Source organism: Nelusetta ayraudi, unplaced genomic scaffold (assembly GCF_046127955.1).
Source record: "Nelusetta ayraudi isolate G7.1 ecotype Tasmania unplaced genomic scaffold, CSIRO-AGI_Nayr_v1 ptg000135l, whole genome shotgun sequence".
Lineage (NCBI taxonomy): Eukaryota > Metazoa > Chordata > Actinopteri > Tetraodontiformes > Monacanthidae > Nelusetta > Nelusetta ayraudi.
The window spans coordinates 16648394-16720482 of record NW_027466185.1 but is presented as its reverse complement, the minus strand read 5'-3'; the positions used below and the strand labels follow the sequence as shown (position 1 = coordinate 16720482).

General features: G+C 42.4%; 2 protein-coding genes across 2 annotated transcripts in view; both read left to right on the top strand.

The window, feature by feature from the left end:
- Nucleotides 1-4195, top strand: part of grin2da (glutamate receptor, ionotropic, N-methyl D-aspartate 2D, a) — a 110444-nt gene extending 106249 nt beyond the window's left edge. Inside the window, exon 18 of the mRNA XM_076051532.1 lies at nucleotides 1-4195. This exon is cut by the window's left edge and continues 3113 nt beyond it. Within this exon, the coding sequence (XP_075907647.1) occupies nucleotides 1-25 (25 nt within the window). The 3' untranslated portion in view covers nucleotides 26-4195.
- Nucleotides 4196-38187: 33992 nt separating this feature from the next.
- On the top strand, nucleotides 38188-65789 carry LOC142905065 (voltage-dependent calcium channel gamma-7 subunit-like). The gene is made up of 6 exons (XM_076051561.1): nucleotides 38188-38340; nucleotides 51992-52187; nucleotides 53704-53790; nucleotides 55669-55809; nucleotides 63335-63480; nucleotides 65259-65789. Exons 2-6 carry the CDS (start codon nucleotides 51992-51994, stop codon nucleotides 65781-65783), a joined length of 1095 nt encoding a protein of 364 aa, XP_075907676.1. The 5' UTR covers nucleotides 38188-38340; the 3' UTR covers nucleotides 65784-65789.
- Nucleotides 65790-72089: the final 6300 nt, after the last annotated feature.

The window sequence follows — 72089 nt, the reverse complement described above, 5'->3', positions numbered from 1 at the left end:
TTCCAGTGTGGAAAGTGAAGTCTGATGCTCAACATTGTATCAAAAAGTCATGAGAGCCTTGCGCATGGCTGAACAGGTGATGGGAATTTGATTCTGCCTTTAGCTAGGATGGTACAATATACTCACTGAGCCCTTTCTTAAAGTTCTGCACAAATAAAACAAAAAGCCAAACAAACTTACTGTTGAATATCAGAGAAAACCAGAGCATTTTGTTTCTTTTCTTCCTCAGTATGTGAAAGAACACAACCACAGCAACAATTTACTTTCTGAACTTGGTTAACAACACTGAAGAAAATTAGACATTTCAAACATAACAACAGAAGAAGACTCTTTGCTATGGACAGTGAAGGGCTTTGGATGTTGAAGCAGTGAAGTCTGTTTGTATTTAGATGATTCTTAAAGCTTACTGAGGGCTCAGGAACTTTGTAGTACTGTATACCTGATGCCCTCAGAAGCCTTTAATGCTGACCGTGTTTTTATTTTTTCCCTTGAACCAGTTGCTCACCCCTTCTTGTTCCTTAGCAAACTGTTTACACCCCCGCAGAACTGTGATGCCCTGTGAGGCACATTTGTTGTGTATGATCATGTTTGGAGGGAGAGAAGGGGTAGGAACCCTCTTTGTTTTATCCATGCAGAAAGTTATTTATCGTCCTCGCCAACTTACTTGTTTCACTTCTGACGCTCTTTTCAAATCTTTTTTTCTTTTTAAATCTCCACACTTTTTCACGTTTTCTTCACAACCCTGTCCCGTCGCCCCTCTTGGCTCCTCTTCTTGATGTGATTATTCCGTGTCTGTGCTTTACTGTGTTTGTATTCTTGACAACAGGGTAAGTCAACTGTGACTGATATTCTACTGGCTAAATGAAAAGCTGAGTGCCAAATTTAGGTAACGCTTAACATCATTCTGTACGTTAGCTGCTGTGTTTCTTTTTATCCTGCACCGTATTCTTTCATCTCCCAAACATATGCGTACATGCAAACACAGACAGATACACACCTTTCGCACATCGCCGACTCATCTATTATCTTTCCTGAGCAATACATTATTTACCCTTTGTTAATGTTTCAGTGTTACACTTGGAAAACCTTTAAGTTATACCTGTGATGTTGTTGTTCTGTGTTATTAGTGGTGTGCTTATTGATCAAAACATGTATCAAGTCCAATACAATGTAAACATTGTGCCGTTCTACTCAAGCTGCACATGATACATTCTGTCAATTACCTGACCCCAGCAAGGGGGCAATGTCTTTTCCTTTGCTGTATTTGACTGAATGTAAAGTCAGCCACCAAAAAGTGTGCTGCAGTAAGAATTTAGACACCCGGTAAAGGAAACTGTAGTCTTTTCAAAAATATAAAATGCAATGAAAAAGGTTTTCTCACTGTAGCTGACTTACTGCATTTACTTCTTGTGGTGAAGTATAGTTATTAGATCTAAATTAAATCCTAACATTTGTTTTTCTTACAAATCCAGAGTCAATTAATCCAGGTTTATAGATACTTATGTTGATAAAGGTAAAAATCATTGCAGGTGAAAACGCCACGCTAATTGCTCCTGATGCTGCCAAGATTAGAACAGACACCGAAGACTTCGACAGGTGTGAAATAATATCTAGTGCAAGTGCCGTTTTGATGTCAAACAGTTTGTGCCTACGATGGATGCTGGTTCACGGCTCAAGCAGTCTGGAAGTGCTGAATCTGAGCATTATGAAATATCTGAATTTGTTTAGTGTATGGCCAAACGGTACCTCCTGAGCATCTGTGTTTTGAAAAAGATCTGACGCTGTAAAAGTGAAACCAAGAGCTTTTTAATCCATGACAGAGCTTACACCAGCAGTTACGTGTAGATGTCAAGCACTTAGATTTTCAATTGACATCCATTATTTCTCTCAATCTGAATTTAGCGTCATGAAATGGACATTGGCACAGTTTAAATGAAAGAGCCACCTTTAAATACCAAACAATGCGTGGGCTCTCTTTCCCCAATACTCTGGTCAGCTCTTCCTGTTTGCCTGAACTGCATCTGAGCCATATCTTACTTCAGTGGAAAATAAGAAAATTTGCATTTTACCATTAAGTTATTGTGAAGAGTTTTTTGTTTTGCCTTTCAAAATCTCTTTTTCTCTCTCTCTTTCCATATATATATGTATTTACACACATATATGGGTGTGTGTGTCTGTGTGGCGGTGGGTAGCATTAGAGGCAAATGTTTAGCAATCTTGATATCTGAGATATTGTTTCTCATATTCTTTCATCGCAGTTGTATTAACAGTCGTAAGCATTACATGCTTAAAACACTCCAATGTTCCTACTCCAGAGAAAAATAGTTTGTTGAAAATATTTTTGGACTGATCCCATTATCATATGTGACAGGCAGTTGGGTTCTCTGCTTATTGCCATCAGTTATGACCTATGAGTTTAAATGACACCAGGAAACATTAAATAGCTGCTTCAATAGCAGCTCAAGTCCATGCTTAAATAGTATGGGACCCTTATTTTCAACATAGTAAAATTGGAGATGAATTAATCTAAACAGGCCAATTCTCTCTGTGCGTGTGTTGATCATCTTGCCTCGACACCGCAGCATTTATGAACTAGTGTCGTGTTGCCGCAGTGCAGCAGCTGCTAGCTGTGTAAGCTTGAGTGTTTCATCAAATAAATGAGCCACAAGTCTTTTCTTCTCTTCCCTTCCCTCTTTCTCCTCATGTCTATTCACTGTGTTGGTGGCTGTCTGCTATTGTTAAGCTGGTCTGTTATTATTTATTTTTATTAAAAAAAAAAAATAAGAAGAGTATCTGTGGATATATTTATTTCATCTAAAAGAGACTGCAAATCTAAATATATATGATAGTATATTTCAAGGCGCTTTAAAAAAAAAAATCTATGTATATTTGTTTGTCGACTAAATTTTTCTCTATTTATCTCAATGGATGTGTTTTCTGTCTGTTGTCTGTCTCGTCTCAAACCTCTCGCCCTGCTCCTAAACCCCAGCGAAAACAGAGACCAGTATGTAACTGTGTTTTTGCTTACTTAAGACCAACTATCCGCCTCCATTAGCTATATACTGTAGCTAACACTGTAAGTTCAACAAAGTGACAATGTGAAAGGGTGTGCGAGTGTCTTATGACCAAGTCACTGTAGCAGTGGCGGCATGTGTTTGTCTACCCAGAGGGGCCTTTATCTTTGGTTTGGGCTACAGTTTAAGACTAATTAAATCTTTTATCGACACAGCAGCTTTTACCAACTTGTTGGGGGGTCATGTTCTCGACCCCGTTGCAAGTTCACACCAGACCCTGTAGTTTATACCACAGCGCAGAGTAAGGTGACCTCTTTCAAACATGATGTAGCGAGCAGCACAGGCTTTTTCTCTTCTTTTTACTTTTTACTTCTTTTTTTTTTTTGCATCTTTTAGTAGCTGTATTACTATTTAAACATGCACAGCTACCCCTGCCAATCAATCTTTACAGTATATATAAGGACTTTGATATACGTACATAATGTGTTGTATTTTGCCGAGCTGCTGTGCTGTAAAACAGATGCCAGTCAGTTTAGAAAAGGAATTGTACACAACATGCTTTTTTCCCCCTTGATTTTACAAAAATAGTTAAGATAATATGACACGTCAGGGGGAGGCTACATCTGCCTGCGAGGGTGGTTTCCACTCTGGCCAAAAATGGGCTTACTTTTGATAGGAACACGATATGAATCTTTTTTTCTTTACAAAAAAAAAAAAAAAAAAAAAGTGGATTGGCCTAATTCACAGTGAAAGTACTCCATAAAGCTGCTACAAGAGTACTTAAATATGCTTACAGTATGTATCATTTTATTGTTTTACAAATTATAAAGCATTTACTGGCCACAAGCTGCCAGCAAGCCCAATTTTAGCCTCAGTAGAGACACTCTTGCAGTTTCTGCCTGTATACCTTTGAACAACGTCTCAAGGCCTTGTATTAATACTACTGTATTGACTGAGTTGACAACTGGTTGTGCCACACTTTATTGTCAAACCTCACATGCTCGCACACACGCCTAAACCCACACCTAACTGTCCCAGAAAATACTCACAACATAACATCATCAACGTACACGCACACACAGAAACGGTGGTGAGGTGCAAGTGGGGACTTTGACAATATTGTGAAGTACTTCAAGCAGGACGGAAGTAAAAGATGATTTTAATAAAGAACTGACAAAATAGACTGTGTTTTTTTTTTTTTGTTTTGTTATGTTTGTCTGGTCTGGGTGTTTTTTGTTTGTTTGTTTGTTTTTTGCTTTATTTCAGTCACAGGTGACTACATCACGCAATTTAAGCACATTATCTAAACAAAATACAACGATTGAAGATAATCCAGACAGTTTTCATCCCTTTTCGAGCAAACTCAGCAGGAGACCAGGGCTTAGACCGATACATGTACTTTATCCCCCTCCTCTTTCACTCCCGCGCTTCTTTAAACACACCACTGCCACATGATAAAGCACTTAAACCGCAGGAGGTATCCATTAATACTAGGGCCACCTGATTTTGAAGTGTCAGAATCAGATGGGCTGCTCAGTAGTTCAAAGATGATGACTGCTGGTGAGCTTTTGCCACAGAGTACACACACTCTGTAAAAGGCCAGCCCCAATGTATCCATGCATGCTCTTTGTTTAATGTCCTCCCATCATGTCCCTCCTGGGATGGGTACCTGCTTTCATGTGCATTAAACCTTGGAGCTCTATCTACTTTCTCATGTGAATAAGCGGTATCATGTTCATCGGAATGAGGCTTTACTCCCCTTCCCCCCTTGGTGTCACCTTTACAAGGCAGTTAAAGCCATTATGTATAGATTGAATTCACAGCTGACCTTAAGTTTCGTGACTAACACGCGCGCACCTTTTTCTCACCCTTTCTCCATCAGATGACCTTGGCTACCACCATCATTAGGTTTTGGTGAAGCTTTGGTCAGAGCACTATGAGAAGTGAAAGCAAAAGTAAAGCTAATGTGTAAGCTTTGAATTATATGTGGTCTCGTTTGAGGTGAGGTTTAGATTTCATGGATACACATAACTGAACTGGAGGATAGAGTCCCTCTGTTTTTCTTCAGGCCTTGTCAACCAAAAGGGTTATTATGGAAGTGCATTGCTGCAGTGCATTGCTGCTCAGTATCACGTTATAATGTGAAACTATAACGTTATTTCAAGATAATTTCCACAAAATTTTGTGAAAGTTTTGCATTATAATAAATAAATATAATAATGATCAGTGAAACTATGATGTTATTCCGTGATAATTTTCACGTTATAACATGATACTGAGCCCTGTTTTTTCTGGTGTGGCATGTGCTTCTGTTGTAATTAGAACAGATCACGGGCTAAGTATTGTATTTGAAGAAAGTTCTTTGAATAGCATTTTGTGGGTTCCTTTTCAATCAACTCTACCAGACGCAGTGCATTTACGTGACAATTATCACAAAATAACGTGATGGTTTCACATTTTTACGTGAAAAATTTCACGTTGTAACGTGAGACTTTCACAAAATAACGTGAAAATTATCACAAAACAACGTGATAGTTTTACGTTATAATGTGATACTGAGCCCTGTTTTGTATTTGCTAGGTTGGCAGCAATGCACTTGCATTGGTTATCACTTCACACAGGTCAACCATTACTGTGAATAAAATTGTCAGACGTGCCTTTTGTGCATTTTATTTTGAAATCTCTGAAGTGAGTGAGCTGAACATTACCTCCAGGAAAAATACAGTACACTGATGATTAAAGGATTCAAGCTTTACAAGCTGGCTTGCTTATAAAGAGAAAAATAACAAGGAATGACTTACGATTTCTGCACTGGAAAAGTTCACAGATGAATCGTTCCAAGCATAACTAGAATCAAATCTGATGTTATGCTTTGACTGACAAAGGATATACTCTGTGCTATGCCCAGTGTGCTGCAGAGTTCATTAAATCCCAGCAATGTTTGTGATGATGGTCTGATGTGTTCTCTTTCATCATGCCAACACCATAATTGTGGCCGTAACAATAAACTGATGTTAAAACACCACATGTGACACGTTTTCAAATGTGCTTTTGCCCTGCATCCCCAAAGGGCCCAATAAACTGCTATCTTCTCCTAATAGGTGCAATAAGAGTAACGGCTCACTTATTATCGTTTGATGACAAAAGCCTATGTTAAATTATAATTCTGCCAGCCACCAGCTGTTGGATGAGAATGTAGGCATTAGACTTTTGTTTCTCTTTATTTTCTGTGCACATCCTCGCAAACACTCATGATTTAAGTCAGCGTGCCCTTTGGTTTCAAGCCGTTTCCAATCAATGCAGTGCCTTCCCTTCATTGTACCCGTGTACAATCACACACAGAGGAAGAACTTTTCCTTATAAATGATGTACCTTCATGAGGCTAAACCCCGATGTGCTTGATAAACTTCTGCCTTCCCTTAGTCGGTGCAATCACACCAACTCTTCCGAGATCATTTTATGAACGCACTGTTGCTTTCACAGCTCTTTGCTAATGTGGCCCTATCATTAAATATGCACCTATAGATTCACCATCTAATGCCCTTTCCCCCAGAAGTGCTGTTACACTAATGACTGTGGGTTGTACCTCTGGTGTGTGATTGGAAGTAGAGATAGAGATCTATACATACAAACTTTCATATACTCTAAAACTTTAAAGCTAACCAGTGAACACCCACAACACAGAATTATGCAACAATGGGACTCTGGTTGGTTTTATTCATCCACAGTCAGTGGAAATAAAACAAAGCACTTACGCATTTCAGTAGTGTTCTGTTTTGGATTCATGTTCGACACTGATAGTGCTCCCCTTGGAAACACGACATTGTAAGAGTTCTGTTAACAAAAGCTGACTCTTGGGATTTAGTGTTGTGTCCAACCTAATTTTACAGCATTCATTTGGGGAGCATGTTTCATGCTATTTGCGTGTGTTTGCGGAAGTTGTAGCTGGTAGACATTCACATGCACCACCATGCACAGTGACTTTATAAACAAACTTTTTAAACAAAAGGATTGAATCAACAGAAGGTGGCGTGTGATGTGACACTGTACCCCAGAAGAAATATGACGACTAGAACTTTGCATACAAATTTTATTTTACCCTTTATCCCATTCTGCCTCTTTAACTATCGCTAGAAAAATAACTGCTGCACCTTTTTTTTTTTTTTTTACGCCGCCAGTGCATCTCTTCCTTCTCTCTGCTTGTATTCATTGCATAATGAGTGTGTCAGGTGTGGGAACTCCCTGTTGTCTGCTCCACCCCTCTCAAAATCCTCTGTCGCAGGGTATTTGATTACTGATCCAGATGGGAGCTGATTGACCAATAGTTTCCTCAACACGAGGAAAATGTCGGCATGGCAAGTCAACATTAAATATGCGTACTGCATCTGAGCATCACGGTACACACAAACCTGTGTGTTTCCCATGTGTTCCTCAGCTGCATGACTAACATGTCGAGCACCGTCTTTTCTGAAGCAACACCCTCATTACACCCTATGTGAGTGTGTGACAGAATGAATTTCATTTGCATTTCTCCATGCACATATTGTAAGGCACACGCAGACACGGCTGGCGTGCAAGGCAGTGCTTGCATGTGAGAAATAGAGTGATGCTTCCTGTTTGGAGGGGCAGAGCAGGTGACAGGAGGATAAGCAGTGAGGACTCACAGCACACCTGACTAAGCCCCTGGGATACGCTGGAAGACTCCCACTGCTCTGATAGCATTAGCAATCTAGCACACATACACAACGGCAAGATTTGGTTTGTCAGGCAAATTCGCGTCAAGAGCAGTGGAGGGAAAAAATGTGGTTTTCATCGCTGCCACTGAAAATAGCAGCCGACTTAGTCGGCAAAATCACTCTGCTTTGTTAACGGTGCATTAATCAGTGACACAGTCTGGAGTCCCGATTACCTTGAGAAAGAGCTGGTGTTGTAGTACTGGAGGTTGGTCTGGCTCTCCAGACCATTTTTAAGGATCTGGTCTCGGTCTGGGACAGGGCGGATGGGGGATTTTTGATCCAGACCAGTGGAGACTCAGCCAACACCGTAATTACACGATAACAGAAAATAATCCAGCTGCTGCTGTTTTACATTCTGTTGGTGACTCTCTGCCTCCTTATTCCTAGTCTTTTTTTTTTTTTTAATTTATGAAGCAAAGTGTTTTTTGATAATTGTTCCAAATAGTTGGCAAAGCAGCAAAATGTTCAAGAAAATGATTGAAAGATACCTTGCTGGAAAGAGATGTCACAGTTCCATTTAGAAGCAAATTTTATTTTATTTTATTTTTTCTGTTTTGTTGTGATTTTTATTTGATATTTAAAGTCTTGGTCTCCAACCCCAACTGTCTTGGTCTGGTCTCGATCTCTGTACTCTCTAGTCTGGATAATGTCTTGGTCTCGCACGAGAAAGAGCAACCTTTGTTATGCACTATTGCTCTCATGTTTACATTGTTGTGGCTCTCTGCAACATCATTAATCATGCCGGCCACCCAGAATGGAATCAATTGACGATTTTCATGACAAGCAATTTTTAGGTTAAGACATTCAGACAGGACATTTAGGTTAAGCAGGGAAGAGTTCTGTTGGGGGATTTTCCAGTTCCCGATGATACTCTTGTGCATTTGCCACACTTGATAAAACTTGCATTCATAGACTATTTTCTTCTGTATGTCTTTTTCTTTGTCTTTCAAACCAGCTACATCCATAAATCTTCACTTTGTTCCCCATCACAGCTGATTCTCAGTTGCACCAGCGTCCCACTCTCTCCACTGCTCTGGACTGTTGAACCTCAGTGCTTAAAATCTAAACCTCTAATCTTCTACCTTCTTTATTTAAACCGCACCGTTCCAGTCGGGTCCCTCTCATTCCCACGTGTCTTCTGTCTTTCTCTATTCTTCTTGTCAGCTCACCTTGGTTCCTGTCCTTTCCAAGGCCTCTATAGATTTTCCTCCACCTGCGCTCACAACAGATCACCGTGTCATATGTGAACATCATAGTCTGTGGAGATTCCTGTCCAAGCACATCTGCCAGGCTGTCCATCACCGTAACAAACAGGAAGGGCCTCAGAGCTGCTCCTTGATGCCGTCCCACCTCCACCCTCAACTCCTCTGTCACACCTGCAGCACAACTCACCGCTGTCTCATAGTTCTCGTACATCTCTCGGACAGCACTTCAACCTAGTTCTAACTTAGCTCTCCAACAACTCACACCCCCTGCTCTACAGTTCCTCTTTCAGCATTAGAGTTTTTATTCAGATTTCTTCCAATATATGTTGAAAGTTAAACATCTTTCATGGGGGAGAAAAAGGAAAATCCACTGTTGTTGATCTGTTGTTGACCTTGTTACTTGATCAGAGAACCGTGGTCCAAACTCAGTTTTATAGAATGTGATTATAAAGGAGTCAAATAATTTGATGATCCAGATTTCTTACTCATAAGAAAATGTAAACAATCACTTCTGGCAAGAAAGTGAAAGTGCTACAGTTTTGGACAAAGGGTAAGCTGTGAACAATGATTCATCTCAAAACTATCAATCTACATCTAAACCTGTGCAAAATGGAAGCATTGTACCCATTAAATTCAGTCCCTATGCATCTGCATGTCTGTGTCTTCATGTACTAAGAAATTCTTACCATGAACTGAAGCGAAGCCATGCCACAGAAACTTCTTGTAATTTCGTGTGTTTTTCTGAAACTGCCGGATTTATCTGATAACAGTTGATTCATTGCTACTTTCCGTGTTTTTTGGGGTTTTTTTTACAACTCCCAGCGACTGTGCAGCCGGCCACAAAGGTCATCTGAAATACATCTGCCGCTGTTTTTGTTTGTGTTGTTATTCTACCAGTGTAAGCCAGTAGCCCAACATATTAAATCTCATTTATCAAGCAAGACAGTCTCTTAAGTTTGAGATCTGAGTCCAGACAAAAAGAAAGGGCCCTTCGAGTATTAGGAGTCAAAAAGTCTGACATTTCGGAGGCCTAAGCCCAAAGATATATAAAGTCAAGACTGTCAACTGAAATTGGAATGTTCTTATCTGACGTGCCAGATGGAATGACACACATCTGTGAGATAGACATGATATCATACATTCACCTATCTCCCAGGGAAACAGGCTGTGGACAAAGCATGGGAGAGGGAAAGATGAATAAACAAACAGGCTGTCTTTTGATTGTTGTGCCATCTCTGTTCTCAGAAAGCTGGGATATAAATATATAATGACGCCCTTAACATTGCTCTGTGTTTATCACTATTAATGGCGAGCTAAATGGCTGACAGCAATGCTGTGAAGTCATAAAATGCAATCTATTGTCATGGTTTTGTTTGTAGTTTTATGCAAACCACAAGAAGGCAGTCTGTTGACTATCACTGTCGCTCACTGCTGTAACACATCTGAACTTTCTTCAGTTTTGTTATTAAGACTTATCCGTATAAACATGAAAGGAATATCGTGGTGATTAACACAGCAAACATCTACCCACACTCCATATTCAATATCACGTACAAGACTACGCAATGCTAAATGTGGATGAGGTGTCACTCAAGTGACCAGGATCCATTATGGGGGCCCATTCATTTCAATGTAGTCGCTCACCCAGCGCATACACCGAAAACGCTTTTAAAAGTAAAAGTGCCACTGATTGTCACATCCCGAATGATGCAAAATTTGTCCTCTGCATTTGACCATCATCCCCTGAGGGAGCGGTGGGAATAAATTCTTTTCTGAGGATTTTTATGGAAAGATTACATGACAATGACTTAAAAATCTAAAATAGAAAGATTTGTTTTGAACCATGTTTCAGGTCACAGTCGTCCTGTCACCCATTTTACATGCGTTTCTTTTTGCTCTATGGGAAAAATGCTTTTCTGGGAGAATGGGGTTTTAGCTGCAGTACCTCAAATGGCCACTGGAAGAATTTCTTTGCCACCATGTTGCCAGTCCAGTATCCAGTTCTTATAATACGTCATGGTGTCACTGCATAATGGCTGGTCATTGTCTTTCCACACCTGCTAGGGGAAGTAAACTCCTCCAAGGTGGAGCCACAGATGGAGCAGGTGGATGTCAAAACAACCTTTTCAGGGTCACTCAGAGTGAGAGGAAGGTTGGTTTTTCGAGGCCTGTACAGCTCAAACTAGTAGCTTTTTAACCGTACAAACTTATTTGATTATTGGAAGTAGACCACCAAATTTAATAGATTAAATCTGGAAATGGACATCATAGGACCCCTTTAATACACCACTGAGTATTAACACAGTTTCGTAATTACACCCATTGTCATTATTATTATTCATACTTTACAAATGATGATAAAAGGTGAGGGTAGCCTAACTCAAAACCATAATTTAAAAAATATTAGATGTAATTGGAAATTAATTAACAAAAACATTTATAACTGCTAAAAGTTTGTGTTTAATACAAAGTCTTACCCATGTATGAACATTTTTAAAAAAGTAGTCAAAGTAAAACTTAGTGTTGAGGAATGGGATGAAATTAAGCTGTCTGGGGCGCTCGGAGAGAGAGAGAGAGAGAGAGAGAGAGAGAGAGAGAGAGAGATGGCACACTTGGGGGCAAGAGATCAATGTTTCTTCCTCTCCACTTCCTTTTTTTAATGTTGCTTAATTCTTGCCCGGGTTTTACTTGAACACATTCAAAGTGCTATTCAGCTATAAATTGGCGCCGGAGCGAACACTTTTTTTTTTACGGTTGAGCCGTCCCACTTTCATTAAAACCCACAATTTTTCAGAAACGCTTGAGGCTGCTCCGGCTTTTTTTATTTCTTGACATTACCAGAATGTTAAACGTCCACACTTCCTCCGGTGCTCATGTACCTGAGTATTGAATCATAAAGCGTGGCGAGGAAACATTTCATCAGCATGAGTTTTTATTTCATTAAGATCTCTGAGTTGCAGACGTTTTTGTTCTTCTCTAAATCTTCCGCCGTGCAATGAAATTTCAGCTACTCCTGCAGCTGATGAGGCCAGAGAATCTTGAGTTTAATTCACGCACCGTCCTTCTTCATTTCCAGTCACCACCAACCTAAGGTTGTGTTTTCTAATGAAAAAATAAATTGTTAAATATGAGGCTGGCTTCGTCCAGTCCCTGCCATTAAGCTCAAAGAGGACGTGCATGTAATATCGAGTTGATTCTACAGGAATATGCCACATGCTGTGTGAGTGGGATGTAATGATGCAGAACCTGGTGGTTGTAAAAACTGTCTCACCGCTGTTCCATCCTCCTGCTCAGCTTCACCACATGCCATTCACAGCACACGTCAACGGCTATATTTACAACTGAGCAGCTCACACCGGCACTTCACTGTGTGCTGCTAAAACACACTGTCATCTCTACCGCACCACTGTGTGCTCATTTTATGCACTGGCAAGCACATATTCATACATATGGAGATGGTTTGGCAATGTATAGCGAGATAGAGAACCACGACAAAAATACACGCTGCGCTTTGTCTTCGCCAGGGGGCTGACGAAGGGAAACCAGGCTAGAGTGGAGTCACAGAGATAGACTGGCAGCAGCCACACATGACAAAGGAAGGGAGTGAATGCAGAGAAGAGAGAGATAGTTGGAGGAGAGGAGGAGGAGATATTTTTCTTAGCTGTAAAGTATGACTGGAAGGCAAAAAGTTGGGAAAGAGGCCGACGCCAACAGAAATATGAACTAACAGACCATTGGAGGATGTTGATTCCCAAAGCTGACACAGCAGGCAACTGTTTAAACTGTTGTTTTGTTTACTTAAATGTTTATTTTTCAAGAAATAGAAATTAATTTGCATTGCACTGTTCAGTAGAAACGAGAAAGACTTTCAACCAGCCGCAACTTGTAAACATTTTTTTAAGGAATGCTGCCTCCACAGTCCAAAACTGCTGGTGTCAGTGGCCTGAACATGTAGCATAAGACAGGCAAGAGTTTGATGATTAAAAGTGGATCAAATGAATTCTAAGATTGTACTTTTTTTTTTTTTCATTTTATGGGCCTTTAAAATCGAGGTTCACTCGAGAAACACTCACATGACACACTACAGTATGTTGTTTTTGTCTATTTTCGTGCCTTCTGAGATTTTTTATGGGATGTTTTTATTGTACTGTTTTTCATCTTAAACTATCATAGAACAGTCATCCAAGTGTGTTTCAATTCTGTCTGGGGCTTTTCATTTTTTTGGCCCCTGACAAAAAATAAAGCAAAACACAATTTAGTATGCAGTTTTTTTTGTTTTGTTTTGTTTTGTTTTGTTTTTCAGGCCTGTTGAGTTTTTGCATTTTATCCATCACTTTCATGCTCAACTATCATAGAACAGTCGTTCGCCTGTGTTTCAGTCTCATCTGGGACTTTTCATGTTTTGGACTGTAAAAAGCTGTTTTACAGCAAAGCAAAGTTCAATCACTTGTTTGTCTCATCAGGTTCCTCTGACACGTACAGTCACACTGCGGAAAGCTTATTGAGAGGCTTCATGGTGACGACGGCAGCAGCATGAACGTCAGGCGTCAGCGCGCTACAGCAGGCCCTGTGCCTTGAACGCTGCTTGCAGCTTTAATTGTTATCATTACTTCCACCAAGAAACCAGAAATCATATTGGGAGTCAAAGCAGCTGTGGCAAAAAAAAAAAAAATTGTGATGATGCAGGATCGTATTAATGGCATGCAAAAGCATTTGAACATAACTATAGAGACATATGAAGTGTGATGTGTAAATAAGGAGACTTTTAAAAGTCCATAAAAATACTGGTGGGATTGTTTTTTTCTCTCTCTTTTATGACTCTATTTATCACAATGAAAGATTGACCATGAGGGCACCACACCTTGGACACACACCAGCTGACACAGACCGCACTTCTCTCTCAATACACAATGTTTGTTTGAACAAATAAAACAGTTGGGGTCAAAGTTTTATGGGAGTGATTTTGTTTAACTTCAACAGCGACATTAAAGTTGACAATCCCACCATGCCGTCCAGTGAAGGAGCCATTCTGTATGACGCTGCTTCTGAGAGCTCACAGCGCCATTGAGCCACTAGCATTGATTGACAAACGTATCAGGCTTTGCTGCAAGTAGGGTTTTATGGTCAATGGGGCTTTGCCGCAGCATAGAACAACTCACACACACACACACGCTGGCAACATAAGGGCAGCGTAGGCGAAGTGCACGGCCCCCATCAACATCCCACTGGCCTCTTGGTGACAGCGCACAGCTGCATTTGGAGTTGCGAGATAAAAAGCCATCTTCTGACTCACCCACGTGCACACACGTGCACGTCCTGCGCCCGATGCAGAGCCTAATGATACACCCGCCTGCACCCCCATGATTGAAAACCCTCCTCCTGCTTCGCACGTGCATATTAGCGGTCACACTGCTGTGGAACGCTGCTGCACACTGCACACTCGTCCCACAGGTGTGATTGAAAACCTCATATTGCGCTGCCCTCGGTCTGACTCCCCCCGCCACTGTGAAAGCCATGAGCTGATTTAACATTGATTGAAGTATCGCACCGCTGATGGGGTGCATTGGCCTGAGATGTACTGCAAATGTACCATGAATGATGCATCTCTAATAACGGTGGAGGAGGCGCGACGGCGCGTTGAGGCCGAAGGAAACCGCCAGGAAACCAAAGAGGAAAAAACAAAAGTAGAAAAAAAAACTGTCCGTGTGTGACGCCTGAAGGACTTGCCTCACTTTGCTGCTCTTCACCATCTGCGCCCCGAGCTTCTCTGCTGGCTGCATTAGCCGAGAACATGCTTCAGTGCTGATGTTGCCCAAGAAACCCAGGTTTTGGGACATGTTGAATGGAAGCTGCAAGTCAGGATTGATTTGGAAGCACTTGGGAGCTGATTTCCTTTGTGGTGGATTGGTAGAGGGGTGGGCTTTTTGGTTTGTTTGTTTGTTTGTTTGTTCATTTCCTCTCTGTGAAGAGGAAGGCCATGGATCTTTGGCTGGCAGCTTAGCTTGTTTCAGGGCCGAAGCTCAACTTTGTCCCAGGCCAGAGGTGGGCAAACCTTCTGACGGGGGGGCCACAATGGCTTCTAAGATTGGACAGAGGGGGCCTATAAATATGTATGAGGGATATGTAAACATATCATGTAGCTTTAATGTCAATTGAAAGTTACAACCAAATCAGTGTCTTTGAAGCTCCACGGTATTTAGCTGTTTAATGAACTAAATGACTCTTAAAACACTAGAAATTGATGGAATACAGCTTTTTTTTTATGACTAACTCACTATTAATATAATTTCTTCAAGTTCAGCAGGTCGGATTAAATAGCTTAACGGGCCGCAGTTTACCCACGTCTGGTCCAGATGTTTTAAAGGCAGTGGTTTTCACTTGTTGCTCAATTGTTTACATATGTTCTTGAATCAGGTACTTCACATGTTACGTATTTAATACGAATGAACACGTAATTAATACATACATTAATACGTATTATTACGTATTAATAAATGAATTAATGCTGCCTAATATGAAACGTCATTGGTCTATCTAGTTCCTTTTCCTCCTCCTTCCTTCCTTGTTTTTTATGTTGGACAGCCTTCAGTGCAGTCTCTCCAACCAATGTCTAGAACACAGAACATGCAAAGAATTACTGCTTTGATCTTCAAAGGGAAGGAGAAAAATCTATCTTGATGTTCATGTGGGGTTTTTTTAAGCTACAGGAACTCCTCATGCAAAATGGAATAGAGAAAGTAGAAGCATCTAAAACCATCATTTGCCATCAGGAAGTTCAACCCTGGGGCCTAATATGCAAACTGGAGATTTAAGAAAATGTCTTGAATCAATATCGCCTCCCAGAATGCCGTATTAGAGGAAGAAACCGTGATTATCGCCCGCGTCACTGCCATCATCCTTAAGCTGATAGTGTTTTCATTTTTATAGAACAAACAAGAAGAGAAGTATGAACTGTGAAGTGTGTGTTTTGGTTTGTTATTCATTTCTCATGCAAACATTTTCTTTTGATCGTATCATTTAGTCTTTGCTCTGAAAACCAGCTTCCCATCCCAACTGTGAACTTTAACAGCAAAATCTCTGGAAGTAGTTTCTAAATGAGGCAGTATATAATTGGATAGACAATGAAAAAAAATCCTATACACACACACACAAATATATATATATATATATATATATATATATATATATATATACAGTATATAAATGAATAATGTAATAAATGATAAATAATAAATAAATATATATATATGTATGTATCTAACTATCTATGTATAGATACATACACACACATATGTATATATATATGTGTACATATATATATATATATCCATATATATATATATATATATATATATATATGCATATACATATATATACATGTACATGTATATATATATACACACACACACACACACACACACACACACACACACACACATACCTAATATATATGTAGATACACACGCACACATAATTTTGGGAAATGCACCATTTTGTCCACAAGAGGGAACCAGATGCTACTATATTTTGTTTGAGTGTGTGTGGATGGGGGGAGTGGTTAAATGCCAGCAGTGCCAATAAGAAAACTTGCTTAAGTGAGTTGACCACTGCTGTAGCTCGATCCAATCAATCACACTACTGGGCCAACAGTGAGATTATTGGCCAAACTGGTCTGCATGTGCGTGCGTGTGCGCATGTGCAGGTTTGTGTGTGTGTGTATGGGGAGTTGGGGATGGACCAGGACGCAGGAAGGTCAGCAAAGTGGAGGGGACAGAAATCCAATAGAGTGGAGACTGAACTGGTCTCAGGTCTGTTCCAACTGCGGGGATGGAAGGTGTCACTGCCAAGACCAGCAGTCCGCTGCCCAGCAGAGAGGACAAATCTGCAATTAAAGCCCATTGGGTTTTTGTTAATGTCCGTGTGCGTGTGCGTGTGCGTGTGCGTGAGCGTGCGTGTGCGTGTGCGTGCGTGTGTGAGGAGGTGGGAGGCAAGGATAGTGAATATGGCGTTGTCACAAATGAAGGCCACGTTTTTATTACAAGTGAGATTTGCACTTGAATTTGGTTGATTGATTGAATTGATTGAACTGACAATAGAATCTTTGAATCTTTAGATACTGTTTGACACACAAACGATGAAGCTGGTGAAAGAAACTGACACCGTTTGAAGGAGCTGAACTCGAACATGCCCGTCTTTTGTCACGACACAGTATTCATTCACAGGAAAAGTATAAGAAGACTTCATAAGCATCAGTGGAGATGGTGCTCACGGGTGCTCATGGTTGGCCTTCAGTCAAGAGTGCCAATGAGATCACACTTGTCTTTCACCTCTCTTATCAACCAGCGTTGGCATCGTTTGTGACCTATAACAAGGTCTCGCTGAGATGGACTCCCATTATTCTTTCATTGAAAGCTTCTTCTTCCTCTTCTTTTTGTATTAGCTGCTGTTTTCCAGTTCTCATGTCTGACCTTAAAAACAGGGAGCACTTCAGTCGAACTGAAGTCAGGTGTTAATTGTGGCCCTGAAGAAAAGAGGAAGAATGAAGTTCTTTTAATTTGGTCTCACAGTGTGTTAATAAAGTCAGTGGACTGCTTAATATTGCCATCTGCAGGAGGGCTATGGAGGGAATAGGTGAGAGTGTATGTCTGTGTGTGTGTGTGAGGCTTGGTTGATGACATTCTGCAGGGGATCCAGCCCCACCCCCCTCCAGATCACTGCCTCACAGGCAGTGATCAAGAAGATGGAGGGGGTGGCGATAATTTAATTGTCCTTATGCTTGCCAGTTGAAACGAACGCGTCAGTGGCGACCGCTCGTTAAAAAGTTGGACGACTGCGCGCATGATGATGTGTGTGGCAGACGGCTCAACCACAGGTCGCCATCAAGAGCGCAGTTTGACCAACAGTGCGAGTCCAGAGGTGGCTGACCGGAGGACGTTGTCTTCTCTGACACATGGCCGAGGTGTTCCATTGACAGTCCAGTTATTTCATAGTGGACTGGTTCTTTGAAAAGGAGCGAGGAGGAGGAAGAGGAGGGCCGCTGGCTTGGACGAAGACAGACTTGAATTCCCATCGCACACGTTGAAGTGAAAGCAGAAGGTCTTTGAACAGGGCATTTTTGCATGCTGCTGATTAGAGCAGCAGATGTGCTGGTTTGTTACTGCACAAAACCATGGATGACAGAAAAGAAAATGGAGCAGCAACTTGGAGGTTACTTTATATAGTCATTAATAAAATGATGGCAATCAATTGCACTGCCCAGCATGTGAATTAGGACTTATTGCCCAATTACAAAGGAACTAGTAACACCAAGTAACTACAAGTATTGGTGGAGGTCTTTTCTGCAGTTGCCAGGTGAGACTTTACCCATGAATCGCTGCACTCACTTCAGCAAATAAATGCATTTACTTTAACTGTAGCCACATTGCAATGTCAATACTCGTATCAATACAAAATGACTTTACCCCTGTGCAATTCTCATTTTCTTTCATTTTTCCAGCTGAATCTGTCTCGTATTTGTTGAGCTGTGATTGAAATCATCCTCCTGCACTCTGAAATAGTTTAAAAATAGTTCAACCAGGGCTACTTGAAACAAGTCAGATACTTTACAGATGCACGATGGCTTCAGAATTCTTTCACACACGGCATAAGCATAGAGATACTGATTTCTTTAAGAAAAAAAAACGCAAGACGGAGCATTGAATCTGTACTGCTTCAAGTCTGCAAAATGTTCTTAGCAAGCAGGGAGAACTCCTTCAGTCGGAGTGCGTTCACATGGTGCATACGGTCGACAATAGCATGAGCAGAGTTACTATGACACAAAGGCAACTCATCAGCTTGGCGGCATAAATAAAAAACTGCATCCAGCAGCAGCTTTGACTAATTAATGAATTGCTCCCCTGACACTCAAAGGGCAGGAGTGCCTCTTAGGTGTGAGACACTGCGGTACGCCACAGCAGCAATTAAATCATAATCAACTGGTGAATTAATGAGTCAGGAGTTTCCATTATAGTTCAAATTGGAATTAAACGCATCAGGGCAGCAAGGTTTGTCAAGCTGTGTCCATGTGTGTGTGTGTGTGTTCAAAACATGCAGTTGTGAAACACACAACTGATCTTATCTAGTATGGCGCTGCTCTGAGATTAGAAGTGAGGCTCTGAGATTAGAACTGGTAGATGCTGCATTGCTTGCGATTCTGAGTAAAACACCCCAACGGCTCACCGTATTTAATAATGTTGCCTAATACACTATTTCTCTCTTGAGACGCAGCTCTGTACCGTACAAGCAACGATTTGCTGCCAGCTGGTGGTCGCCTCCCGCCACTACATCTCCATCTTATTCTCACTCCACTCATGAATTCACGGCTGCTCTCTGCATGACTCAAAAACCAAAGTTTCAAATTAAAAATGTATTCACATGGGTCCGAGCAAACAACAAAAAAAAAAATCAACCTTTTAAGGAAAAACTGCAAAACACTGACTTATGAACGTGCAAGCACAAATCTGTCCAAAAGGGGAGAAACGTGGTCAAAAAGACAAGAAGAAAATCGCTTCGAAGGAAAAACGTGTGAGCAAAAAGTCACACACCAAAAATGACTCGAGGAGGAAATAAAGTCAACAAGAACGAAGCAGCAACCAAAAACTCGAGACAAAACCAAGATTTAAGAGCTGGATTCGCTGAGCCGTGAATTTGAAGGCGCTAGTTTGTTTGTTTGTTTTTTTTGTTTTGTTTTGTTTTTGTTTATTTATTTTAGACAAACGAAGACGAACTGACAAGAGACGCGGACTATATACACAGAGGGAAATAGGGAACAGGTGAACATAATCAGGGCGGGAAGACGAATCACACGGGAAACACACAAGGGAAGAGCAAGCTGGCTGACGCACGAGGAAACAGGGTTTCAAAATAAAACCGGAAGTCACGCGACAGTCAAAAGGAAGTAGACTAACACGCAAAACATGACAGTGACACACGAACATGTTTCGACTCTGATAATGTGACGTCAGTCAGGGCTCTGGAGTTGCAGTTTTGAAATGGAAAAAATGTTTCAGCCTGTCAACATTTTTCACCTGTCGGAGAATCTGCCTGTCATTCTGTCTTTTTTTTTTCTTTTTCTTTTTTTCATTTCCACTCATCCTAAAAATAAGATGGCGTCTTTACAGCTGGTCTGCAGACTGACTGCCAGAGATCACATTGCCACAACAGCAAAGATTGAATCCAAGTCAAAACCTTGGCAGCCTAACTACCTTGACCTTGTTGCTGTCTATACAAATACTGTATATGCTGCTATTGTTACACTCGACAATCTACACACAGCAATAGTTAAGATAAGATACAAATAGTAAGATGTAGGATGCATTCAGGCTTACTTATAGTGACAGCTGGAAGCATCTCATTCCTATGTGTAACTGAAAAAGAATGTCTGCTCTCAATAAAGAGCTACAGTACATTTCTCTGACTGGTGTAGAATGTGCAATCATAAAAAAGAGCATCGCCCCTTTATTGCATCACTGTCCATGTATCTACACGTGCATCATATTGTCCCCCAAGGTAGAGACATGCACTACATGTTCCATAACTTGTCGCTGAATGAATTTAATGAGCTTTCAGTGTCATGAGTCCCACGGTGTATCACCATTATCACACCTGCAGCATCCTCATTAATGCCTTTGAATGTGTATCTTTTACCCTGAGCTCGGAGATTTCAAATGAATAATTTTTAGTTTGCACTGTAGGTTTATGATAAAATGTCAAGTATGATTAGCGCGCACACACGCACACCAACACAGACACAGACACACACACAGACACACACACACACACACACACACACACACACACACACACACAGTCTCCTGGTCCAGCCCGTAGCGCTGCAGTCTGTCACAGATGTGTCTGAGCCAAAGGCTAAAAAACATCCAGTTGATCAGACATTCAGTCCCTCATCCGGCTGAGCAGAAGGACCAAAATGGGTCAGAGGCATTGCAGACCCAAAACGCACACTAACGCCACACACACATGCATCGAGGCAGCCACACTGGTGTTGAAGTGGAGGTCACATTGAGAAATGTTTGCTGTGACATAATTTTTTTTTTTTTTTTTAGATGGTCTTACAATCCTTTTGAAATGTATCACTAATTTCATTGTTTTTAATCAAACATTAGTAATATATCAGCAATCCAGAAACACTTAATTGACTTAATGTTGCTGCATCGCATCAGCAACATCATTAGCTGCATTTCCATGACCCCTAGAACTGCACAAAAACTAAATATGGCAATTAGGAAATGGTGATGGAAACAGCTAAACTTGGAAAAAGCTCTCAAATGTGGCTAAAAATGTTTTGACGTTCTAATAAGGTGGATTTTCAGACTTCTCCATATAGAGTTATATCGCAAAAGTGTTATGGAAACACTTTTTTGGTATTTACATGTCAGCGGACGTGACGTACGGGGTCATGTGACCAGTTCACTTCAAGTGAGAATGGCGCGTTATGTTTGGACGGAGAGGGAGACAGAACATTTTTTACAAGTAATCAGAGAGAAAAATATAACAGCCATTCTTGACAGCAGACAAACGTGAACAAACAAAAGCAAACATAATTCTCGTAAATTCTTGCAAGACGAAATTTGACCAGAATTTCGGCCTCTCACCATTCAATGGAAACACCTGCAAATCACAATTGCACAAAAACTGGAATGGAAATGCAGCTAGCGTTAGGACGGCTCAGACATCTTCCACACAGCGTCGTGTGGTGTTTGCGCGCAGCAGGGCCAACTCATTGCCCCCTTGTTAAAGAGAAAACTCCATTTTATTGCATTAGCTGCAACACTGCGGCACAAAGGAGCAGTTGCGGAGGTTACGTCAGGCCACGGCAACTTCTGTCGACTGACAGTCGCTCCTGGCGTTTCTCTCACAGCAGCAGCAGCAAGAGGAGGCGGGGGTGGGGGGTTGTTTATCATATTTCATGGAAATCAAAACATTTCAAGCAATGCAAACAGAAAACACAGACATCTGCTTCTTCTTACTTTAAAACTCTGTCAAAGCTCACGCAGGCTTGAAAGCCTCACATTCTTTTTAAAGGGCATATATCACTACTATGATTCCCATGATTACATATCCATTACATTTTCCATTGTGCACTGACAACACAGTGGAAACCGTTTACTTACTTACTTTTGTGTATTTGAAGATACACCATGACATGGTGGTGCTGTGGTTTGCTATGCCGCCTCACAGCAAGAAGGTTGTTGGGCTTCCTGTGTGGACCTTGCATGCTCTCCCTGTAACACTGTGGTTTCTCTCTGGCTTCCTCCCACAGATCAGAAACATGCATCTGAGGCCAATTGCAAATTCTAAATTGATTGTGTTGCTGTTTGTCTTTCTATGTGACTGTGTGATAAACTGGCAACTTGTCCAGGGTGGAACCCTGATAGACTTCAACAGCCCACTAAACGGATGGAATTATGAATATGATACAGATGACAAATAAATTTGTTTTCGGTGTTTAGCCAGTAATCAATATCTCCAGACCGTGTACATTTTTAAAAGTTTTTATTTGATTTTATTTTGCCTATTCATTCATTTCATTCAATAAGTCGTGTCGGAAACGTCTGTTAGATTTTAATAGAGTAATAAAACTGCAACATAATTACCCTATGTTACTATGATACAGTGGCGGGAAAAGTTTTTGGACACTTCAAGCATTTGTGATTTACTGTGTTGGCCAAAGAATCAATCTTAAGTCTTCAACTGCAGTTTATTTTAGTACAGTCATCAACATTTACCCACATGCTGCGTGTGCCCTGTTCTATCCAGCTCAGACCTGGATTTTTCAGCAGGACGGCGTCCCTTGCACCACATCTGGAGTACAGGAGCACAAATAATCGTTTTATTACTGCTAAAAAAAAAATAAGAATTCTCATTTGTCCGTGTGCTTCTGATGCAGCCAAACCTTTTGAAACACACAAATTCTATTTCAACTATTTCAGGATGATATAATTGGGGTTGAGTAAAATTTTAATGCTGTTTTTTTTTGTCTACTTTGAATAAAAAAAATATGATGCATCCAATGTCCAAAAGCAAAAAATGGAAGGACAAAACCTGTGCAAGGCAGCGATGCGCTGATTGCTGATTCCTGCTGATGTTCTGCTTGGACGGGTGTCATTTTCTGTAATGGCAGAAATTGTCTTCATAAACACTTGGGACTGGACAGTCAGCGATGTCACTTACTTCTCGGGTGACTGCAACATCTTTTCTCCACCTCCAACCGCCGATGATGGAGATCACCACCATATCTCATATCTCACTTGGAGTGTTTGGAGGCTCTCGGACAGCGGCAGCCCCGGGCAGGAGCTGTTGACAGCTCTTCTCCTCACACACACACACACACACACACAGAGAGAGAGGGAGAGAGAGAAAGAGAGAGAGAGAGTTCACATCAAAGTCCGAGCAGTGAAGAATCTTTCCATGCTACAGGCTTTGACCGGAGTCTCTCTATCTGCAGTTGTCCTTTTCCCTCGTTTTTCATTGTTATTCTTGCACCGATTACTAACGAGCCTTCAAAAGGCCGTAACAAGCGGCGCTGATGAATTAGTATTAATAATTTAAAAGGAACCGTGCTGTTTGTTTCTGGTGGGGGGGGGGGAGAAAAAAAAAATTACCTGCTGCGGTATAGAGCAAGAACAAAGAGGACGGAGGGATTAAGACAAAGAGGGAAGGCTTGAGCCAAGACAGAATGTGGCTTTGAAATCCTCTGCGCCAGCTGCACGCGGCTAATTTCCCTCTCCACTTAAATCCCCTCTCCCTCGCTCTCATCCTTCCTCCGTCCTTCTCTCCGTCTCCTGTGGTGGCTCCCGGTCTCGCTGCTGTTCATGTCAAATGATAAATTGTGTCGACTTCCCGTGTGATGCTCGCGCTCCTGTGATTAAAAACTGATTTGTTTTGTTCAAAAGCTTCAAGAAAACTTCACCGCTTGAGTGAACTCGCCTGCCACATCTCGGCACATCCAGTCACACCTCATAAAATGTGCATCTGCAGTGCACATTATCCATGAACTTAAGCTGTACTCTGCATTGTTTAATAGTCACCTTCGCCGTCTTCTTAACGCGTCACTGAATGACAATTGAGTTCTACCATCAGTGTTGTGCAAATTCTTGCTTGTTACTTGTTATTCATTACCAATTAAAGGTTAAGTGTGTAGTATGTGGAGATTTTGAAGAAGAAACGGCGACATCAAGTGGCTCCATTTCAGCATCGTTCACTCTCCCTCCCCTCCTGAGCTTGCCAGTGAACTACAATGGCCTGCACACACAAACCTGGATACCTCGTCCACCTTCTTCTTTGTTGAAGACGCAGGCGTTCACCCTAATTATGAAAAGTCAGGTGGGCTGGATTGTCCCCACCAGAACCGTCCTAAGCGTAGGAAAGTAAGTCGCCAGTTTATCGCTGGACCACATAGAAAGACTTGGGATGGCCAATTTAGAGGTCACAATTGACCTCATGTGCACGACTTTGTTCTGCAGGAGGAAGTCAGGGTAACTGAAGAGAACATGCAACCCCCAGGGGTCAAACTAGCAACCTTGTGACCGCAACCGTGAGCCAAGAGTGATGGATATGGTTTGTGTAAATGCCTTTTCATGCCAGCAGGCGCTATCAGGCGTGGGAGGTTTAGAATCTTGACGGTGGACTTCAGTCATAATGGGGTCCAACCACGGTAGCTCTGCTCCTTACAGTGGTGACTACACCAGTTAAATCCATGTCTTCTCACATTACACATAAAGAGGAAAATGAAAACTATCCAGAGGTAGCTCTGACAACCAGCTGATGTTCTTCTCCCTCTCTGTGTCTTGGCAGCCATTCTGCCTGCTGTGGTTATTGTTCCGTGCTGCACCACCTCCCTCCCCTCTTGCTGCCATTGTTCCTCTCGCGACGTCCTTTCCTTAGCTCTGCTGCAACAGCCATAATAGATGCAGACTTGTACAATACACTATTGACGACAACGGCAATAATGTTTGTGCTGACACAACATTTTCAAGGATGCAAAGGAACTCCCCTGGAGAGCGCACGCGGGTACACCAATGACACAGACATGTCCTCATGGCCAAACATTAAAAGGGCAACGTGGAGGCTTCGACTGAGGTCATGTGTTGAAAAAGCCAAGTCATATAGATTCCTTTCATGGATGACAAGAGTTCTAAAACCTGAAAGGGCAACTTCAACATTTTTGCCTCTCACTATAATGGGGATGTTCACTTTATTTATTATTTACTTATTTATCTTCTTATTATCTTTTTAAAGGTGCTCAGTGAACTGTGCAGGCCTCCCTACCACAAAACTGATCAAATACAAAGTCCAACAACTTTAAAACACTCCCATGGACATGTTTTGACCTGCATCTGCACATTGACCATGTTATGAAATGACTTGTCTACATCCCAGCGATATGCAGACAGCTTAGTGCACTGCTGCGAGTGCAAATTTTAACTTTCTCTTTCATTTGACAGTTTTTCTTCCTCCTTGTGGTTCATTGTATTTATATTTAAGAAGAACAATGTCCTTGACACCTTCCTATCCTTTTTGGATACATGCCAGGGGTGATGTTTTGTTTCATTCAACAAAACACATGTAATAAGTTGGTCTCGGTGCACTGTTTTGACAGAAATCATAATTCAAAAGATCAATAAGGATGTTCATGTGGTTCCAGGTTAAGACACTCCCGGATAAGGTTTGCTTCATGCACAAACTTGGGCATAAAAAGCAAAATAACAGAATTTCAAAACATGCACATTAATACGCGATTGATCGTGATTAATCACGGAAAGTCAGATTAACTCGATTAAAAAAATAATAATCATTTGACAGCTCTGATCACAACACAAAGTAAATACTCCTGATTTATTTCTATAGCCACTGGGCAGTGGAACACAGTGCCTCCTCAGACAGTCTCATGTTACTTTTTCAAGACAAATTTGCAAAGGCGTATCTGATGACCGACCTGCACAATTGATATTGTCACATAAAAAACACACAGATCTCCTGCATGCTAGCAAGGCATTGGCAAGAATCAATCAACATCCGCTCCATCTGTTCCTCTTTCCTCTCCTTTTCCCCTCACTGTCCTTTGGAGGTGCTGACGTTTGTGTTTAAGACTGTTGAGGCAGCAAAGTCACTCTTTTCTACTTCAGTCAATCTCTTTTGTAATCCCTCTCTTTTTGATTCTCTTTCTCAGGCTCGGCCCTGTTCACTTCAGCTCACTTAAAAAGCTCAACACCAGGGCTTTAAAAAAAACAAAAAAAAAAACCTCATTCCAGTCTTTCAGAGTCTTTCTCAACACTCTGTTGTTTTATACAGATTTTGAACTAGTTCATACTGGCATAAAGGTTTTAGCAAGTCTGAAAAATAGTGGTGGTGATGATCAAACAACACCCTTCACCTACATCAATCTGGCAAAACCATTGGCAATACTTTGACTGGCAACAACTTTGTTTTTCAACTGTTAATATTTTATTATACCATATTATTATACCAGAGATTGACATTGAGCCATCAGCATTGTAGTTCTTGCAGCACAGCTCCTCAGTACTCATTTATATTCAGGGTTTCCCAACCACATGAGAAGGGACGAGGCCATGAACCAGGTGAATTTCCTGTTGGATTGACAGGTTGAGTAAAAGCACCACTTTCAAAAGTTTTTTTTTCAACCTTTGAAATATGCAATAAGACTCGGCATCAACATGTATTTAGCCTACCAACGTACTCTGAGGCTGAAAGTCGAAGGCTGTTTGCAAGTCTCTGAGTAATGATGGCGTGCTGCATACACTGATTTACAATGACAGGCTGCAGAGATTACTAGCTACATTTTTTAAACCCGCTTGTTGACCTTTAAAAATATATATGGGCTTTTTCTTCTCATTCATAGCTTCGGGATGGAACTAAAAGAGCATTAACAAAAGCCAAAATAAGACTTCACCCACTCAAAAACAGAATGTTTACCAAATAATGGCAACAAAAAAAAAAATCATTATTGAACTACATTTGTCTCTTTATCGGTAGTTCTGATTTATATTTTTTTCCAGTGCTCCCTGTATTTCTCTCCCCCAGCATTTTATTCACCATCTCCATTACACCCGTCACTGTCATTTTTTTTTTTCATTTTAGTTTCTTTCTCTCCCTGCCTGCCTCCTCCTCTCTCCCCATCTCCCTCGCTCCCTGCCATTCATGGGCACATGTTTTTCGTAATTCACTCTCCCGCTTCATCCCCAAATCCCGTTCCTTCCTGTCTTCCCCCATCATTTCCTACAGCCTTTCTCTAATCACATCAGCAGCTTGTTTCCTCACTGCCAGACCACTCCCTCTGGTTTTATCATCCCCGTCTTGCTGCTTCCTCGCCTCCATCCTTTACCTCTTCCACTCCCTTTTTACTCTCCCGGCGGGGATCTCTCTCTCTCTCTCTCTCTCTCTCTCTCCCTTTCTCTCTCTCACACACACACACGCACACACTTGTCAGATATCGACTCTCAGAGTGTTCAAAGCAAGCCTGCATGACAGCAAAGCAGCGCACTCCGCATCGTTCCTCGCTTACGTTTACACACCGTCTGAATATCTCAATATATCAAAAATTATATCTACTTTTCTTTTTTTCTTTTTTTTTTTTTTAACTTTCCTTTACTTTCCTCAGATATCTCCCCAGAGTTTAAAACTTGAATCAGCCAAATCCTCAACAATCTTCCATGCCTTGCCTGCGTGTACAGATTCAATCCAAACATTGAGTTTTTCCAATTTGAGCAATTGAGCTGAAATTCGTTACCATCCTTTTGTCAGGACTGGACAAGGAACTAAACCCAAACGCACAACTTGACACAAAGAGTACTGATGAACCAAAAATAACAAGCAAAATCACTCTTTTGTGGAATAACACAAAAATAATAATGAGGAGAAACACTCATTCAAAACACAAAATGTCCCTAGGAGGAAAACCTTAATCAAAAGTTATGGACCACCCCAAAGAGGCAACAACACAAAAATGCAAGAAGTATTAAACAAAACTCAAGACAACAAACAATAGACAAAAACACCAGACCCAGTGACTAAGATGGGCCAAGGGTATCACTGGTTCTCTGTTTCAAAGAACAAGACAAACTGGCACAGGACAAGGCAAGACGCTGACTATACATACACACATGGTGATGGGTAACGAGTGGAAATAATCAGAACGACAAAGACTAATCAGAAAAGGTTCCTGGCTCTATAAAGAGTTAATGTTCACTAGTCGCTGATCACAACATCAGTGGTTCACAACATATGCTTGGTTAGGTACCTGGTGTACCTAATAAGTGGCCAGTGAGTGTATTACAACAGGCACAACACATCATAGGCAACAATGGTGAGCGTTGGCCCCAGTCTAAATGACTCATTAAAACTCAAAACAGAGTTATTGCATTTTGTATCAAAGCCTTTTCCTCAATTATGTTGCTCACCATAAAGTGGCTCAACAGCGTCTGTCTGACATCTGGATGTGATGCACTTTGTTCCGCCTGAACGCAAAGAAAATGAAAACCCAGTGCACGGCTGAGGCTGACCGTGCACGGGCGACACATTAACATTTTACGATTTATGATTTGTACCTTAGTAAAAGCTTAATATGCTGCACATAAATATATTAAAGTGTGTACTCATAGCACAATAAAGGTCATTTTGTTTTCTTCCCGATAGAACTGTTCTCATTTATAAATAAGACTATACATAGTTCAAGGGTCTTATTCCCAGTTAGTTGCAATCTTGCACCACCATATTTCTACGGAAGCTTGGTGTGGACAATCCAGCCTGAATGGTGACTGCTCTCGTCTTCAAATAAATCAACCAAGAAGATGGCCGAGGAATCCAGGTGTGGGTGCGCAGGCCACTGTAGTTCACTGGCAAGCTCAGGAGAGGAAGGGTGAGCGAAAGAGCGTCACAATCTAAAATGTATCCACTTGGTGTCACTGTTTCTTCTCAAAATCTCCAAATATTACACACTGAATCTTTCAATGCAAACATACTTCATGCATTTAACACAAATATTGTGATAACGTCCCTCTTCAATAAGGACGATTCTTTGCTCCCTCACATCTTTTCTTGTTTTCACCTCAGTGCTTCATAAGCGCAATCAAATGTTGACGTTGACGTCCAAAACAAAATAGTAATAATAAAAACAAAATAAATGACACCAACTGATGGCATGACTTCAATCTAAACTGGCTCCTGGAAGCCGTGCGGACTGAGCGGCGCATAGGGTGCAGATGCGTGGGCGTTGCCTCATTATAGCGCGCAAAGCACCATGTGTCCTCTGCCCATTGATGTAGAAATCCCTCGCTTGCAGTGTAAAAGTCTCACATGTTTAGATCAATGGACCGCGGGCTATATTTAGCAGCGCTCATGTATCGGATTTCCCTGGCAGGGAGCTAAAAATAGAGCGAGGGGCAAGGAAAGCGGGGGCGAGCGGGACCCCCAAAGGAATACAGCAAACACAGAAGGATAAAGGAGGAGGCAAAGGATGTGTGTGTGTGTGTGTGTGTGTGTGTGTGTGTGTGTGTGTGTGTGTGTGCGCTCGCAGCTCAGCCTGTTTTCTCTCTGCTCGGCCAGCTTGTTTGCAGTATGTAGTAAAGACAATACTGCAGCTAACTGTGACTAATCTGCCGTCGTTAACATCGCAACAGGTGCCCTGCTGCTGCTTTGAAGCGATGCCCTTGATGGGCAAACATCCGCATCTTAATGACAAGAGGCAGTTGAGCCATAAAAGAAGTTATGTTTGTGCATCAGTGCCCACTTTTGCCTTCAGCGCTTGGCTCCCTCCGGCGTGGAGCCTCACGCAGCAGCAGTCGCAGGTTGCAGGGTCCACTGGGAGGTTTGTTTTGTACCAACTGTGCTAAACAGAAGCTGGTGCTCAGCGCTGACTGAGCTGCTGCTGCTGCTGGTGGTGGTGGTGGTGGTGGTGGTGGCTGTTGTGTACCCTCTCTCAGGCAGGATTGCCAGTTTGAGAAGAGGATTCAGCTATCACCATATCCTATCAGGGGTTTTGATTTTTGTTTTTAAATCTCTACCTTTATTGGATTAACGCTCCTGTTCCTTAAGCCTGGAAGGTCAGTGAAAAAATCAAATCAAATAACATATAAATGAAAAGTGTCTTAAACTGCCTTTGACCTATGACAGCTGAGAGAGGCTCCAGCAGACCCCAGCTACCCTGAGTGCAGGAGGAAGCGGGCGTGAAAGATGAATGGATGGAAGAAAACTGTTTCAAATCAGTTTAGTAAAGTATGGCTTCATTCTGTTCATAAGAAAATTAAAGATGACCAAAACGTTACAAAAGAAACAAAATATTTTACTCACCTCCAAGACAATCCAAGACATCCAAAAAGTCATTATCTTGTTTGTGTGTCTTTGTTAAAAATCAATCTTGGACAACGGCTGATTCCACTGTGTCATCAATCCACAAGAAGTTTGGGAGCTGAAAGAGTTGTGAGCTTCGCTGACGTGAGGTCCCATCTTTAGGGGAAAGAATCCGCACGGAGAAGAACTGATCTAATCTGAAGTCACTAGCAGGTTGCAACCAACCTGATATTTAAAATATCCCATCAGAATGAAACAGACAGAAATAAAATCATAAATTCTCCCGTCTCAAGTTTAGGTGACACAAAACATTTTATGACAAAACACTTCCTGCCAGAGAGAATATGGCACAATATTTTGCACATTTTGTCAGAAACACCCGTATCTACATATTCATTAAGGCAAATGAACTCTCTTCGTAGATCAGCTTTGTCATTAATTAGCGCCTGTAATGATGTTCACGTCTATTTTTCAGAGTACAAACTTAGTTAATCGGGCTCAGTCGCCTCTTATTAGGGACGAGTCCCAGTGTATAGCTCGTTGGAATGAGTCAGCCAACAGCAACACAAAGAGCCTATTGTGTTTCTCTTTACTGTCTTACTTGCAAGAAGTGCTGTAACGTAGGTCACTTCCCCTGCGGATGAATAAAGTACATTTGATTCTGATTGTACTGCTGCACATCCAGTAACATCTACCGGCTTGCTAACGATCTGGCTCTTTATGCTCGTCTGACAGGATTGTTATACTCAGCTAATCTATCATTGCTGACTTCATTGGTAATCAATGGGTATGCGCATCGACTGAAAATGGCCATTTATAAAGTGCGTTATTTTTCTCCAAACTCTCCCCCATGGATAATTATTGATCATGGCTCTGTCTTTTAGAACCGCCTCTCTGAATGAACGCTAGTATTGATTCAGTGATATTTGCCGTTGCTCTCAACAGAACCTTTTCCTTCAAATAGAAGATGGAAAGCCCGGGGAACCAAGCCAGGAGGTTCACCCCAGCTCTGAGGGCAGTCAAAACCGTCTAGAAATTCTTCTTAAACGTTTTGAAAATGCTGCAAAGCTTCTGTGTCCAAGGTGTTGTCAGATTTCAGGTATAGCTTACGCTTATGAAAAATACAGTTCCCAAAAGTTTGAGGACATTAGCATCATGCTAAAATAGTTGGTCAGTAAAATACTGTATCTTGTGATCAAACACCACTGTGCATGTGAGCGTTTGCTAACTTCCTTTGGAGCACAAATCACTCAATATATATTATGTGTGTTTGTGTGTCTGTATGTGTGTGTGTATGTATGTGTTTGTCTATAATTACCATTTCTTCAGCGAGTGTCAGTCTTGAATCCTAATTTTTGTACTTCACACACATACATCAATCTGCTGCATCATATATCATTCCTATCATCTAAGTCATGCATTTCCAATGTGCTCACCTCTTCACCTTCATTTGGACGAGCCCTAGGCCTTGCTGGCTGATGAGATGAGACATCACTGTCGCACAACAAGCCCTTTGGGTTCCTTTGGTCGATATGCTCTGCTTACCCTGAGTGATCCAAAAGTCCTGTGGATGTTTTTTGTTACGGATCCATACTCTAGTTTTGGCCGACCGGAGCAGTCCGTATCGAAGGCCACAGCAGAATCAAATCAGAGATGAGCCAGAAAAATAAACTAGTGATCGCTATCATTGCAATACTATAACTCACTGGCACCCACACACCCATCTTTATAAAGGGCTTTAGACAGGAGCCTGAGCATCACAACCTGACCAGCATGCAATTTAGAAGAACAAGTGCAGATTGGTTGAAATATTGACACATGAAACAAGACAATTCAGACATTAACATTACTGCGATTGCACTGGAGAGCACACAGAACATAACTCTAAGTCTAGAAGGTCCCTCTTAACAATCCTTCTCTCAGTAGCCGCTGAACCAGAGGTGTGTAAAGCTCATAAGTATGAGTGTTTTATCCCACCTATATACCCCGTCACTGCAATGTCTTGAGTATGGCCATTGAAAAAGCTGTTGTAGTTGTGAATCCATGTAGAGGGGATCTCACCACCTCACAGCCCCAAGGAACTGCTGTTTTCTTCTCACAGTCTTGTGGATGGCTACACTCTTTACCTTAACCACCGTCCTGCTCCTCCAGACATCTACTTTTGATCCTAAACTTGTACTTTTCTTTGCCTTTGTTGTAATTGTACTGACCAAAAACCCTCTGGTTCGTCGACTAAATCTGGAGTTCTGACATTTCCTCTGACCAGAACAACAACGACTGAGTCAAGGCTCTGGATCTCCAAGCTGGTACAGTTTCACCATTCCTCCTACAAATTTGCTTTTGGATTGAGGTCATGGATTTGAGGTGGTGGTTTTGACGAGCATCACTGTTTATTTTTTCCCCCCCGCATCTGTGCAGCAGTAGAAGGCAATTTGACCAAGGACCAGTTGGCCTGACGCGGGAATAACCGGTTAAATAGGCCATGTGCTCCCTCGCTATTACTATGTTTGTGAATGTGAGTCACACATGACTCTATATATGGCAGGAGGTTCCTTTTCTGGGGCTCATTAGGAGTGTTTTACATCAATACTTAAAAAACACTTTCTGCTTTGCCTGTCCAATTACAAGAAAGAATATATTTGCATGTTTTAAAATAGCGCTGCTTAAGAATGACAAGCTATGCCGGATGAAACGTTTCACAACTTGGACTTGTTTTTCATGTCTTCTGGGAAATATTCTGCACTAAAATTTGACGCAGCATGATTTTAAAAAATCCTTAAAAGTTAATTGGACTAACTCTGATTAAATAAAAACATTGACAATCGAATTTTTTCAAAAAATGTTTTGCTGAGCTGGTAGCAGCCCCAACAGAGAATATAAATGTCTCTCACAGCCACACTGCAAGGTTTAAGTAAATGTAGAAATCTATAAAACACTAGCTGTGCATTTTCACAGCTGTATATCTGTGTATTTGAAAGTACAAAATGCAATGCAATGGTGGACCAGGTTGAGTTGTCTTCTGAAAGAAAAAAAAAATGGCTTAACACAGTTGCTACGTACTAAACGAGTGACAGTCACATCTAGTGTTGTGTAATGTAAGTGATCTATATGATTATTACAACCTTGTTTGCAGCGTCGAGGTTCAGTGCTTCAGGATGCTGAGGACAAGCAGCTAGTTTCTTTGGTTGGTGCACAAATATCACATCGAGCATTGAACACAGAACCTTGACACAGCCAGTTCCGAGCAGGGGTGAGTCTTCGGGTCACTATTATGTCCGTCTTTGTCCGGTCTCGCACAAATGAATCTGAATCAACCGACGGTGGAAAAAGCCCCATTTTTAAGACGATACATTCGAAAGGGTGGTAGCGTTGATTTAAATGAGCGTGACAACTGAGGCCAGTCCCAGCGAGGTGTCAACATGCTCTGAGGGATGTGATTACCATTGACTTTTTACCCTATAGAAGCCATGTGGTACATGTCAGCCTCCATCAGCCTCTAGTTGCACTCAAAGCAGCGATGATATACAGACCCTGGGACATTTAAAAGCCATATTTCCTGGTGGGGTTTGTCACTGCATCACTGACAAAAGTAGGCTGTGCTGCGGGAGGACTCAAGCACTCGTAAAGAAAAGCAGTAAAAGCTTGTTGCGGCCGTTCCTTGCATAGTGTGATAGAGGCGAGATCACACAATGTGGAAGCCTTTCCCATCATTATTTTGGGTGTTTTTGAAGAATTCCAGCACAGTTTTACTCTCTCCAAGCTACCTTCTTCACATATTTTCTCCATTCTTTTTAACATCGGACCATTTCATTGAGTCCATGTATAAATACATGCTCAAAAATTTAATAAAATGTGTAGTGGTCTTCCAAAAGGATTGCAAAACAGGATGATACAATTTTGTATTTTTCTTAGTATATTTTTCCATACCATGCCTCAAAATTACATTTAGTAGAGTAGGTAGACTTGGAGATATGTAAATCACCATAAATCATCTTAACGATCTTGGCTGGTTCAAACGTGCTCACGTAATAACATTTAGATATAGCTTTTTATTGCTCTCAGGCACAGTCATTTAGCATTAGGCTGCATGGATCCTATTTTAAGCAACCACATTTTCAAGACCGCACAGCCAGCCCTGCTACTGAGAAAAAAAACAACAACAAAAAAAACTCAGTCACGTTGTAAGAAAAATATGCAGGGAAAATTCTACTGGCTCAGGTCAAATTAAGGTCCAGCCAGTTGCTTCTCTGAAAAAAACAACCCCCCAAAAAACAGCGGCAACAAACAGGCAAGTCATTATTTTTAGCCACTACCCAAAATGTGGGCATGATTGTGAGCACGAGTGGCTGTGTGAAGTTGGCAGGTGGTATAAATTCCCTCAGCGTGGCCACACATGCGTACACACACGCGGCCGCACACAAAACAGAGTGAGTCACAGGGCAGCGCAGCCTACTGTATCAGTCTGCGGGTCGCCAGGGGCTGATGGCGCTGCTCAAGCATGAAAGAGAGGGCACGGAGGCGCAACAGACAAGCGCACAAACACGCACGGCGACAACATTCGCGCACGGAAAACACACGCACGAGGCGGCGACATCCTGTTTTCGTCCTCCCCGTTTTGCAGCGCTCGTTTTTCATGCTACCGAGAAAATGATGAAACAAATGATGGCGTTGTCGTCTATTACGCATTGCAGATTTTAATTACACAAAATCAAATTCGCCACTATTATGATATTAGATTGCCGTCTCTTTATCTCCGTCTCACGAAGCAACTGCGAGATGTGCGTCTGATTCTGCAACCGCTGGCCAACAGACTGGCGCTGTTACTTCCAGTCTCTCCTAATTGCTCATTATTGACAATATATCAGGGATGAAGTTTGTTCAGAATGGCTGCCACATTTCAAAAACGTGGAGGGCATTTTCAAGCAGTTGGCTGCGTTTCCACGACAGTTTTTGCCGTAAAATAAAAGCGCCAATTCAAAAATTTCAACAAAGTACAATTTGCAGGTGTTTCCATTGAATGGTGTGAAGCGCATAAGCCGTAATTCTGTTCAAATCTCGTCCTGCGAGATTTATGAGAATTACGTTTGCTTTTGTTTGTTTACCTTTGTTTTCTGTCCAGAATGGTTTTTGTGTTTTTCTCTTTTATTACTTGTATAAAATATTCCATCTCCTCCTTCGTCCATTCACTCGCTTGAAGTGAACTGGTCACATGACCCCGTACGTCACGTCTGCTGACGTGTAAATGTGAAAAAAATGTTTCCATGACACTTTTGCGATATACCTCTACATGGATACCTGTGAAAAACCACCTTATGAGAGCGTCAAAACCTTTAAGCCAAATTTGAGAGGTTTTTCCGAGTTGAGCTGTTTCCATCACCAGTTGTTTTTTTTTCTGTGATATGTCGGTTTTGCGCATTTCTAGGGGTGATGGGGTCATGGAAACGCAGCTAGTGACACACTCAACCTAACTTTTGTCTTGGTGCAGGACCTGTCGGCGACACTTTGCGTTGAAGTGACACAGCCCCCCACAACAATTATTGGTCCTTCTCTACGTATACCCACCCGGCTGGCTTACAAAGAGCAGATCGGGAAAAGTGCAACTCAAGGAGATTGAAATTGGTCCATTTCACTCACCTTTATGTGCTACTACAATCTGTTTACCTAGTCCTGAAGCAAGAAACTGACAAAGTAAATCAAACTCCAACATCAAACTTGTGCAATGTAGGTGTAGGTGTAACAGAGTTACAATGCATCACAGCTTCTCTAACGCAATGGTGTTTTGTGCGGTGGGGCCATTGGTCTCATCTGGTCTCTACTCTGAAACCCACTCTGAACCCACCAGTATTAGTCTCTGAGGGCACAGGGCACTCAAGTGATGCCTGGCATATAAACAAATGAAGCAGGACCGCAGGTGGTGCTCTGAGGTGGGCGACGCCTGGGAAGAGGAGACGAGGGAAGCCGAAAACAACTTGGTCGACAACTGCGACCTCAGAAAGGATAACAGCAAAGCTAATGTGGGGCAAACATGCTGTGCAGGATCAGAGCAGGTGGAAGCTGAAAGATAGTTGTGGTTTTGTGTCACACAGGGAGCGAAAAAGGATTGAACACGTTGGTAAGAAACCCAAGAGAGTTGCAACGGAGATCAGGCCCTTTGTGCACCTAATAGCACTTGTCGACATTTCAACATGCTACTAGGAAGGAAGAGGAAACAGGCTAGAAACAGGCCGTACCCTGTAATAAACAATATTTCTGATGCGTAGTAACGGTGGCTGTGCTTTGGCCCTGTGCGACTGAATTACACAAGGCCTGCTTTCCACTGAGTACTGAGTGGGCGCAGGGCCAGTCAAGGGACTGGACGGGCCAGAGCCGCCCACATTAGTCACTAGACTGCCATTCAGATTTAACAAAAAATACATGTTAGTTAATGAATTAAAACTCACATAAGAAATAACTGTAAAAATCAATGCCAAATGCTACACTAGCATCAGTGAAGGAGCCGTCGGCTGCTCTGATTGTCCACTGAGCAAGTGGACTAGTTTCACCCAGAGTAGCGTCACCGCAAAAACAACGGCTGAGTAAAGTTCAGCACGTTGTCCCCATTTCTAGGTCAAGAAGGAGGGCACGCCAGTGCCTCCAGTCCACCCAGCCCAGTTCTTACGCTTATTAACAATGTCACTGGCTGCGTTTCCATGACAGTTTTTTGCAAAATAAAAGCGACGTTTCTAAAATTTCGACTAAGTACAATTGCAATTTGCAGGTGTTTGCATGGAATGGTGCGAAGCGCATAAGGCGTCATTCTGGTCAAATCTCATCCAGCGAGGCCCCACTCTGAGGAGGATGGAGGTTCAAAACACTTTGCCATAAATCTGCATTTCCACGTTGTTTGCTCTCAAGAATGGTCGTTACATTTTTCTCTTTGATGACTTGTGAAAAATATTCTGTCTCCTATTCCAACCAAACATAAGGCGCCATTTTCACTGGTCAGTGAACTGGTCATGTGACGTGTAAATGTGAAAAAAGTGTTTCCATGATGAACTTTTGCGATATACCTCTATATGCATATGCCTGGAAAAACCACCTCATGAGAGCATACAAATGTGTTGGCATCCTCATTTCGTCCATGTTTCTCATTTAGTTGTTGTCTTATTTTGGTGGGAAAATGTGGCCCATTCAATAGCGTCGCACCCAAAACGCAATTTCTGCCTATAACACTGCTGCTTTGTGGAAGTGATGGTTCACTGAAGATAACATGCAGGCAGGAGGCAGCTATGATTTGTACCTAAAGCACCGACAAGATAAAGTCCTGCCTGACAGTAATGACTGATGATTGAATGGCATTTGTTTGTCATTTCATTGGGTTTCACAATTTTGTAACGTCATCTATGATCCTTTCTGTGAAAAAAAGAATCTGAATTCTGTCAGTCGCTGCTGTCCATCACTTCACCTAAGAAAGAGAAAAAAGAACCGTGTTGTCTGTTTGTCCCTTAATGACTTTACACGGCACTAATTGTTGCTGTACATTTGAATCAGTCACGCTGTCAGCTCGCGTGACGCGCCCTCAATTAAACTGTCCGCACGAGCCACCCCTTTGCACGCGCGTACACACGACAGAAAACTACTGTACTGTAAAGCTCATTCAAATGATTCTCCGCATTGCTTGCAAATCGAGCGACGGGGGGAAGGAAGCGAGGAGGCGAGGAAAGGAAGGAGGAGGGAGAAGCAGAGAAAGAAAAGATAGAGAGACCCAGTAAAGCACGATAGGGGGGGGGAGGGAGAGAGAGAGAGAGAGAGAGTGTGTGTGTGTGTGTGTGTGTGTGTGTGTGTGTGTGTGTGTGTGTGTAAAGGGAGGCAGGGAGGGAGAGAGGGAGCAGCAGTTTTGGTGGACGGGCTGCCTCCCTCACTCACTCACTCACTCACACTCGGTGCGTGGCTGCGTGGCGCGCACACACACACACGCACACACGCACAGCTCAGTCTGTCGTCGGCTGCGCGCTCCGGGCAGCTCCTCCGCGGCTCCGCACGGTGAGTTGAAGCGTCTGCCGCCGAACCCTCCGCCTCCTCCGCCGCCTCGACTCGCCTCCTGCCGCAGCCCCGCTCGGCTGGAGGAAGATTTTACAACATCGTTATCTTAAATATCCATATTTAGTTTTTTTTCAAAATGCACTCTTTGGGGGTACGTCGAGGCGAGCTGCGCGCCGCACGCGTCAAGACTTCTTGCCTCCCAGCTGCAGCGTAGAAATTGCGCTCGTGCGTTGTTGTTTTTTGTAACCGTGCCTTCACGTGCAATCAATTGTTAGTGAATAGATTTAAAAAAAAAAAAAAAAACTAAATCTGTTTTCGGGGGGCGGGGGGGGGGGGGGTGGGTAACATTGATGGGGTCGACTGCCGTTCGTGAGTGCGCGCGGCTGTTAGCGGGAAATCTCCTCCACTTGCTAACAATGTGGCGCAATTGGAAAAGCGTGCAGATGTGACAGTGCGCAGCCAATAATTCGCAGTCTGCTGGAGAAGAGCACAGCAAAGCCTCTGTGCTGGTGTGTGTGTGTGTGTGTGTGTGTGTGTGTGTGTGTGTGTGTGAGAGAGAGAGAGAGAGAGAGAGAGAGAGAGAGAGAGAGACTCCGGGCTTGTTCTCGGGGATCCCATCCTGTGATATTGTTCCAGCAGACTGCAGTAGTTCTTGTGAGACCCATTTACAACCCTCGTTGCTTCCAGTGGTCCTTTTTTTTTTTCTCTCTTAAAGTAACGTTTCAGATTTAAGGTGGCAAGGTTAAATGACGGACAGAAAGGGAATTCAATTCGCTTTTGTTTGTTTGACTTTTTTTGTAATTCTGCACCCAGTTTTCAGCGTGTTGATGTTCAGGGGACACGTTGTGTTTGTCCTGCTGCCAATTGCAAGGACTAACGTATCGTTACAATTATATACATTTTTGTGGGTCCCCGTGCTCCTCACCATTGCACGACTTGTGGTTTGCAGACGTGTTGTTGTGTAGATTTTGCTGCCTGAATATTTCATAAAAATAGGCCCAGAAAATACATTTATATACATATGTATATATATATATATATATATACATATATATGTATATATATATATATATATATATACATATATATGTATATATATATATATATATACATATATATGTATATATATATATATATACATATATATATATATATATATATATATATATATATATATATATATATATATATATATATATATATATATATATGTATGTATATATATATATATGTACATATATATATATATATATATATATATATATATATATATATTTTTTTTTTTTTTTTTTTTTTTTTATTCAATGGTGTCACGCAAAAATACAGTAAGGTTTGCTATGCCATGAATAGAAAGCAGAGCTTGTTTACCCAGGCAAGTGGCTTCGTGCTACTGCGTGATGATCGTGATTCTGGCTGGGAATCAGTCCATTTTGTTGTATCATCAGTTTGCACGGTCGTTTTGGGAGAGTGACGAAAGAAAGTCACAAATGGAAACGAAAGGTCCTAAGTTTATTTTTGGCAAGTGAATGTGAAAAACTACCAAAGTTTAATGATAGAGGTTGTAGTTTGACCATTATTTAGCACCCGTGGACTCATTGAAGACCAAGGCTAAAACTTACTTTGGAGAAGACACTCCTGGTGACCTCTAATGAAAGTGCTTGACAATGTTATTCCAACATTGATTTTTTTTTTTTTTTTTTTTTTTTTGGGGGGGGGGGGGCATCAACAAAAAAAGACAGCAGGGCAGAATAACTAAGCAATGAAAAGCCCAGATTAGGATACAGATTTTTGAATCTCATTCGAGCAAAATAAAACATTCACAAAATCAGATTCCCTGAAAGTCATTTTATCGTAGACTTTAACGTCCCATAAGCAAAACATTCATTACAAAGTCATTTTGCGTTGAGGTATTGCCTGGTGCTCTCTCAGGTTAGCAATGTAAATCAGGGGACTGATGGTGTGAATAGCAAGCCATAATAAGGAAAGTGGTTTATTTCTTAGCAGAGGTCAATCGCAGCTCTACCAAGTCCTTGAAATGTACTCGTCCAAGGCGGAGGACACATTTTTCTTGTCTACTCTGCTGCTTTGCAAGTGTTTACAGTTTGTTCTGTGAGATATTAAAGTTGCAGTGTCAAAAAAATACAATCCTTAAAATTATACAATAATACAATTTTTGAAAGAAATGTTCTTTCTCTTCAGCAGCGGCCTCAGCCAATCATCTGCCATCTAACTCAGTCATCTTGCATCCTCTGCTCTGACCAACTTACTTCATGTCCTCTTTCACTACACCGGTGAACCTTCCCTTTGCTCTTCCTCTCGGCCTCCTGCCACTCGGTTCACACCGCAGCATCCTTCCACCAACATATTAACACAACACCGCCTCTATCACCACAAAGTTGTGTGCTTTTTCCTGTCATTCTTCCTACTGTTTAATCACACACCACTCTGCCACAACCTACATAGGAGGAAATTGTCTAAGTTGTTACCTAAATTTGTTAAATATAACTGATACAGTAAAGATGTCGGGGCGAGGGAAACATTATATTAGAATTTAGATTATACATCAGATACCCTCAAAGTCCAGAGTGTAATATTTGGTTTGATTTATGATTTTGATATTGGTAAAAAAAAAAAAAAAAAACATAATAAACTGTCTATATACATTAATAAAAGTGTATACTCGCAATGCGATAAAAGTAATTTGGTTTTGGTTCTCATATATATAGAAGAATATACTGCATGTAGATCAATGGTCGTGCTTCTAGTTAGCTGCCATCTTGCACCACCATATTCCTAAGGAAGCCCGGTGTGGACCATCCAGCTCTAGTAAATTGAAAATGACCCTCATAGAATTTGAGATCAATTTGAATTTGAAAATTCATAGAATTTTCCTCTCTGCAAACAATTTGCTTCCATTTGAAAATGCAATGGGAGAGATTGTGTAGCAGTAGTTTAAATTTCAAAAGCACCTTCGAAACGCAATAAAACATGCGGCTCAGAAATTCCAATTTCTTTCCTTACAATACAACGTTGTTCTCAACACTCCTCGAAACATTGACCTAGATGGGCTTTTTTTTTTCAAAGGTTAAATGTTCAGTGCTTGCAAACGGAATTAGTTTTTCCTTGTAAGACAACAGCAGCCAAAGCAGGAAGTCTGTCGTCCGCGACCATTTCGTGGCTTCATTAGCGAGTCCTTCTGATGGCTTTCCTGCTGCTGTGTTGTTTTGTGTTTTCGTGGCAGCGGCAAGTATTGAAAACAAATTTTGTGGAACTCCACAAATACAAGGGAAGTTGCAGTAGCTGAGGTGAGGTTGGTTCTAAACCTGCCATCACAGTTCAGAAATTGTCAACAAATTTCAGCCATACCTTCCAGTCATGATGTCAAGAAGAGTCATAACGTCCAAACGCTGAAAAGAAATCTCTTGGAAATCACCTTGTTTTCAGCCAGGGAGTTGCTAAAGTGAGTTGTTGTGCCAGATTCTGTGTGTTATCGTTATTTGAAGAGCAATCATCACTATGATTTGAAGACGTGCCAAGGCCAACTGTCAAGCTCATCATAAATAGTATCCCAGTCCATACGGTTGTCCAAAACATCTCACCTTGATGTCTCTCTCAGCTTCTGTTGCAGTGGAATTTATACCCCAGTCTCCTTCCTGATGCCTCTTGGTTTTATATTTTGCAGAGATTTCCAAATACGAAGACTGATACATAATAACACGGTGAGCAAACTGTCAAAATGTGATTTGAATCTTTTCGACGCTCGCTTCACAACCAGGTTCATGGATCGTCACGATAGTCTCAAGTCTGCTAAGAGAGTCTTTTACAAGCATGGAGATGCTTTGGATGTGGAATTGCCATGTTGACTGGGTAGTGCACACTTTAAATAGATTCCCCTGAGGCCATAACTAACCATCAGACTACTTTTTTTTTTCTGGAAGGTGAATGAAGATGTGTGTTTCACATTCACTCTGTATGTGTATGGTCCTGCAGGATGTGTCACTTTTCACAGTGCAGGCGCGTGCGTACGTGCACGCGCTTGTGTGAGTGTGCGTGACGTGATTTATCTCACGTTATTGGGCCAAGGTCTTTCCCTGTTAGCTAAGCCTCCTTTTCTCTTCCTCTCCTCTGCCGTATCTCTGCTTCTCGCTGTTTTTTATCTACCTCCAGTCAGAATACTCAATTGCAGCTCCTGTGTGTATCTTGGTGCGCGCCAGCGCTCGCTCGCGTGTGTGCTTTGCGCGCGTGTTTTCTTACCCGCAGCATAAGCTAATTATCTTTATCAGTTCAGCAGTCGTTCCACAGACTACAGGACAAATTTCCCAAAGCTTTCATCGTCTTAAGTAGCGCTTTGAGAAATGAGAGTCCTCTGGCTGCTCCCGCAGACGCCGGCGTGCTTCGGCATCATTCGCAGGAACGTACAGTATCGGCCGCGCCGCATTTTGATGTTTGCTTTGGCAGATAAGCACTTTCCAGTGTCTTAGAAGAGAGGGTGGCGGCACCAACCCCCCCTCCGTCTCATCGTCTTTGCTCGTCCTCTGCCTCCTCCGCTTTGCGCGTCCCTCACCGTGTGCAAACTTCATCATCCGCCGGGCCACTTATTTTAATCTCATCGGCGTCTCTCTTTCTCCTTGTAACCTGTTTACAACTTCATTCAGTGTTCCTCCGTTTCCCGGCCAGGTGCTGAACTTCCTCAACCCCTCACTTGTCTTCCTCCTGTCCCCCTGTCTTGTTAATTTTCATTGCCTCCCCTGCCTCCTTAACTCATCCCCTCCCGCACGACTCCGCTCCTCCTCTCGTCTTGTCCTCAATTCTTCCCATCTTTAAATACCCACCTCGTTGTCTGCCAGTTGGCTCAGGTCTCCCGCTGCTGACAGAGGGACATATTGCCTCCTCAACAGAAAACAAGCACCCCCCACCCACCATAGATACACACACACACACACACACACACACACACACACACACAGCCCAACAACGAGCAATCTGACCTGGGAACGCCATCTGTGGAGCCCCGCCCGGCACCATGGGACACGTAGTTTGACGGTGCTCAGCAGTTGCTCTGCCCTGCTCTGTATTGACCCGCTGCCGCCGCCGCTGCTGCTGCCAAGTCTTTTATCTCTGCTCCATCTGATTTCCTGGTTTTGCCTTTATTTGGTCGCCATTGTTGAGTGGCAGCAGCTGAGGCTTGAGTCAACGTTGTGCCGGAACTTTGTTCAAAGACAAAAAAGAAAATACAAAAAAAAAAAAAAAAAATTTACTCTCAGGACATTTGTTTAAAAAAACATAAAGCACTTTGGTCCACAACCAAATCCTCCAAATCGAACTACTTTTGAGATTATTCTGTGTTCATTATTATTATTTTATTATTCTGAAGTGTTTTCTCTTTCATGTTGGCAATTGCAACAAGGGACAAAATTTAATCTTTAGACAAACTAAGAAAAATGTTTTTAATGGAAGCCACCTTTCATAGCTTCTACAGTCTGAGGTAAGTTCATGGACTTATCAGCTGTGGGCTCAAGCTTTGGATAAACACAATTATTCAACATTTTAAACTGGAATGATCAGACTGAACATCTCTGTCTTCCACCTTTAACTCTGATTTTAATCGGTCAGAATTTTTTGGGATTCCTGAACTAATGTGCTTCTTTAAGGTAAAAGGTAAATGTTAAAGGCCATGGAATAAAATGACGAAAGGCAGTTGCTAATGCTACAAAAACTGAGTAAATGAATGAATATGTAAATAAACTGTCTTGATTAACACTCAACAGCAAAATCCTTTCAATCTACAACCAATTTCGAGGACAGAGGAAAAGTTAATAGTTGTCACGTTTGGGGGGTGGTGAGGGAGCTGTTTATTCCAACAAAACTCAACAAAAGGTGTCCTCATGGGGAAACAGTAACCACATCCAAAATGCACGACTGACACTGATCATTGAAACAAAACACAACTGAGACCGACCTGGTGCACCCGAGACGCCTCAAACAAGACAACCAAGATAAGACAACAAACAGACACAGACAAAGGGAGACAAGGACTATTTATAAAGGAGGGCAGGGGAACACAGGTGAGAACACTTGAGGGAAAGACTGACAACGAGACACAGGTGAAAATCATGAGACCAAAAATGCGGGAAAACAGGAACAGGAAGTAAATTACAGAGAATGCCAGGGAACAAGAGACCTTCTAAATAAAACATGATATGCCAAGGCAACACACCATGACAATGGCTTTCTAAAAGTTCCTGGTTATTATTATTATTACTATTATTATTATTATTAGTAGCAGTAGTAGTAGTAGTAGTAGTATAGATAATCTGCTATCAACTTTCTATTATGAATAAGCCCTATTTTAGATTTTTTTTTTTTTTTGACTAAACAAAGCCCCCGATGAAGAGGTATAATTACTCCCACAATCTAAGACTCCTCCTTGATGTCTTGACTCGTAAAGCATACTCATTAAGTAGGACTTCATCATCAATTCTTATGAGCCTCCAGTAAGACGGAATATCATTAATAATGATTACAAATGTGAACAGGAAATTCATGACCTTGTGTGGGTTGTAGTGGTCAAGTAGAGTAAAGAAGGAAGATACTGAGAGAATTTGTTCCTTCAGGCGATTGTCTAACCTGTTAGTTGGTACAGAACTGTCAACAGTCAATTCAGGACACTTTATTCTCTACTGAGGCTTTTTACTTTTTTGAGTATTCATACAGTACGACATGTCTGGTGAAACATTTCATGAAAACAAATCAAAAGGGGAAAGCCAGTTAAAAAGAAGATCAATTGCACTTCCTGTCAGTCATAGTCAAAACTCTACCAGTCAGGTTTTGCTTATTGCCAGTTGAGCCAGGTGGCAACAAATGCAGGCTTCCTATTGGTGTGAGGGTGATAGTTACACACATTTCACTGCTCCCTGGCACACTCTCTGGTGAACTAAACAGTCTGTGGGCAAAGTCAGCAGTAAAGCAAAGGCAGCTCCTTCCACAGAGAAAAGCCTTTCGTGTTTCTCTTTCTTCCTCTTTTTATATGAAAATGCAGTCCGGTTGTGGTGAATCTCGTCCTACTGCAGCACAGGCACTAATCCCATTAGCTGCCGTTAGGCACGCACACGCTCACTCCACAGTGGTTGTTCAGGAGCAGTTGCCACCTGCTTTGGTTACAACTGAAATGAAGCTGCTTTGCTTTCTCAGTGCTACAACTGGCTAAAAATGGTTTTGGCGTCAAGTGTGTAAAAAAAAAAAAAAAAATGAACACACAATGAAAGGTTCAGAGTTCATCTTCAGTTGCCTCTGTTTTTATTTCCCTGAGACGTGGTGCAGACAGAGAAATGAACTTAATCAAATAGTGAATATTGTAACAATATTCAATTGAAGTTACTATCAAAGGGGTTTGGATGATACAGAAGTTCATTTTGGTTTCTGAATATTCGCCACTACCTTCATTTATAAAGCAGTTGCACCGATTCGAGCAATTGTCCCATGTCCTTCTGGGCAGTTACCTGTTGACTAAATGGTGATGTTGTTCTGTGTTGAGGGCAAAACAGACCGAAGAGGAGCTGAGTTGAAATGATGCTGCTTATTTTGTCTGGAGAAAGGAGGATCAAGGTTGCGCAGCATCTTGAGGATTTCAGCACCGCAGAGGTGGACAGCTCCGCAGCCTGCCGCTCACAGCAGGGCTGACTTCTCCTCCGTCGGACAGCGCGAGACATTAATGGGAGAAGAGAAAAAGAAAATTTAAGTTTGACTTTGGCTGAGATGGATTAGTAGGACATTCTTAATTAATGCAGGGAAACTTAATTCTTGATAGAAAAGATGGATGTCCAGAAAAGCCCCTAAAATGTCCTTTGATTTTGTCCTTAGCTGTGCGTGTGCGTGTGTGTTTTAATAAAGCATTAAATGTTCTATTTAATTATCATCATACAGTGATTAAATAGATCATTTAGATGAGAAATTGTGATAATGAATAGATAATCCCTTCATTCCTTGGGCACTTTTTAACTTCCTCTCCTCCTTCTATACTATTAAAAATCGCTTTTTTAGTCTCTTTTCAGCTTCTGACATTCTTCTCACAACCTATTTTGTCAGGGGTTCTTTCATTCTTTCTCGACCTGAAGTCCTCAACCTCCTCCATTCATCCCCTTTCCTCTCTATGTTCTATTATACTTTGACACATCCTTCTTCTGTGCAACTTCTCCTCATCTCTCCATGTTCACAGTTCTTTCTCGCTCCCTCCTCTACCTTCTTCTGCCCACAGCTCCCCAGACTTCTTCCACGCATCACTAATATTGAGTCGCAGCACATTCATCTGTAATTCATAACATTACCTATGCTTAGTTAGTTTGTTAGTTAGTTGGTGGCAACCTGGGAATCGTAGTTCTATTCTCAAGGCTTAGACTACAAAGAGCCTCATCCCAGCCAATTTGTTTCCAGCTATCTCCGCAAACAGAGAAATGTTTGTGTGTGTGTGTGTGTGTGTGTGTGTGTGTGTGTGTGTGTGTGTCTGCGTGTGTGTTTGTGTGTGTGCGTGCGTGCGTACATGTGTGTTTGTGTGTGTTGTGTGGAGGCTCTGACACGTTACAGCGGAATTTGTCCTCCAAACCCACATTTGCACTGTTCGGTTTTAGCAATTCAATGCTACGGTTGGCCGACAAAGCAGCATGAATATCAATTTGAACGCTACCTGATAATTCATTTTCTTCATGTGTCTTTATCCCAGTGTTTCCACATGTTCAATATGATTTTCTTTATCCTTGTAGAGGTACTTAAGACAAGGCATGACTTTCAGGATTAAAATGCAGTAAATACTATTAAACATGCCTACACCTCTACATGCCTGAATACATTGAGTTGTCAACGTGATCACACTAAAAGTTGTTTCATCGTATTTATTACGTTTTAATCCTGAAAGTATGTGTCATACCTTGTTTTAAAAGGAAGAAGACTTGATGATCCCAGCACATTAGCCAAAGGTGGCGCACTGTTTAAATAGCTTCTGAACCCCCCCAAAAAAAAAAAAAATCACCAACTGACCTTTGTCGCTCTGAACACATATTTGAGTGAATAGCATCAGCAGGAGTGTCCACAGGGTGAGAGTTCGTCCTGCGGCCTGTGGGCTCCATCGCTGCTGTTTTGGGACGACAGACGTGTGTGTTTTGACTCAGCAGCGCAGGGCGTCTGCCTGCCTGCCTGCCTGCCTGACTGCCTGCCTGCCTCTCGTGTTCAGACTGACATTTCCAACACTAAGACCAGCGCCTATTTGCACAAGCCAAGCACAAATCACCTTTTGTCCCGTTTGAAGGATGTGACTTTCTGCCGCGCTGACGTTGCCTGACGTGTCGGACGTCACTCAGCCACATCTTGGTGTCGGATTCTGACTTTGAGCAAAGTCACGGTGAATCTCCTTCACCGGCCTCTAAACCTGCATTAAAACTCGCCACATCAGAGATTTTACATTATATTACTTGCAGGGCCTGCTATAAAATGCATGCATTTTCTTGGTAAGGGGAGAGATAAATCAGAGTGCAGTGCCTGGCTCCCACTAGAAACACCCAAACATCCTTCTTGCTCGTTTTTTAATATTTACAACTTATCAGCAAACTCAAGAAACTGAGTCCAGATTTACATGGATTCCAGATGGAGGTCAGACAGGACTGGAAACGTTTTCAAAACATTTAGTCCATTCATGATTATTTATCATTTAGACCAGTGGCGTATGACACTGCAAGAGTTGGTATCGGTCCAATACCAAATAAGTACAGGGCCAGTATTGCAAATACCAATATGATACCCATTCACTAAGGTGAAGGTGTCCCTAAATAGCTATATGCGAATGAATTTTCACAACCCTTAAAGGTTCAGCGTGGAATAATATCGTTTTTGAAGAAGAAACACTGACATCAGGTGGCTACATTTTAGATTGCAGCGCTCTTTCGCTCACCCTCCCTCTCCTGAGCTTGCCAGTGAACTACGGTGGCCTGTGCACCCAAACCTGATTACCTTGCCCAGCTTCTTCTTTGTTGGTTTATTTGAAGACGAGACCAGTCACCCTAATTATGAAACTCGATATCAGGCAACTCGATTGTGCTCACACCTCGCTTCCTTAGAAATATGGCGGTGCAAGATAGCAACTAAATGGGAGCAATACCCTTCATCAATGTATATTCTTACATATATATTACATATATAAGAACCATTCTATGGGTAGGAAAACCAAATTACTTTTATATTGCTGCGATTATACACTTTTGTTAACGTATTTATGGGCAGTATATTAAGTATATTTTACCAATATAAAAATCATTAATTTAATCCAAATATAAATGTATTGGTGCTTTTTGTGTGGATTATTAATCAGTTAAAACTCAGGACAGAATTTGGACAAGTATGGCTCTCAAATCAATCTCGTCTCACCAACATTGGTATCAGTATTATCAATATTTGGATCAATACACCCAACACTAATTGGGCCCTGACCAAAAGATGCCCCTTATTAAAGACATTTTCAGATGTTATTCACCCAGCAATCATTAAAGCAACCTATAACAGTTAACTTTCGTAAAGCACTACAGATCTCAAGAAACCATTGTATTGCATTTAGCCCTTTGTTTCCAGCTTTCCACATGTTTGGACCTGTTAGACAAAATGAAGTTCTATCAGAGGGCAGAACAAACACCTGAGTGGCAGTGTTGTCACTGATCTGGCAGAGGTATCCCTGCTGTCAGGCTAGAAACACACAGTGATAGAGAACACTGACAAGATTTATTTTTTATTATGATGATGAGACTTGCTGCGTCTTTGCACATGTGCCTCAGCTTTCCCCCCCACGTGAGCGCTCGCTCATCGCCTGACGAGTTCTCTGGTTTCCCTGCGGGGGGGTGTTGGAGGCTTCACCGCAGGCGAAGGCGCTGTTTTATCTTCTCAAATATTTGCAACGTGCGACTCTCGCCCGAGTGAGTAAACCCGCCGTGACGCAGCCGAAAGCGCTGCGCAGTGTTTTCGCTTGAACGGTGAGGTCACTCCCCCTCTCATTCCCTCTCTCGCTCCCCCCGCCTCACCTCCTGCTTGACAGACACTTTTCGCTTCGCCTCCTTATCAGCGCCGGCGCCGATCTCGTCTGCTGACTTCGCTTTTGTTCTCTTATCGCCTCTCGCTCCTCGGCCTCATAAACAAGATTTCGAGAGTTGCTGAGCCTCCTTCGACATCCTGCTCAGAATGCCAGCTGATTAGCACAGCATTATAATAACTTAGCTTTATTTTCTTCAAATGGCCGAATTTGGAATTGAATTTTAGATTACAAACATCATCTCACCGCAAACCATTGTAACTAGTTTTTGCTTGTTTTAGTATATATGTGAGCCTGTGTTGTCTATACATACATATTGCGGAGAGTGCAGGGCTGTATTTAGCAGTAAACTGCTGGAACACAGGCACTCCAGTTAGAGAGCGAGGCCGGACACAATTTAACAGCTTGAAGATCTTTACTGAACTAGCACCATTCCAACATGCAGACATCAGGTAGCACAGCAGTAGCTTAGCACAAACAGAGAGAGAGCCAGCACAGCTGCAAGGGCTTTTTTTTTAGCTGCCCGCTGAGGTGCCCGATGTGAAAACGTAACATAGAAACTCTGCAATTCTCTGGAACTTCAACCCAGGATATACATATCTATATATCTGTCCATCAGTGCATAATAACATGATTGGTGAGTGAACTGCTTGAAGTTCTGCTGTCCTGCAGACCCTGATGGTCCGCAGTGGTTATTTGAGTTACTGTCACCTCTCTATGCACTGCAACAACTTTCCCCTGTCTGACCTTTGACCCCTGACACCAACGCGGGTATTTTCTTCCGCCTCACAGCTGCCGCTCACTGCATCGTTTCTCTTTTTGGGGCCATTCTCTGTAAAATTCTAGAGATGTTTGCGATGCGGTTAAAGCCCCAGTGGCTCAGCAGTGTGAAACACTCAGCCAGGCCACGTTCAAAGTCAGTGAAATCCACCGAGGCTCAACACTCACATTGAACTGCGGCAAGTCGTCTCCGCCACCTCCACATAAGTGGAAATGCATTGATTGACTGATGTTTATGTCAACAATCCTTTGAATAACTATTTGCCAGTAAGTTGCTGGTGATTTTACATAAATGTTAACTAACTTCCCTATAATATATTCTGATAGAAGGATTACACACTGGAATTAATTATGCAGAAATTTGAACGGTTGGCTTTGACATCACTGTGCAGCAACAACACTGACAAATAACAAAACAGCTATATACAGCTAACTGTAAACTATATGCTGTAAAAAATACACTGTAGTACGATGCATGTTTGACAGCTGCAAAGTCAGCTGTACTTGCAGTAAAAAACAAACGTTAATCTTAGTCTTTCCATGTGGTGATGGACTGAAATGTAGAAATCTTCTCTTTTCTCCTGTTTGCTCGTCCTCCACCTGTGCAGCAGCTTTCACTGCACATGCAGTCTGGTGAATGTGACCTCCATTTTGACTGGATAGATGAGACACATGTAAGCAGCGTATATTCACTGTATGTAAAAAGGCACAACAACAGAGGCAGCACTTCTGCCATCTAGTGAGTGTTGAATTGCATTGCATGAGACAGGGAAGCCTGTGTGAAGGTCCTCTTGCACGAGTGTGTGTATGCGGGTTGTTTTTCATGACAAGGGTTCACTTCAAAGCCATTGTTGAATCGGTAGATATCATCCATTGGCGTGGTTAAGCTCTGAAATTTCACCTTGCTTCGAGTGAGATTATTCATATCATTTGCAACCCAGCAGTTCTTCAACTTCTTCTTTGCTGTACCTGTTGATGAGAGTGTGCAGCTCGGTGTTTGTATGAACCCGCAGCAGTCACAAACCCAGCATGGAAATCAGATTGTCTTTCACAGGGGGCTCAGCAGTATTTCCAGAGGTAAAAGGATGTGACAGGATGCTCTATTGATGATGATGACGATGATGATGATGATGATGATGATGATGATGATGATGATGATGATGATGATGATGAAAAGACCCCAGAAACCTACTTTTTTGACTCTTTCAAAGTTTAATTTTCCTGCTCGCCTTCACCAGAATGTTGTTTTTACTTATTTCATTCTTATTTTCACTGTCACTTGATAGATTTTCCACTCTGCACTGCTTGTCTTCGCCGCTTCTGTCAGTTTATATTATTTGCACAAAGAAACAAAATATGTGGGAAGCCGACAGGACGGTGGTCTGTTCAGGAAGGGGTTTGGTTTGTTCTTTGAAGCAAAATTTCAGGTTTTCATCCCCCAGAAACACTGAGCATTATCAGAGGGCAGAGCGCTCCTCCTGCTCGGCTCTTTCATCTCCGCTCATGTCCAACATTCCATCCATATTTAACAGCTCAAGTCAATGAAAGTCAGGGGAGATTTCAGTCAAAGCTTCTTGCGCTCGCCTCGGTTCCCGTCTGATCTGGGCGCGCATATTTTAAAATTTAAAAAAATCAATGAGACGATCGATCCGTGTGTGTGTGTCCTCCCATTCCCTCTCCTTCTCGACATCATTGCATGGTTTTTGGCTTTTCTTCAACATTTGAACAGACTAAATATTTGCCTCTCTTTTTCCAACCGACGTCAACGTTTATGCAAACGCGTTTGCTTTTCTTCTGCCTCCCCCACAGATGAGTTCGTTCAGCACGAGGGCCTTGACGCTGCTCTCGTCCGTCTTCGGGGCCTGTGGGCTGCTGCTGGTGGGTGTGGCCGTGTCCACAGACTACTGGCTGCTGATGGAGGAGGGCATCGTCCTGCAGCAGAACCAGACCACCGAGGTCAAGATGGCGCTGCACGCCGGCCTCTGGAGGGTCTGCTTTGTGGCAGGTGGGCCAACCTAAGGTGGAACGTGTCGGTCACGCACGGCTCTAATGTGTCTGCGCTCCATGAAAATGCAAACCCTGCTGGGTTTTTGGAAATCAACCCTTTGTGATGTCAGAAAGGGCACCATCAGCACTCAGAACCAGGTGTTTTTTGTCCACTTCCAAAAGTGTGACTGCTAACCACTGATTGTACCAAACAAACAGAGGATTAATTTGCAACATCACACATCCTATGGTTCATTAACATATAGTTCTCATTTCATCTGCCAGGCAACAGGTGTCGCTGTCCACTTCACTAGTTTACTCCACATCTCCACCCGTCTCTACAATGACCTCAGTCTGGTAGTTTTTTGTTTGAAGTATGTGGTTCCTCACAGTTTTCAATTCAGACTCAAACTTTTTATGAGCTTTTTATTTCCTCGGCAGCCCTCCGGTGGGACCTAAACGCAGCTTCATGTTCAGGCCTCAGTGTCTCTAGTGGCACTTTTAATATATAATGGGATTCGATAAATATTCATCCTTGACTCCGGCGGCGGGACTCAAACCCACAACTGCTTCATTAATTGAAGGACTACAAACCTTCTTTGTCCATCCCGAGAAAATAACGCAGATATTCCGAGATGGGTTTCAAGGACACAGACCCGGACAGCCAGTCGTTCAGCCTTCAGGAGACCTACGAAGCAAAGAGGAAAGAGTTCCTTCCGAGATATTCAGAGATCCATGTTGGGAAGCTCCCAGTTAGCCGAGACAACGCAGTCTTTCTATCAGCGTCTCTGCAGTCAGAAACGCACCAGACAGCAGCGACGCCGTCGAGCAAAAGCCGTGTCGGTCGAATCGGCGTTCAAACTCACACAAACCGCACAAACCGCACAAACCGGCGCCAGTGCAAGCAATCAAACGCGCAAACTACGGCCGTGTTTGTGTGTTGGGCCGTGATTGTGTTGCTCTGGGGAAGCAGCCACGTTTGTGTTGTCCCTCTTGTGTGACGCCTGGTACAGAAGGTCACAGCAGAGAAATGCTGGTGGCATTTGCGAGAGCCACGTGCGTGTGAGTGCGTGTTTGTGTGTGTCTTTGTGTGTTTGTGTGTTTGCGTGTGCGTGTGCATGCCTGCGTTTTGTGCGTCCTCTCCCTCTGTGGCCACAGTTTGAGGTTAATGGTCCTGTCTGTATTCTGCTCCTGCCCCTGTGCGCCCAAACCTCTGTTCCCCTCATCCTCAGGACCACAATCTGTCTCCATCACGAGTGTTATTACTTTTTATTTCTCTACATCCACCACCAAACAGCTTTGTTTCCACCCGGGCTTCCTCTCTTCCTCTGCCCACGATCTGACTTATTTAATCTGTCTTTGCTTTCTTATTTTTTATTTTATGATAGTAATCCTTTTTTTTCGCAATCAGACAGTATATATTTTTTATGCTCAACCCTAAAACAACCCCAATTTTTCCCCTTTGGATGTATCATCATTCTACTTCATTGGTATTCATTTCTCCCTCTCTTTTTCACGTGCTTTCTCTCTCTCAGGACCAGAAAAGGGAAGATGTGTTGCATCCGAGTATTTCACCGAGCCAGAAATTGAGATAACAACAGAAAACACTGCCAACATACTCAGTAAGTCACATCCTCGTATGCAGGTGGCCAATATCTGGTCTGGTGCAATATGCAGTTTTGTGGTTGATTTGGGAGTTGAAACAGGAAGTCTGAAAGCAGTGGAGAGAAATATTATCCAGTACTGAGTTTAAGAAAAGACCATAAATATTTACGTATGTTGCAAATCCGATACTTCAGTTGGTCTCCTTCTTACTTCTGATTGTCTGGTGCACAGCTTTTTAAATTGTGAATATCCTTTTAAAATAGCAAAACGGTGCAATTTATACTTATACTCCTACAATACTCATACTAATGTTTATAGTTTATTTCATTTTTATCTTCCCACTGGTAGTACAAATGGAGACTAAGAGGTGTATGTGCACTTTATGTATTCGCAGTTCCAAAAAGTTTCTATAGCTTGTGCAAAAACACACAACTAAAGTTGTGAGACGAGGTCAAACCTGCAGGCGGATGGATGCGCTATGCCATTTACATTTAGTCGGGTTTCGTCGTTGCGGCTGTAAGAAATAATCCCTCCCGCAGTAGATTGGCGGTCATGATACAGGTAAATTATTTATTGAGCCTGCAAAGCTGCATTATTAAACAAAGCAGCAGCGCTCCCTCAGGTGAATCGGTGTTTTGAAGTCTTTTTCATAAAAGTACATCCCCCTTAAAAAAAAACGACTGAATAAAACATGAAAGCGTCCACCTGGACAAACAGAACTCAATCTCAGCCGCTAACAGACGGGTTTATCATTCCTGGTCAGTCGAACCTGCCCACATCTCTGCCCGCAACACTTTGAAACCCGGCAGAAATAATTCAAGAAGCAAAGCTGATAACATTCTGAAATATTTATGCTCCGCTGTAACCTTGTCTCAGGTTTCTGGACTTTTTTTGTGTGTGTGTGTGTTCGTTGAGGCTAAAAGTTTGATCCAATTAGTGTCCTCTCAATGTAAGCAGACACATGCCAGAATTTTTTTAAGTGGATTCAACATCTTTTTACTGCTCCGTCCTTCCTCAGGTCAACAGATACAGCCTCAACTCATTTGGCTTGGTTTGTGATTTTTATATCGGTAAAAGCTTCATATACTGCCCATAAATACAATGAGAAAAGCATATACACACAGTACAATAAAAGTAATTTTGCTACACTGAGAACAGTTCTCAAATATAAAAGAACATACATTGAGGGAGTGTTGCTCCCAGTTAACTGCCATCTTGCACCACCACATCTCTAAGGAAGTCTGCTGTGGACAATCCAGCTGCCTGACAACACATTCTGTAATCAAGTTGACTGCTCTCATCCTCAAAGAAACCAATGAAGAAGGTTTATCCAGGTTTGGGTGCACAGGCGACCGTAGTTCACTGGCAAGCAAGCTCAGGAGGGGGAGGGAGAGTGAAAGATGTCGCTGTTTCTTCTTCCAAATCCCCAAATATTCCACACTTCACCTTTAAAGACATCAGCACAACCCGTCTCTTGAAAAACACGTTCACTAACTCTAAATATGCTTTTTGTGATAGGTGGCTTTTTTGAAGAATTTAAATATAAAACGTGTTGGGAGTTATTTTACGCTTTTATTGTTTCCTCCATAATTCCATGTGTGTTCATACATAGTTTTGATGCCTTCAGTAAGAAACTGCAATGTCATGCAATAATCATGAGAATGAAAGAAAAGACATTCAAAACTATTGACTGGGAGTGTGTATAAGAGCATACATTGAGGGGGTCTTGCTTCCAGTTGCTTCCAGTTGCTCCCAGCCATTTTGCACTGCCATTTTCTATGTAAGCCCTTCCTTAAAAATATACACAGTGGACCTTTAAACAATCTTCCCTTATTTATATATTCATTTTTTAATCCTTTCTGTCCTTCTCTCACCTTCCTGCCACCAAACTGCAGAGATGGTGCGGACGGCCACTCCCTTCCCCATGGTCTCCCTGCTCTTCGTCTTCACGGCCTTCGTGATCAGCAACATTGGACACATCCGGCCGCAGCGCACCATCCTCGCCTTCGTCTCGGGGATCTTTTTCATCCTGTCAGGTACCGAGTGCAGATGCTGCAGACCTGCCTGTTTGTTTGTTTGTTTGTTTGTTTGTTTGTTGGTTGGTTGGTGTTGAAATCAGTGAAGGCCAATGATTGAAGTGGGAGTTGTGCTCCCAGAGTGGATTTGCGCTACCAACTAATGCAGGCCTGGTTCCGGGGGCTCAGGAACAAGGATTTGTTAAAACTCAGTGAACACTGATTTATTTTTCTTCTACTCCTGTTGAAGACTTGCCACTACTTTCTTGACACACTTTGGTTCCATCTTTTTTTTCCAATGACTCTGCTGTGTGCAGCTTTTGGAGAATCTGTGTAGGACATTTTTCGTGGTACTAAACACATTAATCGTCATTAGCTGTGTTTTCATGACAGTTTTTCGCAAAACTAAAGGAATATTTCTAAAATTTCGACAAAATACAATTGCGATTTGCAGGTGTTTCTATTGAATGGTGTGAAGCGCATAATTCTGGTCAAATCTCGTGGGATGAGATTTGACCAGAATTATATTTACTTTTGTTTATTATGTTTGTTTGCTGTCAAGAATGCTCGCTATATTTTTCTCTTTGACTGCTTGTCAAAAATATTCCGTCTCCTCCTCCGTCCAAAACATAACATTTTTTCTGGACAGTGAACTGGTCACGTGACCCCATACGTCACATCTGCTGGTGTGTAAATGCAGGGGGGGGGGGGGGGGGGGAGTGTTTGATTTGACAATTTTGCGATATACCTCTATATGGATACGTCTGGAAAACCACCTCATGAGAGTGTCAAAACCTTCCAGCCATATTTGAGAGATTTTTCCAAGTTTAGCTGTTTCCATCACCAGTTTTTTATTGACATATTTAGGTTTTGTACAATTCTAGAGGTCATGGAAACACAACCAGTGTTAACTGTCTTTTCTGGATTTACTGTCCAATCAATCCAGCTCCGCTCCGTTAGTGGGACAGATGTGCCCCAAAATTGTTGTTGTTGTTTTGGTTTTTTTTGTCTTTTGGCACAACACCGTGTTTTATAATCTAATGATCATTATCCTGACTTTGGATTCTCCTCCACTGCGCTGAACTCACCCCCATCCTCTCCGGCTTTGAATTATCCTCAACTTGTGCCGTTATTACAGATAAGAATAGCTTTGAGGACAGCATTTTATCTGATATATGGGGAATAGCTGACGCGTCACTTTGCGCAACCACTTTGTGTCCTTACCAGCAGCCTGTTTATTGCCTCGTCTGAAGACGCTCAGCAGGGGGCGCTTGCTTCGCTTGCACTGGAAACTCAGTCACATTCTCTTTTCTCTATTCTCTCTTTTCCAAAATGAAGACAGCTGGTTGCAACTTTTCCCTGAAGCAACTGCAAATGCCAGTGGCACTCTGCACTGCAAAAAGTCAATCACCAGTCGGGGAACCAATGTTTTGTTTGATTTTTTCTCTTTTTTTTTATTGTCTTTGTCATACTTGTGCTATTCTTTTCCGGTGTGTCCGGATCATCCCTGTCTGGGTCCTGTTCACCTCAACTCTATTGTGGACTGAATCACTCTCATAGCCTGTTAGTTGGTTGTCACACTTCTCCATTGCTCTTTGCCAATGTTTCACAGTGCATCTTGGTTTCAGAATGATTATTGGTTTTTACCCTGAGTCATCTGGTCTAAAGGTCCAGTGTGTAAAATTTGACTTGATTCATGATCTTTATGTTGGTAAATGCTTTACGTACTGCCCATAAATACATTGATAAAATGTATACTTGCAGTACAATAAAAGTACTTTGGTTTCCCTACCCTTAGAGCAGCTCTCATATATATATATATATAAATATAAATAGAGCAGGTTCTGTGAGTTGCTCCCAGTAATCTGCCATCTTTTAAGGAAGGAAGCACGCCTGACAGTGTCCTATGTATGAAAAAGACTTACTCACTCGACCTTTAAATATTTCCAAGTTGATGCCAAGTCTATGCTTCACTAAGCTTTTCTACATATAATCAGATAATAACCCTCTGTTTTATCAGGAGAGTTGGGCAAACATCTACTGTTAAAAAAAAAAAGATATAATGAGCTATTTTTTTTTAACCAGTCAAAATCTCACTTCTCCTGACAGCCCTAAATGAGATGTTAAATACCAGCAGGGCAGAAGAAGAACGGAGCTTGTTAGAGAGTCGACATTCCTGAAGGTTAATCATAAAATGACAGCTCAGTGGATGGGAGACTTACTTTGCTGCTCTCCCCTCCTTTCCCCAGTTGACGGCTTGTCAGACCTCCCGTCGTTCCAGCTGCTGGCTGAACAGTGAATGGGATTTAATTTCAGATAATTGCTCTCTGCAGAGAAAAGTCCAGGGCAGCAACGATTCAATGATTTGCTGGGGGGTTTTTAGGGCGAAAGAAACACAAAAAAATGTTTCCAACCAAATATCTCCGGAGGAGACTTATTGTGGTTTGGCGTGTCAGTTAGAAAGTCTGTTGAAGACACGGGTTGTGCTGATGTCTTCAAAGGTTAAGTGTGTGAAAGCGACGCCAAGTGGCTACATTTCAGATTGCAGCATCTTTCATTCTCTCTCCCCCTCCTGAGCTTGCCAGTGAACTACGGTGGCCTGCGCACTCAAACCTGGATACCACATCCAACTTCTTCTTCGTTGGTTTATTTGAGGACAAGAGCAGTCACCTTGATTACAAAATGTGTTGTCTGCGACCTGGATTGTCCACAGCGGGCTTCCTTAGAAATATGGTGGTGCAAGATGGCAGGTAACTGGGAGCAAGACCCTTGATCTGTGGATATAATAATGTATGTAAACTGGACCTTTACTCATACTGCATTCTACTAGCTGGACACTGAACCTTTAGCATTTGCACAAGCTGTGATGTCACTGCGAGGCTACCATCAGAATTCGAAAAACCTGGTCCCCTCTGTTCAGTTTTACTTTATTTTCTGTTTGTTCCTACCAGCGATTGAAACGAAGACGCATCGCACAGCGAAGTACGTCGCAACAAGGTCACCGTCTGGCCGCTGCGACCGAGCGTCACGCTGCAAAAAGCGTGTCACACTGCACGACGTCATGCGACGAGTTCCATTATGTTTGTTTTTTTTTTGCCGAGGCTGGAGCCACAGCGCGGCCCCTGCAGTGTTTAATCGCGCAGCACGATTCAGTCTAAGTGCAGCCTCACAGGATGAAGTCCTGACACATTCCTCAAAAGACAGTCTGTCCCCTAATGTGCTGAGAGCGCGTCTGAAGGAAAATCTGATGGCTAAAATATATATTTAGACACGGGTGAGCTTTCCAAGTGTGTTTATTTACGTCAGCTGAGAAAAAAGACCCGCAAACAAATGCTGTTTGCAATTGGCCCCAAGGACCACCTTCGAACTTCGAACGAGCATCTGAGTGCATGTTGGCAGCAAGTCTCCTCAGCCAGGTCCAACATTTGGAGAAAGTCAGAAGAACAAGGGTTTGCAGTGAAAGCTGCAGGTGGTGAGACAAAATGATGCAAGTGTTTGACCCGTATTAACCAACAGTTTCCCCAAACCGTCCACTCACGGTTCTCATTTCTCTTGAAATTTTCTTTCAATTTTACTGTGCGGCAGCTCAAACCTCCTCACATCCCTTGAATGCAACACACAAGAACGACACACAAGCGAGGGAAGAACAATGTACTTGAGGAAAAATGGAATGAACCAATTTGTACTCTGCCACCATGAGAACGATGCTTGGCTGTGAAACACAAAAGCCTTATTCTCATACAAGGAGATTGCTCGCTGTCGCCGCAGCTGTGGCTCAGTCACTGGGCCGCAGCAGCTGCCCATTGGTGTTGCACTCTAATGGTGGTGAAAAGCTCTATATACATGCAGTACATTTACCATTTGTGACAAACACCTTTTAAAAATTCTTGGTAAAAAATACACAAAAATAAAATCTTGGTATCGGGTGCAACACCACAAAACTAATACAAAGTGTAACAATGGTAACGAGAGCACCCACATTGATGAACCACAGGGGAGTTTCCTCCTGGCCACTGTCACTCCGTATTGCTCTGGACGACTCAGTTGGTTTGCTCTCCATTGTGCGAAGCACATTGAGACGCCTTTGGTTTTGATTTAGCGCTTTACAAATAAAAATTGTTTGATTGATTGATTGATGCCGCCTGAGGCAAATATTGTTGACAAAGGCGGCTGGACAAGAAATAGAAGAGAACATGAAACGTTGCCTTTTGTTTGGTTGTTGCTTGTTTCACTCAACTGTTGTTGTTCGCGTTGCCGCCACACAGCAAGAAGGTTGTGGGTTCAATTCCCAGAGTGTGGAGTTTGCATGTTCTCCCTGTGTCTGCTGAGTTGTCTCCAGGTTCTCCAGCTTCCTCCCAGAGTCTAGTCTCTGTATGGCCCTGTGATGAACTGGCCACTTGTCCAGGGTACAGCCCCAGTGACTGTCACATCCCAAAGGATGCAAAATGTGTCCTCTGCATTTGACCCATCATCCCCTGAGGGAGCGGTGGGCAACAGCAGTGCCGCGCCCAGGAACCAGGATCTCTAACCCCCCCAATTCCAAACCTGAATACTGAGGGCCAAGCAGGGAGGCAATGGGTTCCATTTTTTTGGTTGTTGCCTTTCCTGCAGCATTTCTCATGAAGCTCTGACTTCCTCCACTCAGCGCTCTGCTGTGGCCCACTCCTGTCGCGGAGGGGGTTTGCGTCTGCCAACAAGGTGACATCACTTCCTTGTGTCGCCACAGGACAGCCGGGTGACGTTTCCGCTCGGTTACCTCGAGAGCGGGGTCGGGCGTTTGGCTGATGAGGTGCTTTATTTGGAGCTTGTTAGCGTCTCTTGTGGAAGACAGGATGATGTCACCTTCCTGCACCGTGCTTCGTGCTGCGTGAGGGAAGCTTTTCTCCACACATGCTCGCTTGGCACTGCCGAGTGCTGACTGGACATTTGGATTTTGGACAGTTGTGACAACCAGGTGTCAGCGGGAATAGGAGCTGTGGCAAGATGCTGGTTTTGAAAGGAGTAAAAAACACATTTAATGTGTGTGATTTGTGTGGCGATGCCACAGAACACATTGGCAAATCTTAATGTTTTAGTCTTTTCACTCCCTGTGTATTCCATGTGTTTACAAATGAATTTTAGATCTACGTTCCAAGAAGAAAACACTTTTTAATCATCAGCCGGGTTCTTCCTTTTTCACCCAAATGTCATTTTTAGCTGCCGTGTGGCAAATATTTTCTATAAGCGAAGAATAGAAATCTGTGTCATTTTCAACAGCAGTTCAACAGGAAGAATGTCCTGCTGTTTCCCCCCTAACACCTCCATGTCTGCTCGAGTCACTTGATTTGCTCACAGGCATAATGCTGCCATCTTGTGGCAAAGGCGTTGGACTGCAGTTCTGTCCTCTGGTTACTATTTAATATTAATATCAACAGGTAAAAACTGTTGATGTTAGTGGATCTAAAGATCGTGTTTTCCATAATCATGGAGTTTATTAGTTGCTGTTGCTGTTCTTGGTGTAGTTTTTGGGATCTTTTGGGTGGTTTTTTTTTTTGTTTGGTTGGTTTCTTTTTTGTTTTTATGACAGTCAACTGTAATTAAAAAAAAAAAAAATGGTTATATGGTAACACAGAAGTGCTCTATGCATTTACTTTAAAACAAAACATTTCCCTGAGGCGTACTTTGTTAAGTAACATTTAACAATATGTGCAATTCTCAACTAAGAGAGTCCAGTTTCCCTTCTGTTTGTCAACACGAGGGGCCTGTTGCGGTTAGTGTTTCACAGCGCAGACTGTAGCTGCATGTCATCGCTCTCTTCTGCCACAGGGGGGCCCAACAGCAAACAACTCCCGTGGTGATCTGTAGCACCTCCGACACTGCAGGGATGTGTATTTTGTACAGTCGGTAGCTTCACAGCGATTCGCGGCAATTCAACTCACAGCACCTGCAGTTAAAATACTGACAACCGGCAGTAACTATTACTGTAGTAATGCAGTGTAATGTGTGTTTGCTATGATGGCACGTGGTGGAAGCGGGTCAAAGCAGCTAAGATTGAACGGCCCTGTGAAGGTTTATTCACGTCGTCTTGCTGAAGATCTTCCACGGCAGTTTGGCTTGAAGAAGCCGTGAGCGCTCCACTCACCATCGCCATGGGTCGCGTGTTTTGTTCCTGCTGTCATACGTAAAACGTTTTCAAGGGGTCGCGGCAGATGAGTCACCGAACAGAGAGGGATACATCCTACAGCATCTCTGTCCCTGTGTTCCCGCCTTTGGGTGCGTGTTCGATGATTTTTTTATTTTATTTTATTTTTTATTTTATTTTTTATTTTATTTTTTATTTATTTTTTTTATTTTTTTATTTATTTCTTATTATTACAATTTGCTAGAAAACAAGTGAGAGGCGACTTTTGCGAGACTGGGGAGGTCAACAGCAGCCATTTGTCTGGAGTCAGTGGAGGAGGAAGTGCGGGCGCGCTCCTAATTGAGACTCCAACTCAAACGACGTGTGTGTGTGTGTGTGTGTGTGTGTGTGTGTGCGTGTGTGTGTGTGTGTGTGTGTGTGTGTGGATATTTTAGCGCTTCTTTGTGGGCTTGTGCCGCTCGTGCAGAGATGAGAAGAGCACATTGTTGTGAACGCACGTCTGTCCCTGTTTATCTCTTCCCCGCAGCTTGTTGCTGGGCTTTTCTCAGCCCGTTTGCGGTCACACGCGACGACACGCTATCGCTTTAGCTGTTCCAGCGACGGAGACGCACGCGCACGGCGAGAGGCGCACGAGCTAAAGCCCCATTTTAATAGGATTGCCGTGGCGGGCTAACAAGAGCAACGGGACATTTAGCCCCCACCGCAGTGGTGGCGTGTTCCACATTTTTCAAGGAGCAAAACAAAAATGTCTGATGGCCGCTCGTCCCTGAACATTGGACCTCGTGCTTTCAGGATGAGTCTTGACTTGATTCACCAGCGTGCGCACAAAGCAAAAAAGGGGCTTCAATTGGAATTTTACCTGATTTGAGACTAGAGGATTCTCACTGTTATTGTTCAGTTGTTTTGCTGTTGTATTTTATCAAAGGCAAATGCAAATAATCTTCTTGCTTATATTTTCAGTGAATAGTTTGTTTCATTATCGTCTTGTTGGTGTCTTATACGAAACGGCAACAATGCGGTTTATTGACAAACTAGTTTAAGCTCACATAGCGTGCTTTTGCTGGACTTTGCAGACCTTTGTCTTAAAATCTGCTTTTATTTTTGACTTTTGACAGGATTGATGGCATTATGTGGTGTATTTATTTAGGTAGGACCAAGTACGTAGGCCGAAGCGTTAAGTGCACGGCCTTGCCACTGATATACTGTTGATGTAACGTAATAATGCTCAATAATGTAATAAAAGTCCTGAACCGATAACGTAATAACTTCTGGCCAATAGTGTAATAACTTAATGCGTTATGGGCCTCCTTAAAAAAATTTATTTTTTTGCAAATGTAATGACTGAGCTAATAACGTAATGATGTCATAATATCACTTGATTTAAGTTCATAAGTATTTATTGGATATATATGTGTGCGTCCACAGGCCTCAGCCTGGTGGTGGGCTTGGTCCTCTACATCTCCAGCATCAACGACGAGGTGATGAACCGACCCAGGGAGCCAGAGCAGTTCTTCCACTACCGCTACGGCTGGTCCTTCGCCTTCGCTGCCTCTTCCTTCCTGCTCAAAGAGGTAGCCAGAGCGACACACACACACACACACACACACACACACACACACACACAGAGGCACAGACTGCATTCAGCCTCCTTTGGATGTCGCCCAACGACAGTCGAGCTAAACACACTCCAGCTTCCATTGTTTGAGGCACAGTGAAATGCAAACGCACTGGGCCTAACTGACACACACTCACACACACACACACACACACACACACACACACACACACACACACACACACACAAAGACATTGAAAAGTGTGTGTGCGTAGGAGCCCACCATCCTGCCTGCCCACATTAATATTCATAAATGTTAATAGCTGGAATACTTGAGGGCAGCAGCTCAGCGGCTTCAAATGCATCAGATGAGTCTCGCTGCACATTGGAGGGGCGTTCTGTCGTTCCTCATCCCTCTCTTCTCCTCTCTCTCCTCATCCTTTCATTATTCTTCCTTCTCCCTCTCCCCATCCTTTCCATTTGCGTGACATCGTCCGTCTGTCTTCTTTCACTCATTTGCTGCCCACCACCACCACCACCGCCTCTGCTCCACCACCTCTGCTCATCTCTCATCTCTGCGCCTTCTTCGCCCACTTCATCTCTCACTGTTTCACCTCCTTTTCCCATTAACTGTTTCTCAGATTTTACATTCAGCCATTTGCTTTGTGTTCCCCTGCTTTTCCAATCTTCCATCACCGTTAAATTTCACGTCCGTGCCTCACCCTGCTCAGCGCAGCCCGGCTTTTCGGGGTTTCCTTATCTGCCCCACCCCCACCACCACCACCACTTCCTATCCTCCACCTCCTCTTCTGTCTTTCCTTCACTTCCTCCACAACTAATCAGCAGCAGAGTTGCGAAAACACGGCATTTCTGTCCATGCGCGCAAAAACACATTCATCAGCATGCTGAAGTTGTGCCGATGATGTTGTGGATGAATAGTGAATGAGCTGCTGATGCTCAGCGGACGCTGGATGAGTGAAAACATGCATAAATACATTTTCCTTCTTTTTCTTTTCTTTCCTTTTTTTGGTTAGAAAATGGCTCGTTCTGCAGAGGAGTGCCAGCCAGGCCCCTTTCTGTCACCGTTTTGCTAAATTACCATAGATTTATTCAATTTCTTCCCCTGCTAATGGGCTGCAGTTGATTTTGTTTTTTTCAAAAAGAAGGAGGAGGAGGAGGAGGAGGAGGAGGGTGGTGCTGATTTGAATGCCGCATAAAAGCATTTTTGAGAAATATGTCGCTCATTTTGATTCACTCTGGTGGCAGCAGCTCAACTTAATTCCGCCTGTTCGTCTCTGTTTGTTTTCAATATCTGTACTCTATCAGATCCTTCAGCTCGTTCAAGCAACTCTGAAATTAAAATGAAAAACACCTTGAATTAAGTTGCTGCGCTAAAGTCGACAGGAACTGTACGTCTTCTGAAAAGAAAAAAATATATATATACATATATACACATTCTGACAGGGATGAGAACACATGTATTCATTTCTACAAGTTGAAAGCTAAATAATTCAGAACTTAATAGAAAGAAAGAAACCTGGGTGTTTTTTTCCAACCCATTTTTCGGAGCATGGCTAGGATGGACCAATCAGAGGCTGTTCTGGGAGGTCAACACCATTATCATTGAATTGCATGTACAGGTGCAGAATCGTAACAGATAACGGAGCTAAAAGACAAACTAAACCAAGTGTTCAGCCTGTTGCCTTGTTTTCTTGTTGAGTTTTTATTTTCTTGCAGTTCCCTTCTTGTTTTTCACAACACATAAATACAACATTGCGCCTTTGAATGTGTCAGGGTGCCGGCGTGATGTCCGTCTACCTGTTCATGAAGCGCTACGCCGAGGAGGAGCTCTACCGGCCCCACCCCGCCCTCTACCGCCCCCGCATGTCCGACTGCAGCGACTACAGCGGCCAGTTCCTGCACCCGGACTCGTGGCCGCCGCCGCAGCGGGGCCGCAGTGCCTCCGACGCCTCCTCCGACATCTCCATCCAGCTCAACCAGAACCTGCCGGGGCCGCAGCAGTCGCAGCAGCAGCAGCCGTCCAAAGGGGGCAGCAGCTCGCAGGCCACGCCCTCCTCGTCCGGCCCGTCGTCGGCCGCCAGCTACCAGCTGCAGGTGGCCTCCTCTTCCTCCACCTCCTCCTCCTACCCTCACCACCCCCTCCAGCTGGTGGCCTCCTCCTCCACCACCCTGCCCCGCTCCTCCCACCCCCACCCCAGCGGCCCGCCGCCCCAGTCGCTGCCCATGGGGGCGCCACCCTCCGCCGTGCCTCCGCCCCGCTACCACGCACACATGCGAATGAGCGCCTCCCCCTGCTAGGCTACATGGAGGGAGGGGTGAGGCTGGGGAGGGGGGGACACACGCAAATCCTGTAAGACTCAAGGTGTGTGGGTGGAGGGTGGGTGGGGCTGGGTTCGGGGGGGTTAAAGAGATCAGAAAGAGAGAGGGGGGGAGAAGAGGAGAGGGTGAGGCAGGTGGAGGAGGGATGACTCACTGCTGACGCCGAGCCCAGGAAGAAGAAGGAGAGGAAAGACACTCTAGGAAACTTCTCTCGGGCCATATTCAACATCGCAGGCGGCAGCAGCAGCAGCAGCAGGAAACAGGAAGCTGAGTCATTCCCGGAATGTCATTCATTCAAGGTGGAAGGAAAAAAAGAAATGCTCAGCACCTGTTCGCATGAAAACGTCCTTCTGTGACTTCAGGAAGGTGGATACTGGCTTCTCTTCACGTCTTTTCTTGCTTCATGGACACGGTTGGAAAAAAAAAAAGTCAGTCGAATCCGCAGAACACAGTTGTGGTCATTTATGCCCCACCAATGAAAGTATGAAGTTTAATGACGAGAGACGTCTGGATCTCAGTTTTTAAAAGTGAACTGTTTCTTTATTCCTGATCATTTAAATTAAATGAGATCATAAAAACTAAAACTGAACAGGAACAAAAAAACAATATGCTGTTATACTAATTGGCTGAACTGTATGTAAGCAAGGTTACTAGAAAATCAGCTGTTTGTCTTGACTGTAATGGAAACGACAGTTTAGAGTAGAAATCAGTTGAATGGGAAGATTCAGTTGAAGTTATTTCAGTCATGTGGTTACAGGAGCACTCTTTAAAAATGCATTCATACTCGCCAGTAATAAAGCAAAAATGTTTCTAATTTGTTATGATAAAGTCAGACAGCAACTGAAAGAAATGAAATCACGAGCACGATCACCAACGTCTGTTCCACGCCTGAGGGGCAGCAAACTAATCAACACTCCCCAATGGCTGTGACACAAATACATATTTTTCTCCTTGTTTTGGCTCTCTAACATTTTGAACTTAGTTGAAGTCAGTTTAGATTCACAGAGAACAAGAGAAAGTGATGCGTTATGGTTGAACAAAATAAAAAAGGCTATTTGGTAAAGTTTTGGCTTAAAAATGACTCATTAGTAATTCAAATAACCCAGCGCAGCATTCTGTCTTTTGTCTTGTCAACTCAATCTTTACTTTCCAACCATGTTCATGAAAGGCAAATCAAGGGAGCGCAGTATCCATCCAATAAATCACAATAGGTTGTAATTGCCATTTGCAGCTTTTGTCAGTGACCAGAAAACTATGACACAATGGATATTTGTACAAGTCGCCACCTCTTTCTTCTACCTTCTCGCGGAAAACACATTTTACAGGACCTGAGTGCTGTAGAATGACTGCAGGGTGTAAATATTATGGTATGTTTTAGGTGTTATCAAGCATATTTTTAGGCAAGGTTGGAATGAATGTTAAGGCGATACAGTGTTTTGTGGATTGGAACCCATAACTGGCATTATGTTCTAGGTACATTTCCGAAAACATCACCAATGCTTGAGCAAAGATGTTCAAGATGGAGAAAACAGCCGTTTTACCAGTTGTGTCAAGTTGGTGGCATGAATGGTACAAATCAAGGTTTGCAACTGGATTCCATTTAAATTCACTCACCTCATGAAATAAAACCCTAAAATCAATCCCAAATCCCAACTATTCTCAGTATCGGTATGATTTTACTATATTTTTATTATGGTCATCGTAGTTTATAGTTCCAACTCATGCCTTTGTTTTTTTTTTGTTTTTTTTGTTGTTGTTTTTTATTTTGGAAACATTTATTGTGTATCTTGAAAGCCAAGTAAATATGTGTATGTCCACGCTGAAGAGGATAAAATGTAAGAATTGTTTCAAGAAATTCTACCAAACCACCTTGTTTACTCAGTTATTAAAGGGAAACTGTTTTACAAACACTTTTCATTTGAATGAATGTGACAACAAAATAGACAATCTCAACCAACTTCAGTGTAACTTATTAGCCAAATATTGTGAATCTAGTTTCAGATTATTAACTGGATATTTGTCCTATTTGATACAGAAGCAAAGTAAATATATAAATATATATACATCTATATATATTCTTGGCAGTTTTAGCGTCGTATGCGTAGCATTAGGAAGCTGCCAGGAACTCAGTTGCATTCTCATTTAATAACTACTGTATAACCACAGCTAGAGAGTAGATGAATGCCAGAATTAGCTGCAGATGGGAATTTAGCTGGTAGGTTTTCTGAAATGTTGCTCAAAATGTGGCATCATTTCCCGCTAGATTATGGAGACTTTAAACAAACTAAAATGGCAATCAGCATGAGCTTCTCTCCCTGAGCCTTTTACCCAGAGTGTCTCTCTTCTATTCTGGGAACGTTGAAGTCATTTTTATTTTTTTATTTTTTTGGTGGTTGGGGACGGGGGGGGGTTAAATTGTTTATTTCAGCACCTTTTCTATATGGATGCTTTTTTTTTTGTTGTTGTTGTTGTCGTCGTTGATTTGTGGAGGCTTAGAAATGTTACACTACCAGTCAGAAGTTTGGACTCACCTACTCAAGCATATATTTTTTTTCTTTCCAACTTTCTACACTGCAGTGCAGATAGACACTGAAGACATCAAATACTGTGTATGAGCAAGTAATACGTATTTATGCAGCGAATAAAAACACGTTCAATAACTCTAAATGCGCTTTTTATGAAAGGTGGCCAATTTGAAGAATTTAAGTATCAAAGGTGTTGTTTGACATTTTTATTGATTCCTACATAATTCCGTGTGTGTTCATGCATAGTTTTGATGCCTTCAGTGAGAAACTGCAATGTCAGTCGTCATGAGAATCAAATGAAAGACACTCAATTGTCCAAACTTCTGACTGGTAGTGATGTCAATTTTTCAGCACAAAATCAGATGAAGCATTATTGATCATTATTGACTGACTATCACATGGCCTTTTCTGACTAAACATCATCAACAACCAGGCTCTGAAATCAATCTCACATTTAATAATCTAACTTTAATCCAGCTTCACCACATTCAGTCATGTTGATTTACTGTGCCATGATGGGAAAACTGATCATTTTTTTAAGGTTGCATTTTTGCAATGTTATAGGTTTGGTGATTTCAGAGGAATTGGAAACTTAATTTTTAACTTCTCGTTTCATTCCCTTTCAGTTTCTCCCCTGTTGCTAAGCGTCTTATAATGACCTGCTTGCTCTGTAGCATATTTACAATTGCGCCTACAATAGGACGTTGTTCGTAGCTCTTTTTCTTTGTGTCCTAAGGGGTAAAAACGTGAAGCTTACATCATGTGACTCTGCTAAAGAGAAACAGTGTGGCGACTGCAGTATTAGCCTCTTTTATGAATAGTATATGTAAAGATTTAATAGGAAATCCTGTAGCAGCTGAACCTGAGAGCTTCTGTTGATGTGTTGAGATGTTCCTACCTGCCAAAGCTGTGCGTTTATGTTGTGTTGTGAGCACACGACCACCACTAACAACCAAGACAGACGTTCATGTAGCCGACCTCAAAGACGACTCAGTCAAAAAAAAAACATCAGCAGTTTTTGTGAGGACTTTTCACCCGCTGGAGGAGTGTCTTTCTTTATGTGATGCATATATATTTTTAAACCATATCAAAGGTGTAAATATTCATATTGTCCACGCAGACTTTATGCAGTCTGTCAAAGACAAGTTTACATGGTAAAGGCGAGGACGTTTACACGGCTGTATGTGCAGTAACTCAACAGCTTTTAAGAAGTGACCACATATTGTGACTTCAAGTGAGTTTCTCCATTGTTTTTATTTATTTATTTTTATCATTCTGGCAAATGTGCAATTCTAAGGAGCGTCATTTATTTATATATTTTTCTTTAAACCAATAAAGCTTTCCTGGTTCAAAAATTGTGTTAATTATTACTTATTACACTTATATACACCACCTGCAGGGCTCTCCTGGACTGCTCACAGGCTCATACAGAATCAATACATAAAGCCAGATATCAAGGAGTCAATGTCAGCCATGCTTTAAAAGTTATCCATAGGATTTAAAGTCAATACTAAAGCTTATGGGCTAAAATGGGTGTTATGTGTACTCGTCTGCTGGATCTACTCAGAAGTCCAGCATCTTGACCTATAACTTTTTGAGGAGGATTACAGCGAATTCAAACAGACGTAAATAGTTTGAAGATCAAAAATGAAAAAAACAATTTAATTCTTGACAGCCTGCCATGCTGTAGGAAGCGTGACTGGATAGGTGGATGGTGAGCGGACACACCACACATATGCACAGGTTCATTTCATTTTCTTTCAGCATCATTATTTCTCACACAGCTGTAACTGTCAGAGAAGTGTTATTCATCACGGCACTCTCCTACAGATTCTTACACAGTCTGTAAACAGTGACGACACAGGTGCCGCTGGCAACAAAAGTATTGCAAGGTTAGTGAGTAATAAAAGAGTGGAGAAGCAGAAAAAAATTACCAAAACTTAACTGGAAAAAAATACTTTGATTTATATATGCTATAAATCAATATATAGTATGATCTGCCTCAGGTGGAGGAGTTCAAGTATCTCGGGCTCTTGTTCACCAGTGATGAAAAGATGGAGCGCGACAGGTGCATCGGTGCAGCGTCTGCAGTGATGTGGTCGCTGTACTGGTCTGTCATGGTGAAGAAGTGGTGAAGAAGGAGCTAAACTGAAAGGCAAAGCTCTAGATTTACCAGTCGATCTACGTTCCCACGTAGGTCATGAGCTTTGGGTAATGAGCGACAGAACGAGATCGCGGATAGAAGCAGCTGAAATGAGTTTCCTCCAAAGGGTGGCTGGGCACACCCTTAGTGACAGGGTGAGGAACTGGGTCACCCAGGAGGAGCTTGGAGTAGAGCTGCTGCTCCTCTACATGGAGAGGAACCTCCTGGACGCCTCCCCAGAGAGGAGTTCTGGGCATGTCCCACCGGGAGGAGACCTTGAGGACCAGGCCTAGGAACGCCTTGGGGTCCCACTGGACGAGCTGGAGGAGGTGATTGGGGCCAGGGAAGTCTGGGTGTCTGCTGAGAATGTTGCCCCCACGACTCAACTCCGGAGAAAGCGGTAGAAGATGGATGGATGGATGGATTTTTATATGTATGTAAATCCACTTTTTCATTTGTTCAGTGCAAGATTACAGCAATTACATTAGTCCACCAGAGGAATAACCCGACTACTGCCTGACTCATGGTGAAATGAGCCCAACAGCTGAAGCATCGTCAGCAAACTTAAAACAGTTTCACAGAATTGCAGTTGCAGGTGCAGTCATCTGTGTGCAAATAATAAGGCAGAGGTGAGAGAACACAGCCCTGGGGGACGCCACTGCTAATGGAGTCCTAATGTGCTGCTAATGTCATCTGCTTAATTAAATCGATTCATAAAGGAAGCTGTTTCAGAGAGATTGACTCACTGGAAATGCATCAGCAATCCGAATGCATTGTATTAACATTACCTGTATTTGCTAATTGGATAGAAATTGACTATTAATTCTTTAAATCAAAAACATAATGAAGCTTGTGAAATTGTTTTTTTTTTTTTTTTTTTTTTTTAAAGTGGCTTTAATAAGTCAGCTTCTATATACTCAATTGTTTTGGGTTTTTTTTTTTCTGTTATGTCCATGAAGTCTTGAATTACAACCTTCATCAGAGAGCCGTGAATCATATTTAACTGTGCACACTATATCACTGATTTATCCATCTCAAATTCAACAGGGCAAACCAAATTATATGAGTCACGCAATGATAGATTCAACAAACACACCAACACCTGCAGTTTGGTTGAAATGGCAGCTCTGAATGCATTATGTTGTGTCATTAAAGGATGAGTCAGCCTTTGCATAACAAGTGTGCGATGCTACTGGATGTACACATAACACTAATCCTCTGCTTCCAGCAATGAATAAATCCCTGGAAGCTATTTGTTGAATTATACACATTTTTAGATGGAACGGTGCACTTTGAGATTTTAATAAGCACAGATCTTAAGAATGTACAAACGCATACACACATCTCAGTGAATGCTAACATTTTAACCTTTGTATTGCAGTGTGCAGACAGTGAGAGATGAGTGTCCAAGAAAGGCTGCTGTACGTGTCAAATGTGTCTTTTTTCTATATTGAATCAACACAATTCTCATTTAGACACAATTTCAATAGAATTAGAGTCTTTAATAAGGTAAATTATGCAAATGTTGTTCACTGTCTCAGTACAAATCATTTGAAATCAGCTGTTTGCAAAGTCCAAAGACTCACTTAAACCAACCGACAACCCAGCAACAGTAGC

Excerpts from the sequence above, each read along its gene's own strand:
- LOC142905065 (XM_076051561.1), top strand. The coding sequence starts at position 51,992 with ATGAGTTCGTTCAGCACGAGGGCCTTGACGCTGCTCTCGTCCGTCTTC. Across the intron at positions 53,791-55,668 it reads AAACACTGCCAACATACTCA|AGATGGTGCGGACGGCCACT; the intron begins GTAAGTCACATC and ends ACCAAACTGCAG. Across the intron at positions 63,481-65,258 it reads CTTCCTTCCTGCTCAAAGAG|GGTGCCGGCGTGATGTCCGT; the intron begins GTAGCCAGAGCG and ends TGAATGTGTCAG.